The 72,089-nt window shown below is 44.7% G+C and overlaps 2 protein-coding genes and 2 pseudogenes across 2 annotated transcripts; 3 read left to right on the top strand and 1 right to left on the bottom strand.

Moving 5' to 3' along the window:
- Positions 1–63: 63 nt before the first annotated feature.
- Positions 64–1,265, bottom strand: LOC125546483. The gene is made up of 3 exons (XM_048710735.1): positions 997–1,265; positions 403–668; positions 64–265 (listed from the first exon to the last, which is right to left on the bottom strand). Exons 1-3 carry the CDS (start codon positions 1,177–1,179, stop codon positions 64–66), a joined length of 651 nt encoding a protein of 216 aa, XP_048566692.1. The 5' UTR covers positions 1,180–1,265.
- Positions 1,266–35,732: 34,467 nt separating this feature from the next.
- LOC125546484 lies at positions 35,733–37,961 on the top strand (annotated as a pseudogene).
- A 5,433-nt stretch (positions 37,962–43,394) lies between these two features.
- Positions 43,395–49,338, top strand: LOC125546485 (annotated as a pseudogene).
- Positions 49,339–57,253: 7,915 nt separating this feature from the next.
- On the top strand, positions 57,254–58,370 carry LOC125547639 (putative cyclin-dependent kinase F-2). The gene has a single exon (XM_048711452.1). It carries the CDS (start codon positions 57,254–57,256, stop codon positions 58,316–58,318), a length of 1,065 nt encoding a protein of 354 aa, XP_048567409.1. The 3' UTR covers positions 58,319–58,370.
- The last annotated feature ends 13,719 nt before the right edge of the window (positions 58,371–72,089 follow it).

Raw genomic sequence — 72,089 nt, forward strand, 5'->3', positions numbered from 1 at the left:
TAATACCTTACATTCCTCGGCAACAGAATGTAAGCTGTGCGTCCGGTCTGTAACGCCACGTGATCACTTGTACTTCTTGGTGACTTTCTTGACAGCTTCCTGCACAAACTCGTGTGCTCCCGACCGCTTGTTGAAATCTTCATTCGTCAACCAGTTCCATGTGTGGATTTTCCGGAGCTCAACGACCGTTGCAGCTGTGATAGCGGGGACAATTCTGCCTTCCCACTTCGCAAGGTACTCCAGCGCGTGAAAGCCACAGTCCGTCCTGCACGAGGAAAAGAGTAACGTGACCACGCAAAGAGCTCAGACGTAACAAAAGACAGACTTCAATTTCAGATCTAACAAACAAAACAGGAATTGGATTGATGTAAAATGGCAGACGAAAAGGGAGGAAGGAATTACATGTTCCCTTGCTTTGTAGTCGCCACATACTCAGTCGGGAAATGACTGATCTGGACCTTTGAGTGTTCATAGTGACGGTGCCATGTCTCTTTGAGGTTCTTAATGAAGAATTCAGCATGCGTGGTGAGGTCTGCATCATCTTCTGAACGGATTGAATCAAGCACCTCAACACGTTGGTTCTTCAGGTCAAGACAGATCACGTAGTGGTGACCACACTTGTCGTGTGGGTCATGTGGTGAAAGCTCCTGGAACATGGGGAACATGACCTGCATTTAAAAAAGTGAGAAAAATGAGAATCAGCGTTCGCATAAAGAACAACAGAGGGACAAAGGAATTAGAATCACGTAGAAAAACTCTGGTTATGGGTGGGGGTAGTTGAAATAAAGTTGCCGTCCATGTGTGAACAAAAGTATGCCATGTATTTTACTGTCAAGTTGCCACATAGTTTGCGCGGCATGCAAAAATCAAATAAGTCAGTGTGCACGGCAGCTGTTGCCACATGAAAACAACTGCCACGTAAAACACAACTGCAGATGATGGCAACAAAAAGCACACCTTGTGAAAAAAAAGTGCAGACATTGAAGGAGTACTCACATATTTCTTCATTGTGAGCTTGAAATCACCGTGTTGGGCAAAGTTCTTCCTCAGGATTTTGTGGTGGAAGTCACCGTCCCATATTTTGCAGGTCACACTGTAATGCATGATTGTCTTGTCGGCGCACACATCGGTGTGGTTGTTGATGTAGTCAATCCCGCATGCAACTACGTTCGTCGACATTTTGCCGTTTGGCCTCACGGACTCAGCAAGATCACCAAGGTCGACGTACGTCGCTCCGCATTGAATGACTTTGGTTCTGTCCAAACATGAGCTGTATGAAAACAATATAACATGGAAGGATCATGCGTACTAAGTAAAAAAAATTTATGAAAGAACTAAAACAATATAACATAGAAAGTACGAAGGATGTGAATGGTAAAAAAGGAGCAAAGCAAAATGAGATGTTATGGGCTGTGGTCGTTTATGCTTCCAGCTCCTTCATGTGCTTGCCGCTGGACCTCGCATTTCCAAACCGCTTGATGATATCGTACAGCTGGGTCTGTTCTTTAGTGGCCCTGAATTCGGGCTCGTAGTCTTCCGCGGGAGGTGGGTGCACTACCCTCTGCTGCCTCACAGAACCAGGAGTGGCACTCCTAATGGTATCCTCAGATACCGTGTCTGCAGGCATGTTGGAACTTGATTGCCCTTGCCCTCGTGAGGACTTCCTCTGCAATGCTGCCTCCTCAAGCATGCGATAAGTTTCTTCAAGAGACGATGAAATCTCCTCGATGGTGGCTGCAGTGATAAAAAAAAGTGGGTTAGGATACCTAGGAAATCAAAAGCAGATGGATTGTGAGAAAAGATGGGGTGCATGATGTGAGTTGTAGGTAGGAAAAAGTGGGGCAGTTGCCATGTGTGGTCCAGCTGTAGTGACCATGTCATAGCAACTACAGTTGCCATGTAGTTGGAATTAGTTGCCATCTAGTTGGAATGTAGTTGCCATGTCACAGCAACTACAGTTGCCATGTTGTGTCAACTGCACTTGCCATGTGATTGCTTTATGAAAAAATGCAGCATGGAAACAAAAAAAATGCAGGTGACATGGTGTTGAATCAATTCCAGTTGCCATGTGTGATGCACTGTGTTTGCCATGTTACGGAGACTACGGTTGCCATATTGAATCAACTTCAGTTGCCACATGGTTGCGCAAATGTAAAATGCAGCATGGTAGAAAAAAAAGTAGGTGACACGGTGCATCAAATCCAGTTGCCATGTCATCACATGTCAGTTGCCATCACAAGTGAGAACCCCCCAAAACAAAAAATATGATTGGGACAACAGTGAAACTACACAGACGTGTGCAAGAAAAATCATATGGACATGGCAAGTGTACCTGCCACAATCGGCTCTGCGAACTTGACAGCCTTCCTGCCCTCGACCATTGGCTGCGCCATCATTGCAGGCATGCCTCCTGGGAATGCAAAGGCAACTGGCATAGGATCTTGCACAACCGGTTGATCTTGACTGATGCCAAGGTTGAAACTCGGTGGGGTAAAGGCCATTGGGTGCCTCTCATTCCTACTGGCCGGACCACGAACGACTTGCGGGGCAGAATCCAAGGGTGAAAGATCAACAAACATATCTGAATCGGCCGCTGCAGAATGATCGTCCTTATTTGCAGGGCGGGGCGTGTTGTCAGTGGTATCAACCGTAGCTTTCATGACAATCTTCTTGTTTGGGCTGTAGGGGACACCGACGTTGACTGGGAGCCTGGAAGTGCGCAGATTTATGCTGGGGATTTCCACTGCAGGAAAAGGCGCAGTCTGCTCCGGGTGTTCACCTGCGTCGCTCGTGCCCGGCTTGACACCTGCATCAGTTGTGCTCCGGTCTTCAGGTTTCTCCGTCACATTGCTTTTGGCAGGTGGCGGGAATAGTGTGGACGCAGGAACAAAACAAGACTCGTCTCTCCTGCTCCTGCCTACTGTTGGTGCGTTCGGTATGTCTGTTGGTTGCTTGCGGGGGCTACGACGCCTAGGTGGTAGACCAACACGTGAAACAGTCGCCTTAGCAGTATCTGCACCGCCAGGAGCTGGAGCTGTTGTGCCAGGACTCTCACCTGTAGATGGCATGTCCTTGTGAACTGCTGCCTCGACCGCTTCTGTCGTGGACACAGGAGTGCCACCGTGCACGCGCTTGGAATCAGTGTGAGATGAGCAGGAATCTTCCTTGCCTAGGTTCGTCTTGGGAGTGTCCACTTCAACGCTTGCTGATGGGGTGGCATGACTCACAGCAGCATCCTTCATTGCCAGAAGGGTTGGCAGTATTTCAACTGTCCTGGCAGATACCGACTCGTCACTCCCCAATGTACGGATGCCTGTTGTTGTAGGCTGCACATCTGCAGCCGGCGGAGATGGTCTGCCACTTGCATCAGAGTTGGTGGGAGCGGTCAACGGTGCAGCAGCAGTATTGTCGACTGGTGCCTCCTGTACATCTGAGTTGCCCCCTGTTGACAACTTTGAATGCATGCGTTCGAGCGGGTCCTTACTGATATGCTTGGACCCACGCGTAGTAGTCTTCTTCACCCTGCAAAAAAAATGAAGCGCATGAAAAAGGTATTTAAAAATGAAACAAAATTATGTTTGCCTTGGTAGAAATCTTAAGAAAATGGAAAAACAGGTGGAAAAGCTGGCAGTTGCCATGTAAGGGGAACGTCAGTTGCCATGTGTCATAACTAGCAGTTGCCATGTTAGCAACCTTGAAAGAATGATAAAAATGTCTGATCTGCCATGAATGCAATTTCAAACCTAGGCGTGGGATGAGCTCACAAGACAACGGTAAAAAGATGGCAGTTTCCATAAGGTACATTAAAGTTACCATTTGGCCTACATTCCACTTGCCATGTGAAAAACAAAAATAGAAGTTGCCACACATTTAGAAAGTAAATAAAATATCATTTGGTAAAACAGCGGTTGCCCCGTGGGGGGGGGGGCGATGACAGAAGACAATGTGACAAACTAAACGGATGCATTGGAAAATCAAAAAATATAGCGCTATGTCAATGAAAGCGGATGAAGAAACCTACTTCCTGACTGTCTTCCTCAGGTCTGGCAACACGACAGGATCCCCGGTGTTGGTTGTCGTCGTGCGAGGAGATGTCCTGGTGGAAGTGGTATCACCGGCAATGGGGGCACCTTTGTTCAACCGAGCAGAAACACGGGTTGGCGTTGGCGCCTGTTTCTTCGTAATTGCTCGTCCACCAGCTGTCGGCTCGCTGCACGTATGAGATGGAGGTCAAAAAAAGAGGTGGCAATTGTCAGTCAGCAATCTCGTTGCCGCGTTTGACAGAACACAAGTGCAAAAAAGAGGATGAGTCTGTTCGAAGAAAATAGACAAAGCAAAAAGCTAAGATGAAAGTCGAACCTCTTCCTGGCAGCTACAGGGTCGGTCCTAGACCTCTTGCCAGCAGAAACTTGCCCAGCACCCTCTGGAGCCATCCCCCTCTTTGATGGCAAAACCCCTTCGCCTCTCAAAGCCGTGTGTTGTTTGACTTTATCCGGTTGGGGGACATCTGTTGCATCCTTGCCCTTGTTACCACCTGTGCGAACTTCAGCGTGGTCATCATCATCGGTGTCCTCTTGCACATTATCCATGACATCATCGTCATCCTTGCTGAGACCAGCGTCTCCACCTAGTTCATCTTGTGTGTCAGCGGGCTCCTAGGAACTGTTGTAGTCATACCGGCCACGGCAACCGGTTGGCCGGTGTGTACGTTCTGGGACGAATGAAGTGAATTGCCTCGCAACCGCGTCGCCGTCAGAGCCACTGAGGGACGTCCACCCCTCAACCAACTTCCCGAGCAAGCCAGTCATTCCAGATGCAAACTGCCCTATTAGCTGCTCAACAGGTGTCCTCGCCTGTACACAAAACAAAGAGGCATCAATGACAACCCCGTATTGCAATCACTTGCACGACATCGAAAAATACTCCACGGCAAACCATATATGTAGATCTTTTGATTACCTCTGAAGGACAAGACGGAGCTGAGTGCACGTCCATCCACTTTTCAAAGTTTTGAGGCCCCCAAACACGCTGTAGTCTATAGAATGCTTGGCCATCAGCTGGGGAGAAAGAAAAAAAGTAGCAACGATATAAGAGAGAGAATGATGAACACTGACTAGCAGTTCATGTGTTGCAAAAAAAAAACTAACCTACAGTTTACCATATTTGCTATCAGTTACCCTGTCTGCAGCAAGCACCGCCTTGACAGCATCGATAGTCCACACAAAAACAACAAACTTGTGCGCAGGCGGCGGGCCTCCTGTCCCAGTGAAGTCCACGGTGGACAGATCAAGGCACACTAGTAGAAAACAGGGCTATGGTCCAGGCCGGCTCAGCCCATTAGTCCCGGTTCAGTCTAGAACCGGGACTAATGTGAGCATTGGTCCCGGTTCGTGCGGCTAAGGCATTAGTCCCGGTTCACTCGGGCCCTTTAGTCCCGGTTTAAGACATGAACCGGGACTAAAGGGTGCGAGACCTTTAGTCCCGGTTCGTGCCACGAACCGGTACTAAAGGTCCCATTTTCAAACCCTACTCCCCCCTGGATCGCCTTTTTAGTTTTAAAAAAAATAAAAGAAAATAATGGAAATGTCAAAAAAATAAAAGAAAATAAGTTTCTCATGTGATATGTGGTCTAGTTGTTGGGAAAATTTGCAAATGTGAATTTTGACTTTATTTGCAAAATCTCTCTAAAATTTGTAAAAATGGGCATAACTTTTGCATACTAACTCGGATGAAAAAGTTTTTTATATGAAAAATCATCTACTCGAAAAGTTACATCCAAATTTAACTGGGGGGGAACCCCGTTAAACATTTTCAAAATCCTCAAAAACCTAATAGAAAAAAGTTACGGGGCTTTTAAGATCTAGAGTGGAAAAAATTGAAAAATATTCAAACAGTGGGCAAACTGTGGTCAAACAATGGTCAAACTAATTATTCTAGAATATTAGTGTTACTAAATAATTATTTTAGTTATTTCAATTTGGGTCAAATCTGGTCAAACTGTGGTCAAACTAATTATTCAAGAAATATTAGTGTTACTAAATAATTATTGTTTTTTAAAACAATAGTTTCAAACTCAAACAGTGAAATGTGTCACTTCATGCTCAAGCAAAATTCCTGAAGGTTAATAGGATTGACATCTTACTATTGTCAGGAAAACAACAAGTGCAGACTTGGAGCGAGGGAGAATAGAACCCGGAAGTTAAGCGTGCTTAGGCTGGTGGAGTGGGAGGATGGGTGACCGTTCGGGAAGTTAGATGATTTGGAATGATGAGGGGTGGTTAGAGGATAAATTGAGAAGTGATGAGGGGTGGTGATTACAGACTAGAGGTTAAAATAATTCAGAAGTTTGAAAATAAAAAAAAATTCAAAATTTTTTTTCAAAAAAAAACATAAAATTTCCTTTAGTCTCGGTTGGTGTTACCAATCGGGACTAAAGGTGGAGCTCCACGTGGCCGCGCCCTTTAGTCCCGGTTTTGGATTGAACCGGGACTAAAGGGTCAGGGCATTAGTACCGACACTTTAGTCCCGGTTCAGGAACCAAGACTAAAGGCCCTTACAAACCGAGACTATAGGCCCTTTTTCTACCAGTGGCAGTCGACGTACATGAGCTGATGTACAACAATTTTAAAAAGAAAGAAAAATCAGTTGCGGTCATGGTATTTTGCGACAAATAACAGGATAAAATATATGGTATTTTACGAAGAATATGCCATCTGCATGTGCTAGTTGCCATCATAGTATGATGGCAGTTGCCATCATAGTATGATGGCAGTTGCCATGTTGTCATGTTGGCAGTTGCCATCACAGTATGATGGCAGTTGCCATATAGTCATGATGGCAGTTGCCACATAATCAACATGGCAGTTGCCATCTTGTTATGATCATGTTGACATGCATGAATAAAGATGTGTTAAAAAATAGTGTTCACAAAAAGGACCGGTAAAAAAATACCATTAAATGCAGTCGACAACCCTTCTGGTACACCTTGCTTGCAAATGCATCATGTAGGAAGTCGGCAATGAACTTACACCAGTTCATGTTCTTCACATCTTTCAGTTTCGCCTGCACCGCATAAAATTCAGGACAAGGAGTTTCCGCGTCAGAATTCCAATGGAAAAAACAACAAAAAAACTGTCAGTGACTAGCTTGCACATGACATCGGAGCAAAAAAATTGAAGGAAAAATAATGTAGTAAAGATAGATCATTCACCAGGATGGGGAAGCATTTGTTGCTTGGGCGAAGAGAAGTGGTCGGCGCGAAAACGGCTGAGATGAGGTACATGAGTAGCTTCATCTTGAAAACATCTCCGTGCGTCGTCATGGCCTCCAACGAATCTTCCACTGCAGTCGTGTTCGGCATGGATTCCAACCCAGGAAACAAACGGGGGAACAGCGCTTCCTCGATCTCGTTGTTGACCTCGTACGGGACTTTGATATGTCCACGGGGCACACCCAACGTGCAGAACACGGATTCCTCATTCAGCGGTAGTCTTCCGTGTCCCGGAATCACAAATTCTCTGGAGGCGGGGTCGTAGATCTCACCAAGCCAATCGCATACAGGGTTGACAAGGTTCGTGCACCGGACAACCATCATAGACTGCATACCCATCTCAGCAGCAGCCCCCTTTTGATCGTCGCTGAATTTGTCAGTCAACGCAGTCAGTCGTTCTTGGGAGGCTCTGTTGCGAATACGTTTCTTCTTCTGCAAAAAAACAGACATAAAGTGATCAGTTGTTGCCATGTTTTTACAAACAAAAACAGGATATCAGTTGTTGCCGCATTTTGCAATGTAATGAAATTTTAGTTCGTGCCAGACGATTGCGGGCTCAAAGGTGTCAACCATTAACATACATCAGGAAGAAGGGGTGTGTGTGTGAACATTTACCTCATCACCCTCTTTTCTCCGCCCAGTTGCCCGATTACGCTGTGGTAGATCCATGAAATCATCATCATCGTTTTGACGATCGCCATGAGCCATTCTGCTGAGATGGGAACATACCAAATTGTCATGGTGGAAAATGTAAATGCAAGGGGGTCAGCAAAAACACTTGCCGCATGCAACGCATACGTATGGCATCTGAAACATTTGATATGCAAATTCGGTTGCCACATTGTGCAGACAGTTTGCCATACTGTCTTATATGCAGAAATGGCAGCAGGCAGTCTGTTCACACTCTATTTGCCACACTGTCTTATATGCAGAATGGCAACAGGCAGTGTGTTCGTACTCTATTTGCCATATGAATATACTACCTAGATGGCAACAAGCACACTTTAAGTGCGCAGTGGTTGCCATCCAGTGCACTTGGCTCTTGAATGCCCACTGACTACCGATTGTGGTAACTGTCACACCGTGGTTGCTGTCACATAACATTCAGAAAACACACTGGCCGCAATGGCACTTGGCTCTTGAATGCCCACTGACTACCAATTGTGGCAACTGTCACACCGTGGTTGCTGTCACATAACATTCAGAAAACACACTACCGCAATGAAAATAGAATGGTTGTGGCACCTAACACAGGAATTCAGCAATCTTAGTTGCCACACGGAAAAAAGAGCGTGTGTTTGGTAAATATCACATTAGTTTAGCAGAATTAGTTGCCACATGGAAGAGCGTGTGTGTGGCAAGTATCGCATTACTTCAGCAAAATTAGTTGCCATGTGCGAAAGCTAACATGTGGCAACTAACACAGTCGTTTTCAGTAATTTGTTGCCGCAAGGGGAAACACGTTTGTGGCTACTATCAAATATGTTCAGGGAGTAAGTGGTCGCGCAATCATGATAGTTAATGTAACTATCAAGTTCGCCTCATTCTGCATTTTCAAAAACCAAACTAACTAGATCTAGGGTTCAATGGCAACTACTTCGACTTCAAATTCACCCTCGAAATTCTCCCACGAACTCACTGCAAAACACAAAATCGAACCAACGCACATAAAAAACTACCCGGAAGACACCTGCTCAATCCATATGCAAAAACTAGTGCGTGCCTCCGAACAAGCAGAACCACGCCGACGATGCCGCCACCGCGGCCGCGACGAAACTGGCCAATGCAACCAAAAACGTCTAGCAGACGACTTCGGCGTCGGCGGGAATGCCGACGCATCGACGAATCGCCTGAATCTCTACAAATCTCGATCGAGGAATCGAACAGGGAGGGAAGGGGAGGAAATGCAGAAAGGGATTGCGAGGGGTGCATCGAGCAGTACCTTCAACCCGCAGGCGCTCCGGCGAGCCGCTCCGTTCCGGCGAGCACCACCGACGGTCCCGAGTACCGTCGATTCTTCCGCCTTCACTGTCGCCTTCTCCCCTCTCCTTCTCCTTCGATAGTTGGAAATGCGAGTGGGTTCTGCCAGTAACTGCGGTGCAGAAGAGTAAATGGGAGCGTGAGGGGGAGGGGGCAGAGGCGTGCGACGTCAACCGCAGTCGAAGCGTGGCGTGCGGGCGCATTGCAGTTCCACCGCATGACTCAGATGGCAACCGCTGACCGCGGGGTGGCAACCAACGTGCGGGCGAACCTACTCGCACACCGCACACGCGCCTCATCCTACGTGGCACAAAAAACCACCTGGTTTGTTCCAAGATTCGTGCACACACCTGCCAACGGTGATGCTTGCGTGTGGTCGGGGTGGTGAATGCCCACACGTGTGGGCGTTAACATTTCCGTTAATGTATGCGGAGCCAGATAGTCGTAATTCACCTCATATGTAAGTTTGAAATGTATGGGCCTACCCACATATCAGTTTCTTGGAAAAATAATTAGCATGAGTGGATTTCCACCAACGTCTTTGTTTGCCCGCTACTGTCCCTCCTGCGTCAGCCTAACCATCAGTACTGTCGCTCATGCTTGATGAAATTGTCGTGTGTTGCCTTGTCAAATAATGCTTGTGTGATGGGCCCCTCCTATGCCGAGCCACTGGAACCCATCAACCTCCACCTCGGAGTTGTACACCCGACCTTCTTTTTCGACGAAATCAAATGCCATGAATCACGTTTCTAGGCGACTGACCATCAACAAATGGAAATGTATGCATCATATATGAATAAAGTTAGCAAATGAGCATGGCGTCTCCCACATGATAGTACTAGAATTTTGGTTTGCACCGAGTATGACCCAGAATATGTTCAAACTACGGCGATGCACACATGGATATTTCTTTAGAATAATAAATGACAACCATGTTTCTACTAGATGCTACTGGGCTGCACAATCCTCCTAACATCTTATACCACTTAAAGTACGTACCTGCATATGGTCCACTCTACAAACTCTTGCAGTTTATCTCCAGTTCGACCTGAGCGAGACGATCTTCTGCTTCTTTGAGGCCGCTGGGCAGGCTGACCCCCAAGATTTTATGTATGAAGTCTCACACCCTTCAACTAGTAAACTGCTGTCAAGCTAGCACCCAAACAACCATAGTATACCTTGGCTCAATCACCATTATGACCATCCACCCCATCATCCTTTTTGTTCACCCGTATCCAGGTCATCGGTTCGCTTTCATCGCCCTTCTTGCTGTGAATTTCGGCATCCCCTTTGTCCCCATCGATACTCATGGTGATAGTGAGCACGACACGCTCGCCACCTTGGCGGCGAAGCTAGGGGACAATGTTGGGGAACGTAGTAATTTCAAAAAAATTCCTACGCACACGCAAGATCATGGTGATGCATAGCACCGAGAGGGGAGAGTGTTGTCTACGTACCCTCGTAGGCCGAAGCGGAAGCGTTGACGCAACGTAGAGGAAGTAGTCATACGTCTTCCCGATCCGACCGATCCAAGCACCGAAACTACGGCACCTCCGAGTTTTAGAACACGTTCAACTCGATGACGATCCCCGGACTCTGATCCAGCAAAGTATCGGGGAAGAGTTCCGTCAGCATGACGGCGTGGTGACGATCTTGATGTTCTACCATCGCAGGGCTTCGACTAAGCACCGCTACAATATGACCGAGGTGGAATATGGTGGAGGGGGGCACTGCACATGGCTAAGGAACGATCACGAAGATCAACTTGTGTGTCTAGAGGTGCCCCCTGCCCCCGTATATAAAGGAGCGAGGGGGGGTGCGGCCGGCCAGGAGGTGGGCACGCCAAGAGGAGTCCTACTCCCACCGGGAGTAGGATTCCCCCTTTCCTAGTTGGAATAGGATTCAGGAGGGGGAAAGAGGAGAGAGAGAAGGAAGGGGGGGGGCGCCGCCCCCCTCTCCTTGTCCTATTTGGACTAGGGGGGGAGGGGCGCGTGGCCCAGCCCTGGCCACCTCTCCTCTCTTCCACTAAATCCCACTAAGGCCCATTTACCTCCCGGGGGGTTCTGGTAACCTCCCGGTACTCTGGTAAAATCCTGATTTCACCCGGAACACTTCCGATATCCAAATATAGGCTTCCAATATATCAATCTTTATGTCTCGACCATTTCGAGACTCCTCGTCATGTCTGTGATCACATCCGGGACTCCGAACAAACTTTGGTACATCAAAATATATAAACTCATAATAACTGTCATTGTAACGCTAAGCGTGCGGACCCTACGGGTTCGAGAACAATGTAGACATGACCGAGACACGTCTCTGGTCAATAACCAATAGCGGAACCTGGATGCTCATATTGGCTCCTACATATTCTACGAAGATCTTTATCGGTCAGACCGCATAACAACATACGTTGTTCCCTTTGTCATCGGTATGTTACTTGCCTGAGATTCGATCGTCGGTATCTCAATACCTAGTTCAATCTCGTTACCGGCAAGTCTCTTTACTCGTTCCGTAATACATCATTCCGCAACTAACTTATTAGTTGCATTGCTTGCAAGGCTTAAGTGATGTGCATTACCGAGAGGGCCTAGAGATACCTCTCGGACAATCGGAGTGACAAATCCTAATCTTGAAATACGCCAACCCAACATGTACCTTTGGAGACACCTGTAGAGTACCTTTATAATCACCCAGTTACGTTGTGACGTTTGGTAGCACACAAAGTGTTCCTCCGGTAAACGGGAGTTGCATAATCTCATAGTCATAGGAACATGTATAAGTCATGAAGAAAGCAATAGCAACATACTAAACGATCGGGTGCTAAGCTAATGGAATGGGTCATGTCAATCACATCATTCTCCTAATGATGTGATCCCTTTAATCAAATGACAACACATATCTATGGTTAGGAAACATAACCATCTTTCATTAACGAGCTAGTCAAGTAGAGGCATACTAGTGACGTTTAGTTTGTCTATGTATTCACACAAGTATTATGTTTCCGGTTAATACAATTCTAGCATGAATAATAAACAATCTATCATGATATAAGGAAATAAATAATAACTTTATTATTGCCTCTAGGGCATATTTCCTTCAGTCTCCCACTTGCACTAGAGTCAATAATCTAGATTACACAGTAATGATTCTAACACCCATGGAGCCTTGGTGATGATCATGTTTTGCTCGTGGAAGGGGCTTAGTCAACGGGTCTGCTATATTCAGATCCGTATGTATCTTGCAAATCTCTATGTATCCCACCTGGACTAGATCCTGGATGGAATTGAAGCGTCTCTTGATGTGCCTGGTTCTCTTGTGAAATCTGGATTCCTTTGCCAAGGCAATTGCACCAGTATTGTCACAAAAGATTTTCATTAGACCCGATGCACTAGGTATGACACCTAGATCGGATATGAACTCCTTCATCCAGACTCCTTCGTTTGCTGCTTCCGAAGCAGCTATGTACTCCGCTTCACATGTAGATCCCGCCACAACGCTTTGTTTAGAACTGCACCAACTGACATCTCCACCGTTTAATGTAAACACGTATCCGGTTTGCGATTTAGAATCGTCCAGATCAGTGTCAAAGCTTGCATCAACGTAACCATTTACGATGAGCCCTTTGTCACCTCCATATATGAGAAACATATCCTTAGTCCTTATCAGGTATTTTAGGATGTTCTTGACCGCTGTCCAGTGATCCACTCCTGGATTACTTTGGTACCTTCCTGCTAGACTTATAGCAAGACACACATCAGGTCTGGTACACAGCATTGCATACATGATAGAGCCTATGGCTGAAGCATAGGGAACATCTTTCATTTTCTCTCTATCTTCTGCAGTGGTCGGACATTGAGTCTTACTCAATTTCACACCTTGTAACACAGGCAAGAATCCTTTCTTTGCTTGATCCATTTTGAACTTCTTCAAAACTTTGTCAAGGTATGTGCTTTGTGAAAGTCCAATTAAGCGTCTTGATCTATCTCTATAGATCTTAATGCCCAATATGTAAGCAGCTTCACCGAGGTCTTTCATTGAAAAAATCTTATTCAAGTATCCTTTTATGCTATCCAGAAATTCTATATCATTTCCGATTAGTAATATGTCATCCACATATAATATCAGAAATGCTACAGAGCTCCCACTCACTTTCTTGTAAATACAGGCTTCTCCAAAAGTCTGTACAAACCCAAATGCTTTGATCACACTATCAAAGCGTTTATTCCAACTCCGAGAGGCTTGCACCAGTCCATAAATGGAACGCTGGAGCTTGCACACTTTGTTAGATCCTTTTGGATCGACAAAACCTTCCGGCTGCATCATATACAACTCTTGTTCCAGAAATCCATTGAGGAATGCAGTTTTAACATCCATTTGCCAAATTTCATAATTATAAAATGCGGCAATTGCTAACATGATTCGGACAGACTTAAGCATCGCTACGGGTGAGAAGGTCTCATCGTAGTCAATCCCTTGAACTTGTCGAAAACCTTTTGCGACAAGTCGAGCTTTGTAGACAGTAACATTACCGTCAGCGTCAGTCTTCTTCTTGAAGATCCATTTATTCTCAATTGCTTGCCGATTATCAGGCAAGTCAACCAAAGTCCATACTTTGTTTTCATACATGGATCCCATCTCAGATTTCATGGCTTCAAGCCATTTTGCGGAATCTGGGCTCACCATCGCTTCTTCATAGTTCGTAGGTTCATCATGATCTAGTAGCATCACTTCCAGAATAGGATTACCGTACCACTCTGGTGCTGATCTTACTCTGGTTGATCTACGAGGTTCAGTAGCAACTTGTTCTGAAGTTTCATGATCATTATCATTAGCTTCCTCACTAATTGGTGTAGGTGTCACAGAAACCGGTTTCTGCGATGTACTACTTTCCAATAAGGGAGCAGGTACAGTTACCTCATCAAGTTCTACTTTCCTCCCACTCACTTCTTTCGAGAGAAACTCCTTCTCTAGAAAGGATCCATTCTTAGCAACAAATGTCTTGCCTTCGGATCTGTGATAGAAGGTGTACCCAACAGTCTCCTTTGGGTATCCTATGAAGACACATTTCTCCGATTTGGGTTCGAGCTTATCAGGTTGATGTTTTTTCACATAAGCATCGCAGCCCCAAACTTTCAGAAACGACAACTTTGGTTTCTTGCCAAACCACAGTTCATAAGGCGTCGTCTCAACGGATTTTGATGGTGCCCTATTTAACGTGAATGCGGCCGTCTCTAAAGCATAACCCCAAAACGATAGCTGTAACTGTAAGAGAAATCATAGATCGCACCATATCAAGTAAAGTACGATTACGACATTCGGACACACCATTACGTTGTGGTGTTCCGGGTGGCGTGAGTTGCGAAACTATTCCGCATTGTTTCAAATGTAGACCAAACTCGTAACTCAAATATTCTCCTCCACGATCAGATCGTAGAAACTTTATTTTCGTGTTACGATGATTTTCCACTTCACTCTGAAATTCTTTGAACTTTTCAAATGTTTCAGACTTATGCTTCATTAAGTAGATATACCCATATCTGCTTAAATCATCTGTGAAGGTGAGAAAATAACGATATCCGCCACGAGCTTCAATATTCATCGGACCACATACATCTGTATGTATGATTTCCAACAAATCTGTTGCTCTCTCCATAGTACCGGAGAACGGTGTTTTAGTCATCTTGCCCATGAGGCACGGTTCGCAAGTACCAAGTGATTCATAATGAAGTGGTTCCAAAAGTCGATCAGTATGGAGTTTCTTCATGCGCTTTACACCGATATGACCTAAACGGCAGTGCCACAAATAAGTTGCGCTATCATTATCAACTCTGCATCTTTTGGTTTCAACATTATGAATATGTGTATCACTACTATCGAGATTCATCAAAAATAGACCACTCTTCAAGGGTGCATGACCATAAAATATATTACTCATATAAATAGAACAACCATTATTCTCTGATTTAAATGAATAACCGTCTCGCATCAAACAAGATCCAGATATAATGTTCATGCTCAACGCTGGCACCAAATAACAATTATTTATGTCTAATACTAATACCGATGGTAGATGTAGAGGTAGCATGCCGACCGCGATCACATCGACTTTGGAACCATTTCCCACGCGCATCGTCACCTCGTCCTTCGCCAGTGTTCGCTTAATCCATAGTCACTTTTTCGAGTTGCAAATATTAGCAACAGAACCAGTATCAAATACCCAGGTGCTACTGCGAGCTCTAGTAAGGTACACATCAATAACATGTATATCACATATACCTTTGTTCACCTTGCCATCCTTCTTATCCGCCAAATACTTGGGGAAGTTCCGCTTCCAGTGTCCAGTCTGCTTGCAGTAGAAGCACTCAGTTTCAGGCTTAGGTCCAGACTTGGGTTTCTTCTCTTGAGCAGCAACTTGCTTGCTGTACTTCTTGAAGTTCCCCTTCTTCTTCCCTTTGCCCTTTTTCTTGAAACTAGTGGTCTTGTTGACCATCAACACTTGATGCTCCTTCTTGATTTCTACCTCCGCAGCTTTCAGCATTGCGAAGAGCTCGGGAATTGTCTTATCAATCCCTTGCATATTATAGTTCATCACGAAGCACTTGTAGCTAGGTGGAAGTGATTGGAGAATTCTGTCAATGACGCAGTCATCCGGGAGATTAACTCCTAGTTGAATCAAGTGATTGTTATACCCAGACATTCTGAGTATATGCTCACTGACAGAACTATTCTCCTCCATCTTGCAGCTGTAGAACTTATTGGAGACTTCATATCTCTCAATTCGGGCATTTGCTTGAAATATTAACTCCAACTCCTGGAACATCTCATATGCTCCATGACATTCAAAATGTCGTTGAAGACACGATTCTAAGCCGTAAAGCATGGCACATTGAACTATCGAGTAGTCATCAGCTTTGCTCTGCCAGACGTTCTTAACGTCGTCAGTTGCATCAGCAGCAGGCCTGGCACCCAGCAGTGCTTCCAGGACGTAATTCTTCTGTGCAGCAATGAGGATAATCCTCAAGTTACGGACCCAGTCCGTGTAATTGCTACCATCATCTTTCAACTTTGCTTTCTCAAGTAACGCATTAAAATTTAACGGAACAACAGCACGGGCCATCTATCTACAATCAAACATAAACAAGCAAGATACTATCAGGTACTAAGTTCATGATAAATTTAAGTTCAATTAATCATATTACTTAAGAACTCCCACTTAGAAAGACATCCCTCTAATCCTCTAAGTGATCACGTGATCCAAATCAACTAAACCATAACCGATCATCACGTGAAATGGAGTAGTTTTCAATGGTGAACATCACTATGTTGATCATATCTACTATATGATTCACGCTCGACCTTTCGGTCTCAGTGTTCCGAGGCCATATCTGCATATGCCAGGCTCGTCAAGTTTAACCTGAGTATTCTGCGTGTGCAAAACTGGCTTGCACCCGTTGTAGATGGACGTAGAGCTTATCACACCCGATCATCACGTGGTGTCTGGGCACGACGAACTTTGGCAACGGTGCATACTCAGGGAGAACACTTTTATCTTGAAATTTAGTGAGAGATCATCTTATAATGCTACCATCAATCAAAGCAAGATAAGATGCATAAAAGATAAACATCACATGCAATCAATATAGGTGATATGCTATGGCCATCATCATCTTGTGCTTGTGATCTCCATCTCCGAAGCATCGTCATGATCACCATCGTCACCGGCGCGACACCTTGATCTCCATCTTAGCATCGTTGTCGTCTCGCCAATCTTATGCTTCTACGACTATTGCTACCGCTTAGTGATAAAGTAAAGCATTACAGGGCGATTGCAATGCATACAATAAAGCGACAACCATATGGCTCCTGCCAGTTGCCGATAACTCGGTTACAAAACATGATCATCTCATACAATAAAATTTAGCATCATGCCTTGACCATATCACATCACAACATGCCCTGCAAAAAAAAGTTAGACGTCCTCTACTTTGTTTGTTGCAAGTTTTACGTGGCTGCTACAGGCTTAAGCAAGAACCAATCTTACCTATGCATCAAAACCACAACGATAGTTTGTCAAGTTGGTGCTGTTTTAACCTTCGCAAGGACCGGGCGTAGCCACACTCGGTTCAACTAAAGTTGGAGAAACTGACACCCGCCAGCCACCTGTGTGCAAAGAACGTCGGTAGAACCAATCTCACGTAAGCGTACGCGTAATGTCAGTCCGGGCCGCTTCATCCAACAATACCGCCGAACCAAAGTATGACATGCTGGTAAGCAGTATGACTTATATCGCCCACAACTCACTTGTGTTCTAGTCGTGCATATAACATCAACACATAAAACCTGGCTCGGATGCCACTGTTGAGGAACGTAGTAATTTCAAAAAAATTCCTACGCACACGCAAGATCATGGTGATGCATAGCAACGAGAGGGGAGAGTGTTGTCTACGTACCCTCGTAGACCGAAGCGGAAGCGTTGACGCAACGTAGAGGAAGTAGTCGTATGTCTTCCCGATCCGACCGATCCAAGCACCAAAACTACGGCACCTCCGAGTTTTAGCACACGTTCAGCTCGATGACGATCCCCGGACTCCGATCCAGCAAAGTGTCGGGGAAGAGTTCCTTCAGCACGACGGCGTGGTGACGATCTTGATGTTCTACCGTTGCAGGGCTTCGACTAAGCACCGCTACAATATGACCGAGGTGGAATATGGTGGAGGGGGGCACCGCACACGCCTAAGGAATGATCACGAAGATCAACTTGTGTGTCTAGAGGTGCCCCCTGTAGGGTTTCGTAGTAATTTCAAAAAATTTCCTACGCACATGCAAGATCATGATGATGCATAGCAACGAGAGGGGAAGAGTGTGATCTACGTACCCTTGTAGATCGACAACGGAAGCATTAACTTGGTTGATGTAGTCGTACGTCTCCACGGCCCGACCGATCAAGCACCGAAACTACGGCACCTCCGAGTTCTAACACACGTTCAGCTCGATGACGATCCCCGGACTCCGATCCTGCAAAGTGTCGGGGAAGAGTTCCGTCAGCACGACGGAGTGGTGACGATCTTGATGTACTACCGTCCCAGGGCTTCGCCTAAGCACCGCTATAATATTATCGAGGACTATGGTGGAAGGGGGCACCGCACACGGCTAAGAATATGATCACGTGGATCAACTTGTGTCCTTAGGGGTGCCCCTTGCCTCCGTATATAAAGGATCAAAAGGGGGGGCCGGCCGGCCAAGAAGAGGCGCGCCAGGAGGAGTCCTACTCCCTTCGGGAGTAGGACTCCCCCCCTTTCCTAGTTGGAATAGGATTCGCGGAGGGGGGGAAAGAGGAGAGAGAGGAGGAAGGGGGGCCGACCCTCTCTCCTTGTCCTATTCGGACCAAGGGGGGGAGGGGCGCGCGGCCCATCTCTGGCCACCTCTCCTCTCTTCCACTAAGGCCCACTAAGGCCCATATACCTCCCGGGGGGTTCCGGTAACCTCCCGGTAATCCGGTAAAATCCCGATTTCACCCGGAACGCTTCCGATATCCAAATATAGGCTTCCAATATATCAATCTTTATGTCTCGACCATTTCGAGACTCCTCGTCATGTCCGTGATCACACCCGGGACTCCGAACAAACTTCGGTACATCAAAATGCATAAACTCATAATATAACTGTCATAGTAACCTTAAGCATGCGGACCCTACGAGTTCGAGAACAATGTAGACATGACCGAGACACGTCTCCGGTCAATAACCAATAGCGGAACCTGGATACTCATATTGGCTCCTACATATTCTACGAAGATCTTTTATCGGTCAGACCGCATAACAACATACGATGTTCCCTTTGTCATCAATATGTTACTTGCCCGAGATTCGATTGTCGGTATCCCATACCTAGTTCAATCTCGTTACCGTCAAGTCTCTTTACTCGTTCCGTAATACATCATCCCACAACTAACTCATTAGTTGCAATGCTTGCAAGGCTTCAGTGATGTGCATTATCGAGAGGGCCCAGAGATACCTCTCCGACAATCGGAGTGACAAATCCTAATCTCGAAATACGCCAACCCAACATGTACCTTTGGAGACACCTGTAGAGCTCCTTTATAATCACCCAGTTATGTTGTGACGTTTGGTAGCACACAAAGTGTTCCTCCAGCAAACGGGAGTTGCATAATCTCATAGTCATAGGAACATGTATAAGTCATGAAGAAAGCAATAGCAACATACTAAACGATCGGGTGCTAAGCTAATGGAATGGGTCATGTCAATCAGATCATTCAACTAATGATGTGATCCCGTTAATCAAATGACAACTCTTTGTCCATGGTTAGGAAACATAACCATCTTTGATTAACGAGCTAGTCAAGTAGAGGCATACTAGTGACACTCTGTTTGTCTATGTATTCACACATGTATTATGTTTCCGATTAATACAATTCTAGCATGAATAATAAACATTTATCATTAAATAAGGAAATAAATAATAACTTTATTATTGCCTCTAGGGCATATTTCCTTCAGTCTCCCACTTGCACTAGAGTTAATAATCTAGATCACATCACCATGTGATTAACATCGATAGTTCACATCATCATGTGATTAACTTCCATAGTTCACATCGCCATGTGACCAACACCCAAAGGGTTTACTAGATTCAGTAATCTAGTTCACATCGCTATGTGATTAACACCCAAAGAGTACTAAGGTGTGATCATGTTTTGCTTGTGAGAGAAGTTTAGTCAAAGGGTCTGCCACATTCAGATCCACATGTATTTTGCAAATTTCTATGTCAACAATGCTCTGCTCGGAGCATGGAGCTACTCTACCTAATTGCTCCCACTTTCAATATGTATCTAGATCGAGACTTAGAGTCATCCAGATCTGTGTCAAAACTTGCATCGACGTAACTCTTTACGACGAACCTTTTTTTTCACCTCCATAATCGAGAAACATATCCTTATTCCACTAAGGATAATTTTGACCGCTGTCCAGTGATCTACTCCTATATCACTATTGTACTCCCTTGCCAAAATCAGTGTAGGGAATACAAATAGATCTGGTACACAGCATGGCATACTTTATAGAACCTATGGCCAAGGCATAGGGAATGACTTTCATTCTCTTTCTATCTTCTGCCGTGGTCGTGCTTTGAGTCTTACTCAACTTCACACCTTGTAACACAGGCAAGAACTCTTTCTTTGACTGCTCCATTTTGAACTACTTCAAAATCTTGTCAAGGTTTTTACTTATTGAAAAAACTTATCAAGCGTCTTGATCTATCTCTATAGATCTTGATGCTCAATATGTAAGCAGCTTTACCGAGGTCTTTATTTGAAAAACTCCTTTTAAACACTCCTTTATGCTTTGCAGAATAATTCTACATTATCTCTGATCAACAATATGTCATTCACATATACTTATCAGAAATGCTGTAGTGCTCCCACTCACTTTCTAGTAAATACAGGCTTCACCGCAAGTCTGTATAAAACTATATGTTTTGATCAACTTATCAAAGCGTGTATTCCAACTCCGAGATGCTTGCACCAATCCATAGATGGATCGCTGGAGCTTACATATTTAGCACCTTCAGGATTGACAAAACCTTCTGGTTGCATCATATACAACTCTTTTTTAAGAAATCCATTAAGGAATGCAATTTTGTTTATTCATTTGCCAGATTTCATAAAATGTGGCAATTTCTAACATGATTTGGACAGACTTAAGTATAGATACGAGTGAGAAACTCTCATCATAGTCAACACCTTGAACTTGTCAAAAACTTTTGCGACAATTCTAGCTTTGTAGATAGTAACACTACTATCAGTGTCCGTCTTCCTCTTGAAGATCTATTTATTATCAATGGCTTGCCGATCATCGGGCAAGTCCACCAAAGTCCACACTTTGTTCTCATACATGGATCCTATCTCAGATTTCATGGCCTCAAGCCATTTATCGGAATCTGGGCTCATCATCGCTTCCTCATAGTTTGTAGGTTCGTCATGGTCAAGTAACATGACCTCCAGAATAGGATTACTGTACCACTCTGGTGCGGATCTCACTCTGGTTGACCTACGAGGTTTGGTAGTAACTTGATCCGAAGTTATATGATCATCATCATTATCTTCCTCACTAATTGGTCCAGGAGTCACAGGAATAGATTTATGTGATGAACTACTTTCCAATTATGGAGCAGGTACAGTTACCTCATCAAGTTCTACTTTCCTCCCACTCACTTCTTTCGAGAGAAACTCCTTCTCTAGAAAGGATCCATTCTTAGCAACGAATGTCTTGCCTTCGGATCTGTGATAGAAGGTGTACCCAACTGTCTCCTTTGGGTACCCTATGAAGACATATTTCTCCGATTTGGGTTTGAGCTTATGAGGATGAAACTTTTCATATAAGCATCGCAACCCCAAACTTTAAGAAACGACAACTTTGGTTTCTTGCCAAACCACAGTTCATAAGGCGTCGTCTCAACGGATTTTGATGGTGCCCTATTTAACGTGAATGCAGCTGTCTCTAATGCATGACCCCAAAACGATAGTGGTAAATCGGTAAGAAACATCATAGATTGTACTATATCCAATAAAGTACGGTTATGACGTTTGGACACACCATTAAGATGTGGTGTTCCAGGTGGCATGAATTTGTGAAACTATTCCACATTGTTTTAATTGAAGACCAAACTCGTAACTCCAATATTCGTCTCCGCGATCAGATCGTGGAAACCTTATCTTCTTGTCATGATGATTTTCCACTTCACTCTGAAATTCTTTGAACTGTTCAAATGTTTCAGACTTATGTTTCATCAAGTAGATATCCCCATATCTGCTCAAATCATCTGTGAAGGTCAGAAAATAATGATACATGCTGCAAGCCTTAATATTCATCGGACCACATACATCAGTATATATGATTTCCAACAAATCTGTTACTTGTTTCATTGTTTCGGAGAACGGCGTTTTAGTCATCTTGTCCATAATGCATGGTTCGCAAGCATCAAGTGAGTCATAATCAAGTGATTCCAAAAGCCCATCAGCATGGAGTTTCTTCATGCGCTTTACACCAATATGACCTAAACGGCAGTGCCACAAATAACTTGCGCTATCATTATTAACTTTGCATCTTTTGGTTTCAATATTATGAATATGTGTATCACTACGATCGAGATCCAATGAACTTGTTTCATTGGGTGTATGACCATCGAAGGTTTTATTCATGTAAACATAACAACAATTATTCTCTGACTTTAATGAATAACTGTGTTGCAATAAACATGATCAAATCATATTCATGCTCAATGCAAAAACCAAATAACACTTATTTAGGTTCAACACTAATCCTGAAAGTATAGGGGAGTGTGCGATGATGATCATATCAATCTTGGAACTACTTCCAACACACATTGTCACTTCACCCTTAACAAGTCTCTGTTTATTCTGCAACTCCTGTTTCGAGTTACTATTCTTAGCAACTAAACTAGTATCAAATACCGAGGGGTTGCTATAAACACTAGTAAAGTACACATCAATAACATGTATATCCAATATACCTTTGTTCACTTTGCCATCCTTCTTATCCGCCAAATACTTGGGGTAGTTCCGCTTCCAGTGACCAGTCCCTTTGCAGCAGAAGCACTTAGTCTCAGGCTTAGGTCCAGACTTGGGCTTCTTCACTTGAGCAGCAACTCGCTTGCCGTTCTTCTTGAAGTTCCCCTTCTTCCCTTTGCCCTTTTCTTGAAACTAGTGGTTTTGTCAACCATCAACACTTGATGTTTTTCTTAATTTCTACCTTCGTTGATTTCAGCATCATGAAGAGCTCGGGAATCGTTTCCGTTATCCCTTGCATATTATAGTTCATCACGAAGTTCTACTAACTTGGTGATGGTGACTAGAGAATTCGGTCAATCACTATCTTATCTGGAAGATCAACTCCCACTTGATTCAAGCGATTTTAGTACCCAGACAATCTGAGCACATGCTCACTAGTTGAGCGATTCTCCTCCATATTTTAGCTATAGAACTTGTTGGAGACTTCATATCTCTCAACTCGGGTATTTGCTTGAAATATTAACTTCAACTTCTGGAACATCTCACATGCTCTATGACGTTCAAAACGTCTTTGAAGTCCCGATTCTAAGCCGTTAAGCATGGTGCACTAAACTATCAAGTAGTCATCATATTGAGCTAAACGTTCATAACGTCTGCATCTGCTCCTGCAATAGGTCTGTTACCTAGCGGTGCATCAAGGACATAATTCTTATGTGCGGCAATGAGGATAAACCTTAGATCACGGATCCAATCCGCATCATTGCTACTAACATCTTTCAACACAATTTTCTCTAGGAACATATCAAAATAAACACAGGGAAACAATAACGCGAGCTATTGATCTACAACATGATTTGCAAAATACTACCAGGACTAAGTTCATGATAAATTTAAGTTTAATTTAATCATATTACTTAAGAACTCCCACATAGATAGACATCCCTCTAATCATCTAAGTGATCACGTGATCCAAATCAACTAAACCATGTCCGATCATCACGTGAGATGGAGTAGTTTCATTGGTGAACATCACTATGTTGATCATATCTACTATATGATTCACGCTCGACCTTTCGGTCTCCGTGTTCCGAGGCCATATCTGTATATGCTTGGCTTGTCAAGTATAACCTGAGTATTCTGCGTGTGCAACTGTTTTGCACCCGTTGTATTTGAACGTAGAGCCTATCACACCCGATCATCACGTGGTGTCTCAGCACGAAGAACTTTCGCAACGGTGCATACTCAGGGAGAACACTTCTTGATAATTAGTGAGAGATCATCTTATAATGCTACCGTCAATCAAAGCAAGATAAGATGCATAAAAGATAAACATCACATGCAATCAATATAAGTGATATGATATGGCCATCATCATCTTGTGCTTGTGATCTCCATCCTCGAAGCATCGTCGTGATCACCATCGTCACCGGCGCGACACCTTGATCTCCATCGTAGCATCGTTGTCGTCTCACCAATCTCATGCTTCCACGACTATCGCTACCGCTTAGTGATAAAGTAAAGCATTACAGCGCGATTGCATTGCATACAATAAAGCAACAACCATATGGCTCCTGCCAGTTGCCGATAAATCGGTTACAAAACATGATCATCTCATACAAAAATTTAGCATCATGCCTTGACCATATCACATCACAACATGCCCTGCAAAAAAAAGTTAGACGTCCTCTACTTTGTTGTTGCAAGTTTTACGTGGCTGCTACAGGCTGAACCAAGAACCAATCTTACCTACGCATCAAAACCACAACGATAGTTTGTCAAGTTGGTGCTGTTTTAACCTTCGCAAGGACCGGGCGTCGCCACACTCGGTTCAACTAAAGTTGGAGAAACTGTCACCCGCTAGCCACCTTTGTTCAAAGCACGTCGGGAGAACCGGTCTCGCGTAAGCGTACGCGTAATGTCGGTCCGGGCCGCTTGGTCCAACAATACCGCCGAACCAAAGTATGACATGCTAGTAAGCAGTATGACTTATATCGCCCACAACTCACTTATGTTCTACTGGTGCATATAACATCAACACAAAAAACCTAGGCTCGGATGCCACTATAGGGTTTCGTAGTAATTTCAAAAAAAATTCTACGCACACGCAAGATCATGGTGATGCATAGCAACGAGAGGGGAAGAGTGTGATCTACGTACCCTTGTAGATCGACAACGAAAGCGTTAACTTGGTTGATGTAGTCGTACGTCTCCACGGCCCGACCGATCAAGCACCGAAACTACGGCACCTCCGAGTTCTAGCACACGTTCAGCTCGATGACGATCCCCGGACTCCGATCCAGCAAAGTGTCGGGCAAGAGTTCCATCAGCACGACGGCGTGGTGACGATCTTGATGTACTACCGTCGCAGGGCTTCGCCTAAGCACCGCTATAATATTATCGAGGACTATGGTGGAAGGGGGCACCGCACACGGCTAAGAATATGATCACGTGGATCAACTTGTGTCCTTAGGGGTGCCCCTTGCCTCCGTATATAAAGGATCAAAAGGGGGGGCCGGCCGGCCAAGAAGAGGCGCGCCAGGAGGAGTCCTACTCCCTCCGGGAGTAGGACTCCCCCCCTTTCCTATTTGGAATAGGATTCGCGGAGGGGGGGAAAGAGGAGAGAGAGGAGGAAGGGGGGCCGGCCCCCTCTCCTTGTCCTATTCGGACCAAGGGGGGAAGGGGTGCGCGGCCCATCTCTGGCCACCTCTCCTCTCTTCCACTAAGGCCCACTAAGGCCCATATACCTCCCGGGGGGTTCCGGTAACCTCCCGGTAATCCGGTAAAATCCCGATTTCACCCGGAACGCTTCCGATATCCAAATATAGGCTTCCAATATATCAATCTTTATGTCTCGACCATTTCGAGACTCCTCGTCATGTCCGTGATCACATCCGGGACTCCGAACAAACTTCGGTACATCAAAATGCATAAACTCATAATATAACTGTCATCGTAACCTTAAGCGTGCGGACCCTACGGGTTCGAGAAAAATGTAGACATGACCGAGACACGTCTGCGGTCAATAACCAATAGCGGAACCTGGATGCTCATATTGGCTCCTACATATTCTACGAAGATCTTTTATCGGTCAGACCGCATAACAACATACGTTGTTCCCTTTGTCATCGGTATGTTACTTGCCCGAGATTCGATCGTCGGTATCCCATACCTAGTTCAATCTCGTTACCGGCAAGTCTCTTTACTCGTTCCGTAATACATCATCCCGCAACTAACTCATTAGTTGCAATGCTTGCAAGGCTTCAGTGATGTGCATTACCGAGAGGGCCCAGAGATACCTCTCCGACAATCGGAGTGACAAATCCTAATCTCGAAATACGCCAACCCAACATTTACCTTTGGAGACACCTGTAAATCTCCTTTATAATCACCCAGTTACGTTGTGACGTTTGGTAGCACACAAAGTGTTCCTCCGGCAAACGGGAGTTGCATAATCTCATAGTCATAGGAACATGTATAAGTCATGAAGAAAGCAATAGCAACATACTAAACGATCGGGTGCTAAGCTAATGGAATGGGTCATGTCAATCAGATCATTCAACTAATGATGTGATCCCGTTAATCAAATGACAACTCTTTGTCCATGGTTAGGAAACATAACCATCTTTGATTAACGAGCTAGTCAAGTAGAGGCATACTAGTGACACTCTGTTTGTCTATGTATTCACACATGTATTATGTTTCCGGTTAATACAATTCTAGCATGAATAATAAACATTTATCATGAAATAAGGAAATAAATAATAACTTTATTATTGCCTCTAGGGCATATTTCCTTCACCCCCCTGCCCCGTATATAAAGGAGCATGGGGGGGTCTGGCCGGCCAGGAGGAGGGCGCGCCAGGAGGAGTCCTACTCCCACCGGGAGTAGGATTCACCCCCTTTCCTAGTTGGAATAGGATTCAGGAGGGGGAAAGAGGAGAGAGAGAAGGAAGGGGGGCGTCGCCCCCCTCTCCTTGTCCTATTCGGACTAGGGGGGAGGGGCGCGTGGCCCAGCCCTGGCCACCTCTCCTCTCTTCCACTAAACCCACTAAGGCCCATTTACCTCCCGGGGGGTTCCGGTAACCTCCCGGTACTCCGGTAAAATCCCGATTTCACCCGGAACACTTCCGATATTCAAATATAGGCTTCCAATATATCAATCTTTATGTCTTGACCATTTCGAGACTCCTCGTCATGTTCGTGATCACATCCGGGACTCCGAACAAACTTCGGTACATCAAAATATATAAACTCATAATAACTGTCATCGTAACGTTAAGCGTGCGGACCCTACGGGTTCGAGAACAATGTAGACATGACCGAGACACGTCTGCGGTCAATAACCAATAGCGGAACCTGGATGCTCATATTGGCTCCTACATATTCTACGAAGATCTTTTATCGGTCAGACCGCATAACAACATACGTTGTTCCCTTTGTCATCGGTATGTTACTTGCTCGAGATTCGATCGTCGGTATCCCATACCTTGTTCAATCTCGTTACCGGCAAGTCTCTTTACTCGTTCCGTAATACATCATCCCGCAACTAACTCATTAGTTGCAATGCTTGCAAGGCTTCAGTGATGTGCATTACCGAGAGGGCCCAGAGATACCTCTCCGACAATCGGAGTGACAAATCCTAATCTCGAAATATGCCAACCCAACATGTACCTTTGGAGACACCTGTAGATCTCCTTTATAATCACCCAGTTACGTTGTAACGTTTGGTAGCACACAAAGTGTTCCTCCGGCAAACGGGAGTTGCATAATCTCATAGTCATAGGAACATGTATAAGTCATGAAGAAAGCAATAGCAACATACTAAACGATCGGATGCTAAGCTAATGGAATGGGTCATGTCAATCAGATCATTCAACTAATGATGTGATCCCGTTAATCAAATGACAACACATGTCTATGGTTAGGAAACATAACCATCTTTGATTAACGAGCTAGTCAAGTAGAGGCATACTAGTGACGTTTAGTTTGTCTATGTATTCACACAAGTATTATGTTATCCGGTTAATACAATTCTAGCATGAATAATAAACAATCTATCATGATATAAGGAAATAAATAATAACTTTGTTATTGCCTCTAGGGCATATTTCCTTCAGACAATACATAGACAACATTTTGGCAGCCAATGAACAGCGACGAGCGGAGCATCCTGAACTTGGGGGTCAGCGTCCAGACCTGGGACTGGCCCTTGAACCAAGAGAAACACTCGGAGCATCCGGTAACGTTAACGTTCTGCTGCGCCTGTGTCTGGACATGAACCAGCAAGAACCCCGTGGAGTCCAGTGACCCTACATGAAGCAAGAAGAGGTCGATGTCATTGTCTTCGTCTTTTTCGTGGTCGTAGCTTTTTTAGAATAATCCAACTCCACTTTATTCAATGTTCAAAGGGATCATTACAATATCATGGGGAAATCCTAGCCATAGGTGGCGTCCCACACCAGGAAAAAACGAAAATTTTGCAAGATAATGAGCTTCAAAATTACAATATCTACTTTCACGGCTAAAATGTCATTCATCAAGTTCGGTTCTCCTTGTATGGATCTCGCAACCAATAGCTGCATTGTCTCCTCCACTACCATCTTCAACATCCTTTACTGCTCATAAACATTATGAAGCAGCAAATAATCTTTGAATAAGATCATTGGCCAATGCTTGTGTTTCCCTACATGCCAGAGTCTCTAGAATCGAAGGATCAACAATATGCGAAAAGATCATAGCTGAAGAGACCAAAGACTCTACAGTTTCACTGCGGCAAATCACTCCAACTGAGCCCGTACGACCATTTCTCGAAACTGCACCATCAACATTAAATTTTCACAAACCTGCCGGCGGTGCTAACCATGCAACCCGTGGATACCTCGTGATCCGAATCTGGTCTGTTTGTGGCTTCGTATCGTCGTGTCCCTATATGCCAGTCGATGAAGAATTTTGGTTGCTCCTTTACTACTGCAGTGGTGTCTTGAATTGTCATTGGATGAGGCCTGGCTACCACGGATGCCTGAGCTATCAGCTGGATGGAACGTATGCATGCCTTCCCTGTCCTCTTTCCGGCATTCTCTCAATCGGTCACTCACGTCCCTCTCTCCTATCTCCAAAACATCACCGCCATCACCTCTAATTCTGGCTATATCCGCTGCTAATTATTGCCACGTTTCATCGGCCTAGTCCCTCCTCGATGTCCTTGACATATTCCCTACTACCTCCCGACCTTCCATCCCTTGACACATGCCCCCATGGTGAACCCAAGTCACAGCTCAGTTCGGATTTGTGGCATTTCAAAGGGCATTGTATCACCTCCCTTAACTCGGCTAATCACTATTAACGTCCAGTGTCATGCCACACTTCACCGATCTATTGTTGTATTGTTTCGTGACAAAAACAGTAAATTACATATAAAACAATTTTTTTGTAAAAGTCAATGCAGAAACTTTAGATGTATCTTCTTTTTTCTCCAAGCTCAGTTGTATCCGCTTTTCAAAATAATCAAAATGTATGCCTCACATTTGCTATTTAACTATCAAGTTAATTAGCTCATTTTAAGTCTACATTTAGATTATAAGTGCTATTAGATTAAAATTAGGACTCGACAATGTGCATTAAAAAACGAAAGTGCTATTCTGAGCTCGAACAGGGGCAACAAGGGCGGAAGAGACCCGCCGCCGCTCCGGCTGCTCCGGCGCGTCGTAGTCCTTCTCCTCCGCCTCGTAAGCAAGGAAAGAAGACAGCCGTTCCGTCTGCTCTGCCGACGTCTAACAGTACAGCCAGACGCGGGAGGAAATACAGATTCGGTCCTTCTCTGAAGACTCCAGAGAAGTTACCATACGAGATGACCTCGGAGGAGAACGTAAAGATCGCGCGAACCGAAGTGAAGGACTGGTTTCAAGGGTTGAAAGCACAGAGACATCCACCTCCGGAGGAGAAGGTAGATCCGGTGAAAGCGAAGCGCAATCTGGCTGCCCTGAGAAAACCACCAAAGTCTCTGCCGAAAGGCAACTATGAGCGCATTATTGGAAAGACATTTGTCGAAGCGGAGCGGTCGGGAAGTACTGTCAGTGATCAAAGGATAAAAGAACGACGAGCTGGGAAACAAATTGCCCAGCTCGGCGAACAAGCGAAGCAATCGTGCCCCCCGCTGAAGGTGCCTAGCGACATCGTCGCTAATGATCCGAGGATGGTGCCCGGTTATAGCAATCTTGGAGATTACCTGCCCGACGATGTACATTATGATTTCTTGGAGGTGGAGGCGGTACACAGATTTGAGTACGGGAAGCCTCTCGTCAATGATGAAAGATCTCTATCAACGATGATGTGAAGATTGCATGATTGGTACATGAAAACCTGCAGAGAGTCTGAGGGGAGGAATACTTTGACGCTGAGAGTTAGAGAGGAGCATGACCTCGTTGGAATTGAACTGTTGAATTATCCATTTGAGTAGTTCTTCCAGTTTTCCAATCAAAGAGCCCTCGATAAAGCAACGGTCACCTGCTACTGTCTGTAAGTACTACTACTTCTGTCATTAAGTCTCTCTATATAGGTCAGCTCTTTCATTGCATGTATTTATAATTATCCTCACTATATTATGCAGATTGAAGATCGCCGAATTGAAGAAAAGACAAGTCGGTGATATTGGGTTCATTAACACAAATCTCATAGATGCAACTGAGGTTAAATTTCATGCCGAAGATACCGAGGCCAACCTGCTACGATCATTCAAAATAAATGAAAACAAAGATATAATACTCTTTCCTTACAACTTCAAGTGAGTGTTACTGTCTTGTGCATATTCGGTTTCCCTTATATATTAGTCCAGGTTATAGTAATGTAATTGATGAGTTATGCATGCGTGCGCAGTTCCCACTATATTCTCCTAGAGATTAAGCTTGAGCAGGGACTAGTAACCGTCTTAGAATCGAGACGAAAAGATCCCCAGGAGTATGCGAACATGACTGAAATCCTCGAGGAGTAAGTTAAATCGATCATTATCCACCATATCAGCAACTTTGTTCATTTCCTCATATCAAGTAATTGTTTTCTTTTGTCTGGCAGGGTTTGGAGAAAATTCACCAGAAAAGCTCCGAGACTGCCGAAGAAGCTGCAATTTAGATACCCGAAAGTAAGTACTATAGTAGCATGTTCCGCGCGTCTCCTAGTGATTCAAGCGCTAGTTTCATCAATACCATTTGGCATGCTTTCTTATCAGTTTGATTGACCTCTATTTCTTGTAAAGTGGTTGTGGCAGGATCAAGGGAATGATTTCTGTGGATACTACGTTTGCGAGTCCATCCGCTACACGACCTGTGAACGGGGGTACACTGAAGAACAATATGAAGTGCGTAAGCAATAATATTCACAATTTTATTTTATTACCATCATTTGTGTTGAGTTTCATTTATTCATATATATATGTATTGACCCCCTTCTTCAAATTAGATATTTCGGATGCGGGATGAACTCCTACCACCAGATCGTATGCGAGCAATTCAAGAGGAATTGGCTGCATTCTTCCTTGACCACGTGATCGCTGAAGACGGAGAATACCATGTGGATCCTGTGTTCGTATATAATTAGGAGATTATATTGTAAGAGATAATTATTGTATATATGTAGCCGGTAGTGTCGGATAGATATACGAGAACTTGTTGTTCGACCAATCTCTCGGAGAAGGAGAGGTGGTCGATATCACTTCTCTCTGTATGCATATATGTTCATGACGATCTTCTGTTTCCTTCGTTTGCTTAATAGCTAGCTAGCGTGTCTAGTCCTCTCTATACGTATATAGTACGTAGCGTCGACCAAGCACGGACATAAGAGAGGACACTTCTCTCTATTAATTAGCTAGCTAACACAATATATGAAACACCTAAATTAACCCCCCCAAACCCCCCACCCCCCCCCCCCCCTTCAAAAAAAAAACAAAAACCCCCTGAAATCCTGACGAGTGGATGCCTATTGGTCCCGGTTGGTGCCACCAACCGGGACCAAAGGCCCTCCTGCCTGGGCTCGGCGCACCGGCCACTTGGACGCCCATCTGTCCCGGTTCTGGACTGAACCGGGACTAAAGGGCTAGGGCATTAGTAATGACCCTTTAGTCCCGGTCCAGGAACCTGGACAAAAGGCCCTTACCAACCGGGATAAATGGGCCATTTTCTACTAGTGAACATACTTGCTATGCATAGGCATTTTATTGGAAAACAAATTAGCAAGACAAGCAAGATCTAGCATATGCAAGAAAGAAGAAAGAAAGAAAAGCAAATCATAGCGAGAGGTAATTTAGTAACATGAAATTTTCTACAACCATATTTTCCTTTCTCATAATAATTACATGTAGGATCATAGGCAAATTCAACAAAATGGCTATCACATAACATATTCTGAACACGATCCACATGCATGCGAAGTTGACACTCTTCCAAAATAGTGGGATTATCATTAACTAAAGGCATGACCTCTCCAAACCCACTTTTATTAAATAATTCATAAGATTGAACATTATCCAAATATGTGGGATCTAAAGTTGACACTTTTCCAAACCCATTTCAATATTATTGCAAACATTATTATCAATCTCATATTCATCATGGGGCTTAAATAAATTTTCAAGATCATAAGAAGAATCACCCCAATCATGATCATTGCAACTAGTAGACATAGCAAAATTAGCATCCCCAAGCTTAGGGTTTTGCATATTATTAGCACAATTGACATTAATAGAATTGATGGTAGAATCATTGCAATCATGATTTTGATTCAAGGAACTATCAAGTATGGGTGCAATAGCAATAATCTCATGTTTAACATAAGGAACTATAGCAAAATCATCTCCATAAATATTGGCATCATGTCCATAAGAATAGGAAGCATCATGTTCATCAAGGGATATTTCAATCAAATAATCGGAATCATAATTATCTATAGATTCGTGCATATCATTATTTTCTTCCAAAGCAATGGTCATTCTCTCAATAAATTCTTTAACATAGGCATGATGAGCATAGTTTTCATAGCAATATTTAAGTATGTCGGAATTTTCAGATTTGTAGAGAGTAATATCATACTTTTCAATCAAAGAAGCAACTTCATGAGCACCCTTAAAAACAACAAATTCTTCAATTTGTTCGATATCATAGTAACTATAAACACCCTTTGCATAAGAAGATAAGATTTCATTATCATTAAACTCACATAGGTAGGGAAGGTGTTTTTTAGGGTTCTTAGAGCAACAAGTAAAATCATAAATTTCACAAAGATTCCAAGCATAGCATAGCAAACTATTTATTTTATACCATAAGAGCTTCCCCTTTTCAGACAAACGATGACGCACAAAATGAGCATGCTCATCTAAAGATTTTCGCTCAACTAAACTAGTTGGGGTTTCAGCACGAGAACATATAGATCGAAGATGATCCAAGTAGAACACTTTAAGTGGATCCATATGAATAGATTTTTAGCAAGCAAAGATGCAAGCAAATAGAAGGCACATGGAAACACAAACAAAAAGACATACGGGAAGAAGGGCGAAGAAAAGGAAAAGGTTTTCGAAAATCGTTTTAGAAGTGGGGGAGAGGAAAACGAGAGGCAAATGGCAAATAATGTAATGCGAGGGACAAGAGTTTTTCAGCTTCCGCGTGACCTTTCGAATTTAGACATCGGCTCGGCTCATTCCCGCAACCCGTGTCATGTCGTGTCGTGTCGTGACGAGGCGGGCGGTGGAGGAGGAGCGTGCCTGGATGTCCCTCTTGTTCTCATCCTCATACATGTGGAGAAAGAGCCTCCCTTATAAAGAGGTCCAACTCCCTCTAAACTAGCAATGTGGGACTAAACTTTAGTTCCACCTCTTGCCTTGCACGAATGGGCTGCGTGGGCCTCTAGGATTTATTAGGAATTTCTGAAACTGCTATTGGGCTAGGCCCAAAATAGAAAAAATTCCAGCTCGACCTTCTCTTCAAATTAGCTATAATTCAGTAACAATATGTATATAAATATATTATAAAAATACCCAAAGAAAATATATGATTAAATTTGTGTTAAAAAGTAAGTTCCAATTTTCTTTTAGTTTCTTAGTAGCAAATTTATACGCAAAGTATCAGTTAAAGTTGGATAATTGAAACTATCCATATCTAAATTGTCAAGTAGAGTATATATTTTTGACCATATCAAAGTTGCCAGGTTTTAATAATAGAGGAATATTTCACATATTTAAGAATGACCCTAGGAAATGAGATGGAGAAGTTGTGAAAGGTAAAATAAACATTCTTTCTACTTAGGTTTTCTCTACCTATTGACAAGAATAACTTAATACAATAAGATATGATATATGTTTACCTATTCCATTCGATGGAACATCTAAACCATTGCCCAGGAGCAGAAATTTTATTAACGCCACAACTGATAAAAAAATTGCGAGAAAGTTTTTGATCTATTTATCAACTGTTAATTTAGCATGAAGAACACGAGAAGTAAAAATTACACTTAGGTTTGTAGACCACCTAACGACGACTACAAGAACTGGAGCGAGTTTGTAACTATATATTTATAGTATCAACTGATAGATTTTTAACTATATATTTATAATACCAATTGGTGTGAAACTGAATGTTAACATCCCTGAAAAAAAAGAATGTTAACCTGTGGTCACATAATGATACAAAGTCAAACCAATACTAGAAAACAACTCGCACGTAAATGAAATTCTACATATGGGTTTATTATCATGTATAAACGACGCATATGATCACTAATAGGATATTTTTGGGAATGCAATAACAATCATCCCCAAAATGAAACTGATTAAAAGGGTTTTCCATCTCGAAGGTGGTATTTATTTAATATAGAACAGTATTATTTACTATCACATAATGTGGACATGGATAAAACCATCAATCTATACCGTTGTCACTTTCAACACACTAAATGGTTGCCCTCGCATTTGTGAGACCCACCATACTAGTACTAGTACTAACGAGAAGATAGCTCGGCTAGATATTATTTTGAGAGAAGTGCATATTACACCCCTCAACTCTAGCCCTAGTCTAATATACAACCCCCAACTCCAAAACCGTCTAATCTGCAACCTCCAACTCTTAAAACCGGCCAAAATTCAACCCTCCCCTCCCCTTGACCGGTTTTGACCGGGTTTGACCCATTGATTGATGAACAGTAAGTTCGGAAAAAAATGAAAATTTAGAAAAATAAAATTTTAGAAAGCATTTTTTGCCTCCGGATGAACAGTATTTAAAAAAAAATTGGGAACAGAATTTTTAAAAAATAAATTCGACTTTTCACCGGTGAACAGTATTAAAAATTCAGTTTGTTTTACATGTACCCGGAGGTAATAAATTGGAAACAAAATTCATCGGGATTTGTTTTTTGAATTACTGTAAACAGCATGAACAGTATTCAAAAAAGTAAAAAAAATCAGGAAAATCATTTTTTCACTGCGTGAACAGTGACCGAGGGAAAATTTTCGTTCCAAAAGTTCGAACTTTTTTTGAATTACTGTTCGCACGGTGGAAAAGTCAAAATTATTTTTAAAATTTTGTTCCCAACTATTTCTTGAATTTACAATTTTTTTATTTTTATTTTTCTGAATTTTCCATTTTTTTTCAAATTTACTGTTCATCAGTCAATGGGTCAGACCCGGTCAAAACCGGTCAAGGGGAGTGGAGGGTTGAATTTTGGCCGGTTTTAAGAATTGGAGGTTGCAGATTAGACGGTTTTAGAGTTGGAGGTTGTATATTAAACTAGGGCTAGAGTTGAGGGGTGTAATATGCACTTCTCTCTATTATTTTCGTGGTGTTTCTTACATATCTGTTCCGGCTGCTCAAGCTATATAGCACAATGCCCACAAGAATGATCAGCACCTGCGCGCTTAGCTGCCTAGCTTGTTCCTCGACACTAGCGAATAAACTCACCATGAATCAAGAAATCCTAATGACCAAGCAATCATCACCGAGACAGAGTCAGGAACAACAAGAACATCCTCAACTGCACGCCACCGTCCCGCAACAAGGCGGTGGCCCGACGCCGTCCGAGTCCGACCACCAGCGCAGGATCACCATGATTACGCTCGTGTTCCTGATCTATTTCGATGTGGCAGGCGGCCCGTACGGCTCCGAGCAGGCCGTCCGCGCCGCCGGGCCGCTCTTCACTCTACTGGGCTTCCTCGTGTTCCCCTTGGCGTGGGGCGTCCCGGAATCACTCGTCACCGCCGAGCTCGCCGCCGCGTTCCCGGGGAACGGTGGCTTCGTCCTCTGGGCAGACCACGCCTTCGGCCCGCTGGCGGGCTCGCTCCTCGGCACCTGGAAGTACCTCAGCATCGTCATCAACATCGCCGCCTACCCGGCTCTCGTGGCTGACTACCTCGGTGGCGCGGTGCCGGCAGTCGCGAGACCCGGCAGGGCGCGCATGGGCACGGTGGTCGGCATGACACTTCTCCTCTCCTTGCTGAACTATGCCGGGCTGAGCGTCGTCGGGTGGGGCGCGGCAGCGCTGGGGATAGCCTCGCTGGCCCCGTTCGTGCTGATGATGGCCATGGCTGTGCCCAAGATACGGCCGGGGCGGTGGGTGACGCGGGTGGATGGGAGGAAGAAAGACTGGAGGCTATTCTTCAACACGCTGTTCTGGAACCTCAACTACTGGGACAGCGCGAGCACCATGGCGGGCGAGGTGGAGCGGCCGGAGCGGACGTTCCCGCGGGCGCTTACGGCTGCGGTAGTTCTCATTGCCGTCAGCTACCTGCTGCCGCTCATGGCCGCGACCGGTGCCACGGACGCGTCACCGGATGCATGGGTGAACGGCTACTTGGCTGATGCCGCAGGTACCTACCGACGCTTACAACCTTACGTACAATTATCGCGATAATTAATGTACCACGTGGTTACCTCGGAACTGAAATCAATGAGGAAAGGACGTACAGTTCAGTAAAAGAGGTGTGTCATGATGATATATATATATATCTCGACTTGACTACTAATTGTCTGGTGGCAATCTGAGAGACGGTGGGCGGGAAATATATTGCAACTATGGATCTTTTATACAATCAAATTACTGGAAAAGATTCATATATTATTAATTCAACTATGGATCTTTTATACAATCAAATTACTGGAAATATATTGCAGTTGATTCCGGCAGCAACGCTGGGGTATTCTCTAGTATATCATCATATAATTAATACTCACCTGATCTGAATACGGTTGGCAGATTAGTGGTGGCTGACAGTGATGGACATATGATTACATCACAAGTTGGTGAGAAGGAGAATAAACAATAGTGGGGGCGTCGCATGGAATAATTAGATGCACACCGGTGAACTAGGACATGTAAGAAGATGATAAAGATGAGATTGTGACTTGCCTATGGGCCATGTAGCTGCTAGAGCTGCTATTCCTATGAAGTGCACATATGAAAAACTGTGGTAAAGCCAACAAAAAGAATAAAATAGACGTAGTTAGCTCTGTACAACTGTAAATACTCAAGAAAAAGGTCATAGGCATGGCATGCTTGTGCTACAATCAAGCTAGGTTGAATCTAGCGAGTGCATGTTACAATCGGCCTTTTAACTTATTTCATAATTTTGTTGTATCTAAACAGGCATCATCGGGGGACCATGGCTCAAGTACTGGACCGGTGCAGGCGCAGTAATCTCCTCCATTGGCATGTTCGAGGCCCAAATGAGCAGTGGCGCGTTCCAGCTCCACGGCATGGCGGACCTAGGCCTCCTCCCTCCTCCCGTCCGTCTTTGGCAGTCGTGCCGCTCGCACCGGAACCCCATGGGTTGCAATCACTGCATCAACCGCTATCACCATCGCCGTCTCCTTCCTCGGTTTCGACAACATCGTCGCAACATCAAATTTCCTATATAGCCTGGGAACACTACTCGAGTTCTCCTCGTTCCTCTGGCTCCGAGTCAAGTACCCAACACTGAAGCGCCCATACCACGTGCCTCTGCCACTGCCCGCACTCATGGCCATGTGCACTGTGCCATCGGCATTCCTATCTTACGTGTGTGTGGTTGCTGGGTGGAGGGTATTCGCCATTGCTACAGGGCTGACCGCGCTCGGTGTCGGGTGGCACGGCCTCATGAAGCTGTTCAGATCCAAGAAATTGCTCAGTTTTCGCGTGCCCAAATCATCAGGTTGATTCATTCCCGGCAAGTTCCATTGTCCAGAACACTCACATAATATATCTAGAAATGAGTATTAATACCCAGTAGAACTAGCAGGGTGATTCACGCATTTGCGCGACAAGAATCAAACGTGTCATATAATTGATATTATTTTGTCCAAAATATATTAGGACGCATCGTAAATTGTTTGAAATATAGCTAAAATATATGTCTTGCATAAAGATGAATGCACTCAGGATTTTCTATTTCACCCACACTTTGGATTATTTTCATCAAGTGTATCGGATTGTGATTTGTATAAATAATAGCATAAGTACATTGCACTCAGTTAGTTTGTTTATTTGTGTAAGACACATTATACATATATCTGTGATACCCTTGGTGTCATCTTCCAACCAATAATCTTTTGAGAAAAATCACGCAAAATCAAATCCAAATATTTGATAGCTCATACGTGGGCTAACATATCTCCGTATCTACGTGAGTTTCCGTGCATTGTCTTTCTCGATTGGTATACAACTAGCCATCCAGGTTTTGGCTGCTGGATGTGTTAAGACTGCAGCCTTCAAATACTATATGTAATCCCAGACTTCCAGTATTTGGATTGTGCTCAGTTGAATGATGGCCATCTAAGTTGTTTATAGGTTATCATTAGCTTAAATATTTAGGTTGATACCACTACTATCTGAAGGATATGCTGAAGGAAATATGCCCTAGAGGCAATAATAAAGTTGTTATTTATATTTCCTTATATCATGACAAATGTTTATTATTCATGCTAGAATTGTATTAATCGGGAACTTAGTACATGTGTGAATACATAGACAAACAGAGTGTCACTAGTATGCCTCTTCTTGACTAGCTCGTTGAATCAAAGATGGTTAAGTTTCCTAGCCATAGACATGAGTTGTCATTTGATTAACGGGATCACATCATTAGAGAATGATGTGATTGACTTGACCCATCCGTTAGCTTAGCACGATGATCATTTAGTTTGTTGCTATTGCTTTTTTCATGACTTATACATGTTCCTATGACTATGAGATTATGCAAATCCCGAATACCGGAGGAACACTTTGTGTGCTATCAAACGTCACAACGTAGCTGGGTGATTATAAAGATGCTCTAGGGTGTGTTCGATGGTGTTTGTTGAGTTGGCATAGATCGAGATTAGGATTTGTCACTATGATTGTCGGAGAGGTATCTCTAGGCCCTCTCGGTAATGCACATCACTATAAGCCTTGCAAGCAATGTGACTAATGAGTTAGTTGCAGGATGATGCATTACGGAACGAGTAAAGAGACTTGCCGGTAATGAGATTGAACTAGGTATTGAGATACCGACGATCGAATCTCGGGCAAGTAACATACCGATGACAAAGGGAACAACGTATGTAGTTATGCGGTTTGACCGATAAAGATCTTCGTAGAATATGTAGGAACCAATATGAGCATCCAGGTTCCGCTATTGGTTATTGACCTAAGACGAGTCTCGGTCATGTCTACATAGTTCTCGAACCCTTAGGGTCCGCACGCTTAACGTTCGATGACGATCAGTATTATGAGTTTACGTGTTTTGATGTACCGAAGGTTGTTCGGAGTCCCGGATGTGATTACGGACATGACGAGGAGTCTCGAAATGGTCGAGACATAAAGATTGATATATTGAAAGGCTATGTTTGGACATCGGAATGGTTCCGAGTGAGTTCGGGCATTTACCGGAGTACCGGGGGGTTACCGGAACCCCCCGAGGAGTCTACGGGCCTTAGTGGGAGAGAGGAGAAGGCGGCCAAGGGGGGGGGCCCCCCCCCCCCCAAGCCCAATCCGAATTGGGGTGGGGGGCCAGCCCCCCTTTCCTTCTCCCTCTCTCCTCCTTCCTTCCTCTCCTACTCCAACTAGGGAAAGGGGAATCTTACTCCCACCGGGAGTACGACTCCCCCCTTGGGCGCGCCATGAGAGGGCCGTCCCTCCCCTCCTCCACTCCTTTATATATGGGGGAGGGGGCACCCCATAGACACACAAGTTGATTGTTTAGCCGTGTGCGATGCCCCCCTCCACAGATTTCCACCTCGGTCATATCGTTGCAGTGCTTAGGCGAAGCCCTGCATCGGTAACTTCATCATCACCGTCATCACGCCGTCGTGCTGACGAAACTCTCCCTCGACCTCAGCTGGATCTAGAGTTTGTGGGACGTCACCGAGCTGAACGTGCGCAGATGGCGGAGGTGCCGTATTTTCGGTGCTAGGATCGGTCGGATCGTGAAGACGTACGACTACGTCAACCGCGTTGTCATAACGCTTCCGCTTTCGGTCTACGAGGGTACATGGACAACACTCTCCCCTCTCATTGCTATGCATCACCTAGATGGATCTTGCGTGTGCGTAGGATTTTTTTTTAAATTACTACGTTCCCCAACATATGCTACTATCTCTGCTCCTCATATTTTTCGAACGAAACTAGCACAGTGCCCACGCAAATGAGCATGTGACGGCCGCAATGTACTTTTTGTTCAAAGTAGTTATGATCCCATATAATTTTTTTCTGCAAATCAATATACATTTTTGGCTTCAATTAAAAGCTTTATGAACTATATAATCTTTGTACATTGTTATATAATTGTATCACTTCATGTTCTCATGATTCAAATAGTTTTATGGAACTGCATTGCTTAGTACACCAAAATAACATAACATCAAAGTGCACTAATAAATTAATTAATCATCATACATGCTTTTGTTTGGCATGCTTATCACTAATAGGCAATGAAACTATTGGAAGGTCCAAAACAAACTACTAAGTAATGTCAATGTATCAATTTTTCCAACTACATATCCATACATTCCTTTTGGTCATAGGTAAAATTTCTATTACTGGAGAAATGATTGGTTTAGGTATTTCATCACCTGCTAACTAGGTATCGAATCCTAGATTTGATTAAATATCTTGCAAACACTTATTATTGTTTCAGTTGTTTATGTGTACACATAATATTTTATTGCATCTTATGACTTGAAAAAAGTAAAATCATTTAAGGATTGTAGGCATAGGTATTGCATTTTGTGCATGACTATACTGGTTTTGTGTCTATTCGGACTCCTCACATGGCTCCCTATTTTATATAAACAACAGAAATAACAACTAAATGAACAAGATGTCCGAAAATATTTGGTTCTTGGTTACATACTCCTCTATCGGCACTCATGTTGGTGGCTACTCACTCGTTAGTCATTTTTCTAATATCCTTAAAGAAGTTGTGTGCGTTGCCAATATTTCTAATTACCACATAATATAGGATGATAATATGTATATTTCTATTGGCTATGACATACATCCAAACTAATTCTGTTTCTGAAAATCACAAAAGGCAGTATTAAATATATTTTACAAATATCACATTATATTCATTTTTTCTCTATAATATAAACACAGTTAGTCCTTGAGCTGCAAGTACACGAACCAGACTACTCGCAGTATGCACGCCCGCTACATTAGTTGTTGCATTCTCTTAGCATAGGTCTAGCTATACATCTTGTTGTCATTTCATGAACACTATAGAAAGCAATCCGTTTATGTCCCTGTATGACCTCCCAGTATAAATCTTGTTTGCATATGCAATTGGATTTGTTCTTTATAAAGAAGAATTAAAATAAATTAACAACATGCCCTAATTATTTTCTTGTAAGGAATTTTGTATGTTGTCGATAGTCATAATTGTGTACTAAGATGATAATAGGAATATTTTCACTCACATTGGTATCGATTGTACTAATTGTGTAATTGTTTATCTATCCACTGCATTTAAATTAGTATTGGTGTATGTGGAAAGAAGTATCTACAACTTGTACTCTTAGTTTAACATGTGCACTTAAAACAAGTTCATGTGAGCTTTGAAAGAGTGGAGCTCTGGTGACCTATTAGAGGTTAGCTCAATAAGGCGTGGACATGAGAAAATGTATTTATTCCAGTCGGTTCGTATGTACCGCCATTGAGAATGCACAATCCATTGTCATGGCACTCGTTTCATCCATCCAGCACATGTCAGATGGATTTTTTGCATACTTCATACATATAAATGCAATATAACCGACAATTGAAACATGTCAGAGGGAGAAGATGAACATGGAATTCTTGTGTAGTTTTCTCGATAGTATGAGAAGTTAGGGATGAACGTAGATAGTGTCCGTGGTAAAGACGGTACGGATCCGACTCTCATCGGACACTAGAGGATGTGGACGTCATGATGTAAAGTACTACTACTGCCTTTCCGGTTTATAAGGCTTGCGAGTATCCTTAGATATGTAATTTGACGAACCTAAGATAAGTTCTATAGTCCAAAATTTATACCATTATAAAGTATATGATTTGAAGTTTCTAATGATATTTTTTTGTGACATATAACTATAGTATTATAATTGGCCTATTTTTCAACCTATAGATACGTGCAAGCCTTATAAACCGGAAATGTGGTATGACCAACTTGCATGGGGCTAAGCCAATAATTAAATTATTTGACCAACCAAATATTGGGCGGAACTGCCGTCCGTGCGATACTTACACTACCCACAGTGGGAGTAACATAGGTGGTAACATCGTATTTACCTAAAAAATAGATGATGTGTCATGTAATTAATGATGAAAAAGTGGCATGCGATAACATAGCTAGTTACTGATACTATGAATAATATCACAAATATCAAGAAAAAAAGAGTCTATAACCTAATAAATAAAGTGTTGCATAACACCACACATATGTTATTCTCCATTATAGAGGTAGTAAAATAGACTAGTAATACATGTTACTAGTCGAAGTAACTCCTGACTGTGGCTAGTCTTAGTAATCCCATCATTGTACGATGATTATGTTGGCCGGAATAAGCCGCGGCGACGAGTCGGACGCGTCGAGTGCATGTATGGGCGTGCGCTAGACATGTCGGGCACGTCGGGACCACGGCGTAGGTGTGTGTGTGCGCGCGCGCGTGCGTGTGATGCACGGGGTGTCCGTGCGGGTGTGTAGGCCTAGTCAGTTGGCGAGCGAGGCGGCCGGGAGGAGCTAGTCTGTTGCGGGCTTGCCGCATCCCGGGCGCAATCGTGCGCAGGATGGGCGTGGCCAGAGCGGGCCGGACCGAGTGCTCCGAGTGGGGGGAGAACGTGGGTTCGTGCCCAGGCATGTTCCTGGTATAAAGCCCCTCGTATGTGCGTTGTAACTGGTGTGGGTTTTGAGTTCGTGCTCAAGTATTGCCGTTCAGGCGGCGGGCGTACGTGCGCCGGAAAATCCACCTTGTCCCCTATGTCTTTCTTCTTCCTCCTATCTCCTCCTTCTTCTGTAGTTCGAGAGCACAAAGAGAGAGCTAGGGCGAGCTGTGGGAGAAGCTGCGGCAATATCAATTGGTATTCAGAGCCACAAGGTTAGAGGGGCGGCCGTGGCGTGCGGCGGCGTGCGCGGCGGACATGGAGGCATCAGCTGCAGTGCGCGGCGAGTCCACGGTGATGCAGTGTGATGCCGTGCGCGCGAGGAGCAGCGGCGGTCGCGAAGGACCTGCGTGGTGGCGCAGGCTGCGGCGGCTCGGCGCGATGACCGTGGAGGCGCAGCCGCGCGTGGCACTGAGATGCAGCACATCGGCGCACGAAGCTGCGAGCTGCTGCGGTGGCAGCGAGTGGCACTTGACGGGGTGCACCACGACGGTAGCTGCATCGGCGGCGGTTCGCCACAGCGGCCGGCAAGGTGGCCGCGTTGCATGGCATCTGTGGCGGCTCGTGCTGGAGGCACACGACGGCGTTGGGCGGCAGCAACCATGGCGACGACGACGTCGGAACGGCACTCAGCTAGGCCGCGGCTTAGGGGATGAGTGGTTGCCGGAATAAGCCGCGGCGACGAGCCTGACACATCGAGTGCGTGTATGGGTGCGCGCTAGGTGTGTCGGGCGCGTCGGGACAACGGCGTAGGTGTGTGTGTGCGTGCACGCGTGTGATGCACGGGGGTGTCCGTGCGGGTGTACACTGTGCGTGTGTGTAGGCCTAGTCAGTTGGTGAGCGAGGCGGCGGGAGGTGCTGGTCTGTTGCAGGCTCGCCACGACCCAGGCGCAATCGTGCGCAGGGTGGGCGCAGCCAGAGCGGGCCGGACCGAGTGCTCCGAGTGGGGGGAGAACCTGGGTTAGTGCCCAGGCGTGTCCCTGGTATAAAGCCTCTCATATGTGCATTGTAACTGGTGTGGGTTTTGAGTTCGTGCCCAAGTATAGCCAGGCGGCGGGCGTACGTGCGCCGGAAAAACCACCTTGTCCCCTGTGTCTTTCTTCTTCCTCCTGTCTCCTCCTTCTTCTGTCGTTCGAGAGAGCTAGGGCGAGCCGTGGGAGAAGCTGCGGCAACATCAATTAATCAATTCCACTGATGAGCTACATAGCTGTACTTTATCGTATACGCGCACAGTGCAAGCGCAAGATCACCCTGATTCCGCTCGTCTTTCTGATCTACTTCCAGGTGGCAGGCGGCCCGTACGGCTCTGTCCGCGCAGCGGGGCCGCTGTTCACCTTGCTCAACTTCCTCGTGTTTCCATTGCCGTGGGGCGTCCCAGAGTCGCTCGTTACGGTGGAGCTTGCCGCCGCGTTCCTGGGCAACGGCGGCTTCGTCTTGTGGGCAGAGCACGCCTTCTGCTCGCTGGCGGGATCACTCCTCAGCACTTCGAAGTACCTCAGCATCGTCGTCAACATCGCCGCCTACCCGGCTCCCGTGGCCGACTACCTCGGTGGCGTGGTGCTCGCAGTCGCGAGACCAGACAGGGCACGCTCAGCCACGGTGATTGGCATGACGCTACTCCTCGCCCTGTCTAACTTCGCCGGCCTGAGCGTCGTCGCGTGGGGCGCTACGGCGCTGGGAATGTCAGCCATAATCTTGACTTAGCGCGTGCATTGGCGGACGTGGTTGTGCCGTTGTGGAGAACCAGCACGACCAGCAGATGTGGTGCGTGTAGTTAGTCAGTTAGCACATGCATAGGACTGGATGTGATCGTCTGCATGCATGGTTGTTAACTGGTTAGCTCGTGTGTGGCCGTTGGGTGAGGTTAGGCCAGGTAGTGTTGAACGTGTGCGTGCGTGGCCAAGAGTGGCAGGTGTGCGTGCGCCTGTGTGCTAGCCTGGGTATAAATACCCCTCCCCATGTACTGATCAAAGCGCGCCGGTATGAGCTGAGCCTAGGAGGCAGAGATGAGGTAGTCTCCACCGGGACCGTGGTATGCGCCCGGTCGGCTGTGAGAGAGCTCCTCTGGATAGGCTGCGGTACGTTGCCGCGCCCGGGTTTGTGCCTAGTAAAGTGAGGCTGTTCGTGCGTCCGAGGCATTTGTGCGCCGAAAAAATTGTGTGCTCCATCTTCCATCTTCGTTTGTGCGAGTGAGAGAAAGAGAGCTGGTATCAGATTTGTCCCAACAGAGAATAGCCTCGCTGGCCCCGTTCATGCTGATGACAGCCATGGCGGTGCCCAAGGTACGGCCGGGGCGGTGTGTGATGCGGGTGGAGGGGAGGCTGTTCTTCAACACGATGTTCTGGAACCTCAATTACTGGGACAACGCGAGCACCATGGCCAGCGAAGTGGAGTGGCCGGAGCGCATGTTCCCGCGGGCACTTGTGGCAGCGGTCGTTCTGATTGCCGCCAGCTACCTGCTGCCGGTCATGGCCGCGACCGGCGCCACGGACGCCACGCTGGATGCATGGGTGAACGGCTACTTGGCTGATGCCGCAGGTACCTACACACGCTTTTGACATCTCACGTTTCATAGGGCGTCCCTCTCGCGTTGTCTCCCCCGCGGGCGGCTTGGGAGGGCTTAGCCGCCGCCGCCTAGTAACCCTCTTGCGCCCTTCTCCCCCTCCTCCACTGCCAATGGTCGGCGCCGGGCAAAGCCCGTGCGTGCGGCAGCGGCGGCGGAGGGTCTCTCCTCCCTCCTCCGGAGCCGCGACAGCGCGGGTGTCCTGATCCGCGGGGTGCGGCCCTCCCGACGATGTGGCAGATCTCGGAGGCGGCGGGCTTATGGTGGTGCACGGGCTCCCAGATCCATGGGTGTGGGATTTCCGGCAGCGTGTGGGCTCCCGCCTGCGGTGGGATCGGTCGACGGCGGGCTTGGGCGATGGCGTCGGCCGCGCGGTGCCGGATCTCATCGCTCGTGGCGGATCTCATCACTCCATCCATCGTGGAGGAACCTGGACCTGGGGCGGTGGCCCCGTTAGGCATGGCGACGGCGCCCTCGGCTGGCAACTTTCGTGGGGGGTGGATGGACGGCGTCTTGACCGCGTGGGCGGTGAGTTGCCAATGGATCTCCTGCGCACTGTAGGTCTCTCCCGCTGCACTTGGTGGCTTACGATCGCGGTCGTCGGCCTCGATGCATTCGCGAGGGCTGGTCGAGGTGACATCGGACCGGAGGAAACTCTGGATGACTCGTTCATCCAGATGGTGGCGACGACCAGGGTTGCCGTTCTCCTCCTTGCAGGCACCGTCGAGGTCCCTACCCTCCACCCCGACCCCATGCCCGGGTGAAAACCCAAACTCTCCTTAGTTTGCGCGGCGGCGGCACTGCCTGTGTCATACCCTTCTTGGAGGCGCCGCCTGCGGTGTTTGGGTGTTCGGTTAGAGGAACTGCAGGCGGAGGGGATGGGGCTAGTTGCAGCAGGTGGTGTTCGCGAAGGAGGAGCGACGTGGCATCTGGCACGTCGACAACGACGGGTCTCAGCGGGATGGAGCAGCGGGGTCTCGCCGGTGGACGTGTGATGATGGACGAGAGCAGGATAGTGGCGTTGTCTGGCGTCGACGGCAGCTAGACCGGGCAAGGTAGATGCAGCAGTACAACATTGAGGATAGACAGGTGGCTACAGTGACCTCATACCCGGCAGGCGTCCTGGTTGTGGAGTGCGCCGGACTGGTGGGTGCCCCATACCCGGTTGGCGTCCTGATTGGGACCTCAGGTCTTAGATGTTAGGTTTGGCTGCGAAGTCTGTTTGGTATTAGGCCCAGACTATCAACATTCCTTCATCAATTGGATATGAGTAGCGACAGATGTTGCATAGACGGTGGTTTTAATCTTCCTGTTACTTTTTAAAGTCTTGTGTGAATAATTAATAAAATGACTATATGCATCGTCCAGATGCAGAGGCCGGGGTCCTCCTCCTTTTCTAAAAGAAAATATAGACGCTTACGACCTTACATACAATTATCACAATAGTTAAGATACCACGTGCTCAGGTCGGAAATCAAATCAAAGAGGAAAGGACGTACAGTACACTTCAGTAAATCAGGTGGTGTCGTGACGAGGATAGATCTTGACTTGACTGACTAATTGTGTGGTGGCCATCAGAGAGACGGTGGGCAGTAGGCCTCTCCACTCAGGTGGTTCTGTCCTCTTCACTCCGTACAGTAGGCCATATTGTACAGAGAAAATAGTTGTTAACGAAATTAAGACATGTATAGCATCTTCTCCTCACTGACAAGGACAACTCACTGTAGAACATAGAGTGGTACCGTTAGTTCTAAAATTCAGGACACATCACCATAATGCCTATGTCTTCATATTACATTTTGGATCCACAAAGCTAGATGCAAATCCTATATCCTACATACCTAAATAGTCATCCACAATTCCACATAACCCCTCTATTTATTATCTTAACATGCAAATATGCCCCCTCAACAAAGGTCCACCACATCATGCATGAGGAAAAAGTTTTCATTATTAGCTGATCCCATGCACATATCCCACCTCATCACATATGTCACCTCACCAAAGGTCCATTCAACATGCTTGAGAATTTTCTTCCATTGTATTACGCCATTTTCATTCAAAATATGTTTTGACTACACAATAATAATCAAATATAATGTATAGGAGTACAATTTAATTTTAGTTTTATTTCATATATTATTAATTCAACTATGCATGTTTCATACAATCAAATCACTGTAATATATTGCAATCGATTCACACAGCAAAGTGTGGTATTCTCTAGTATATCATCATATTACCCTCACCTGATGTTGAATATGGTTGGCAGATGTTATGTTACCCTTGACGAATCTGAACCTGCCAAGTTAGAGTTTTTTGTTCAGTCTTTATGCATTCATAAATAAAACCAGAAACGTGATGTTGTTCACGTTGCGGTTCAGTCAAGGTCATAGGATAGTTTTTTGTTTCAGTTAAACTACTTCTTGTAAGTGTGCGAGGACTTGGCCACGATTGCATCCGTGGGATGGCGCGGAAGAAATGGATCGTGGGCAAGATTCTCGGGCATACAGTTGCTATCTGAATAAAAGGGAAAAACAGAAAAGACACAAGGATTGCGCGTCGCCAAATACACTATCTCCTCTCTGAACTTTGGTTCAGTTCGTCTGTGTTCTTCAGAGAAGAGTTTGAATCCATCTCGCGTGCGTGTGTGATCCTGGGTTTAAGTCCCAACAGCAGATTAGTGGTGGACGACAGTGATGGGCATATGATTATATCACAAGACGGTGAGAAGGAGAATCAACAAAGGTGTGGGCATTGTGAGGAATAATTAGGTGCACCGGTGGACTAGCTAGGAGATGTTAGAAGACGATAAAGATGAGATTATGACTTGACTATGGGCCATGTCTAGAGCTCCACTAGTGAGGTGGACGGCAGCAGACCACTGGTTAGACTAATGTTTTACAATCCACTGTCCCTTCCGAGGGAAGGCCCTATAGCTTTCAAGTGCACATATGAAAAACTGTTGTAAAGCCAACAAAAAGAATAAAGAGACGCAGGATGCTCTCTACTGGAAAAAAGCCGTTGGCATGGCATGCTTGTGCTACAATCAAGCTGGGTGAAATCTGTGAGTACATGTTACAATCAGCCTTTTAACTTATTTCATAATTTTGTTGTATCTAAACAGGCATCATCGGGGGTCCATGGCTCAAGTACTGGACAAGGGCAGGCGCCGTAATCTCCTCCATTGGCATGTTTGAGGCCCAGATGAGCAGTGGCGTGTTCCAGCTCCATGGAACGGCGGACCTAGGCCTCCTCCCGTCCGACTTCTCCGGCCGCGCCACTTGCACCGGAACCCCATGGGTTGCCATCACTACGTAAATGGCTGTCACCATCACTGTCTCGTTTCTCAGTTTCGACGACATCGTTGCAACAACGAACTTCCTCTATAGCCCGGGCACGTTGCTTGAGTTTTCCTCCTTCCTCTGGCTCCGGGCCAAGTACCCAACACTAAAGCGCCCCTACCAAGTGCCTCTGCCGCTGCCCGTGCCATCGGTGTTCCTAGCCTATGTGTGCGTGGTAGCTGGGTGGAGGGTATTCGCAATTGCAGCAGGGCTGACCACACTTGGGATCGGGTGGCACACCCTCATCAGGGTGTGCAGAGCCAATAAGTTGCGCAGCTTTAACGTGCCTGAATAATAAGGTTGATTCATTCCCTGCAAGTTCCATTGTCGACAATACTCACATAATATATCTAAAAGGGAGTAACTTCGCAAAAAAAAAAGGAGTATTAATACCCGGTAGAACTAGCAGGGTGATTCGCATTAGCGTGACAAGATTTAAATGTATCATATATTTGTTATTATTCTCTCTTCAATATATAAGTCCCATTGTAACCTGTAGAAATATAGCTAAAATATATGTCTTGCAGAAGGATGAATGCATTTTGGATTTTCTATTTCACCCACACTTTGGAAATTTTTCATCAAGTGTATTGGATTGTTGGTTTGTATAAATAATAACATAAGACTAGTTGCACTCAAATAGTTGGCTTTGTTGTGTAAAATGCATTATAAATATCTATGGGATTCCCTTGGTGCCATCTTGCCACCAATAATCTTTTGACAAAAAATCACCAAAAATCAAATTTGAATATTGATACCTTACATATGGGCTAACATATCTCTGTATCCACCAGCATTTCCTTGGATGTAGTGCATTGGTGTTTCTTGATTGGTACAATGCTAGTCATCTAGATCTTGGCTGCTGGCTGTGTTCAGCCTTCTAATACTACATGTAATCCCAGACCTCCAATATTTGGGTTGTGCTCAGTTGATTGATTGGCCATCTAAGTTCTTTTAAGGTCTTCATTAATTTCGATATGTTACCGCTGTTATGTACCACTCTCTCCACCCCTCATATTTTTTAATGAAACTAGCACAACGTGCACACAAATGAGCATGCGACGCCTTCCATGCATTTTTGTTAAACATAGGAGCAGTTTTAACATGGTCCCTCTTACCCCCTCTTTTCACATGAGAGGTAAAAGTATAAAATAGATCTTAGCCGTTGATCTCATCAATGAATGACTTGATTGACTCTTACCTTCTTACCTCACATGTAAAAAAAGAAGGTAAGAGGGACCATGTTAAAATTTGCCTAAACATAGTTATGATGCCATATAATTTTTTGTGTAAATCAATCTATTTTTTGGCTTCAATTAAGATTTTATCTAGGCTTTATGAATTAAATAATCTCTGAACATTGTTAATAATTTTTGTTGCTTCTTGTTCTCATGATTCAAATATGTTTTATGGAACTTCATTGCTTAGTACTCGCTCTGTTCCATAATTACTGTCATGATTTTAGTTCAAAATTTAACTAAAACCACAGCAATAATGGTACATCTTAATAGCTCTTCCAGCAAGCTTGACTGAAATACATGTGAATTATTAATAACTGAAAATTTAGAACAACTTCATAAAATATGGTAATGTTGGACATATAATTGAGCTATGACAGACCAAAATAATGTCATCAAATTCCATTAATATATAAATTAATAATAGTCCCGCTTTTTTTTAATAATAGGACATGCTTTTGTTTGGCATGCTTATCATTAATATGCAACTAAACTACCTTTTGGTCATATGTAACATTTCTATTATTGGACCACACCTGATAGAAATGCGGACCGGACCACACCCGATGCGCACGGGCGAGCACACACGGTTTATTGGCCAACACTCACCCCCTAAGCTACAGCCTAGAGGAGTGTCGGCCCTTCGATGTCGACATCGGCGAGGAGAGCCTGCTCCGCCGCCGCGCCCTTCCTGGGCTTCGTACAGTCCCGCTTGAAATGGACGCGCTGTCCGCAGTTGTAGCATCGGCCATGATGCTTCCCTTCGCTGCCCGACGCCGTGTTGTTGCCGCCGTCATCATCATCGAAGCCGCCGGTTCCCTGGCGCCGGCGCGCCGCCCACTGAGCCGCGGTGAGTGTCGGTGTCAAAACCGGAGGATCTCGGGTAGGGGGTCCCGAACTGTGCGTATAGGATCGATGGTAACATGAGACGGGGGACACGATGTTTACCCAGGTTCGGGCCCTCTCTATGGAGGTAATACCCTACTTCCTGCTTGATTGATCTTGATGAATATAAGTGTTACAAGAGTTGATCTACCACGAGATCATAATGGCTAAACCCTAGAAGTCTAGCCTATGAGTATATGGTAGTGAATCTGTCCTATCCGGACTATGCTCTCCGGTTTATATAGACACCAGAGAGATCTAGGGTTACACGAGGTCGGTTTACATAAGAGGGAATCTTCATAGTCGGTCGCCTAGCTTGCCTTCCACGCCAAGGAGAGTCTAATCCGGACACGAGTATAGTCTTCGGTCTTTGTGTCTTCATAGCCCATCAGTCCGGCCCAACGAGTAACAGGCCGGACGCCCGAGGACCCCTTAATCCAGGATTCCCTCAGTGAGCATGAGCTGGTCGCCCGCCCACTCGCCACCGGCCTATGTGCGCCGCTGCGTCTGCTCCTCGAAGGCCTTCAGACGCCCGACGATTCCTCGAAGGGCATATCCTCGACATCGCATAACTGCTCAATGCCGGTCACCGCGGCATACAACCAATCCGGCACTGTGTCGAGCAGCTTCTTGACCATCACCGCGTTGTCAAGCATTGCCCCAAGTCTGGCGTACCTCGCTGCCATGCTGCCGACCTTCTCGGCATATGCATCCAGCTCGTCGTCGCCGTCCAGCGTCGTGAGCCACGCCGCCCTCACCCGATCGGTTCAGCCGAACCTGGTCTTGAGGCTGTCCCACACCTCCTTTGTCATCGGCTTCGTTGCAACCTACATCAAAATCTCCTCCGACAGCGCGCCCAAGAGCATCGCGCTCGCCGTCTTGCTCTTCCCGGCATTGACCGCCACGCCCTCCGCCGGCGCAACCACGCACCGCAGCCCCTGGGCATCAACGGTAGCCTCCTCCTTGATTTCCCAGGAGGTGTACTTCATCGTTGTCAGCTACGGGAGGAGCTGTGTCATCAAGCTTCCTCCGCCGGGGCCGTGCGGGATGAGAGACATCGTTGGTGCACATCCCCCGAAACCTCGCTCTGATGCCAAATGTTGGCACAAAACCTTGCCCTAGCTCACCCTAGCTCTCTCCTCTGGTCACCCTCCCGCTCTCTGGCACCAACCAAGAAGAAGGGACTGGACACAGTGGTTTTTCCGGCGCACGTATGCCCGCCGCAACAATGGCGATCATTTTTTCCGTCCACGAACTCGACACCATCCAGTTACAGCGATCGTCCAGGGGCCTTTATACCTGGGCCGACGCTAGGACACGAACCCCACGCCCCCTACCCAACTGGACACCTGATCGTCCCGCTCTGGCCATGGCCGCCATGCACACGTACACGCGCAGCTCGCGGCAAGACCGCAACGATCGCGCCAATGCCTCCCGTGATCCACTAACTAACTGGCCCTACTGACATGACTAACAGCGCACGCACATACACACACCTCGTGGCACACTCACACACGCATACCCGCCACAGACACGGCGCAGACCAGACCGCACCCGACGCGCCTGGTGCACGCACGCACACGCATCCGACGCAGTCGCCGTGGTTTATTGGCCAACATCTACGACTGTGCGGGACTGTGCGGACGAGGTCGAGCAATGCGACCCCACCTGCGACGCCTGCATGCGGTCCAAGTGGAACACATCCCGCAAGGTCTGTAAAGACATCTACATCCGCAATGACCCCGGGCCTGAGTGCACCGACCATAAAGGCAGGCCCTGGGAATGCTGCAACAAGCTTCTCTGCAATAGATCCACTCACCGTCTTACACAAACCCGTCTCGCCTCGTCTGTGACGACTCGTACCATGGCCACCCAGGGCCCAAGCGCATTTGGAATGGTGCTGCCACTGGTGGGCTGGTTCCTGCCCTAGAAACCTAACCATCTAAGTTATGCTTAGTCCGGCGTGCATGTCTCTCTTTCTTGGCTTGCTTTTAAGGCCTACAGTTGTATGCAGCCACATGAGTAAGGATAAAATTCCCCAAAATTCATGCGAGTCCACCTATGTGATTTCGGATGTACATTTGTACATTCTTGGAAGCCCACCAAAATTAGTCCTTATGAAGTTGTCGTAATTTGTACAAATGAAATCATATGCTTTTAGAAAGCGTGTTAGTAATTTTTCTCAAGAGACATCGGTTCATTGAAAGCAGTAGAAATTTTGAACATCCAACCCTCCTAATAGGTTTAGTAAGCCCATTAGAGTTTTGAGCATATTGTGGACAACCCAATTCTGCCATACGAAAGTAAGCATGGGTTGTGAAAATACTAGCGGTGGTGTGGATACCCTTGCCTGCGATATACTCGTATATTCGTGCAAGCAAAATACCTATGAATAACCCAAGCTAAACAACACAATGTTAGCTAGTTTGCTGGATTGTAAGGTTGCGAGCAGAAGTAAACAAAAATTTCACAAATGGCCCAGTCCTTAATTGTACTTAGGACAACATGGTGATGATTCTTATAAAGACTAGGTCGCTCTGGTGGACGTTGTGATATATAGTTGATAATTGACAGTTCCATAGGGTAGATGAATCCATTGGCTCACTGCCGGTGATCAACAGGATGAAGGCTTTTCCCTGGTTGCCTTGCGAGAGGGGAAAGAAATATGTGGAAGGTCACAGACACATACACACATGTTGACCCCATTGCAACAAATAAAACCTCATGAATCTTAAGTTGGTTCTATCTTCGATCATACACACATAACAAGTATGAGGATATATATAATGAGGGTGTCAATGAACCATATGTTAATCGCCACACCATTACTCCTACTCCATATGTATATTGGAGATATCTTCCAAAATAGTATAATGATTGTTTTTAAGACCATTGGCGAAATAGTCACTCTTTTGGTACGATTAAATCTTCGCCTTTACTATGGTCACTAGAATTACGCATCCCATTGAGCTCTGGCCTCTCTTGTCTTCTTCTGTGTATGCAGGTAGATGTAGTGTTTTGGTAGCTCCTCTACTAATGCATTGGTTTTACCAATTGTTAGTGGATGAGGGCTGGTTGCCATGGATGCTCCAACTATCGGTGTGATGAAACGTACGCATGCCATCCATACTTGCCTCTTTCACGCGTTTTCTCTCAATCGATCACTCCCGCCCCTCTCTCCTATATCCAAAATTCTCCGTTGTAGCCTCTAGTTTCAGCCACCACCTCTGCTAATCGGTGACACCGTTCATTACCCTGGTCGCATCTCGATGTCCTTCAGATATTCTCTACTGCCTCCCGACCTTCCACATCTCAACACGTGGCCCCATGGGGAACCCAACTCGCACCTCAGTTCACATGTGTGGCATTTCAAAGGCCGTTGGCATTACACTCGTTGAATTGTCTAGTCTCTAGGCTTGCGCGGTGTCATGCAACCTTAAGTGGTCTCTTGTTGTCGTTAGGGACAACAATAATATATTAGATATAATTTATTTTTGTAACAACCAATGCAGCAATTTTGACGTATCAACTTTTTTCCGAAACAGTCGTGTACCCACTTTTTAAAATAACAAAAATGTATGCCGCTCTTTTGCTAATCAACTATCAACTAAATCAATTCATTTTTAGTTCTACATTTAGATTAAAATTATATAGCTCAAATTTGGATTCAACACTGTGAATTAAAAAAAACGTTCCATTTGCTATAAAGGAAATGTTGTCCACTTTTTCATAATTCTTAATATGAATGCTAATAATTTGTATTAGGATCTGAATTTAGCACGTTAAAGCTAACATATGGTTTTCCGTGTTTAATATCATGGCTTAAGAAATGGTGACTTATTAGGGGTATATTATTTACGTGTCTCCATAACTTTTTTAAGCCCATTAGTGTGTTCTTTGCTCTCGGGTGTAAGAGTTGCAACATCAGGCAAGTCCCTTAAGGGCATGTAAGGTGTACCAATATCTAGTTGAAGATAATATCATGTTATTATAGAAAAGTAGTAGTTACTGCATAAACAAATAAAGGATTCATTTAAATTATTTATAAACTAAACTTTAACACAAATATCATATTGTAATCTATTTTACATAAATAACTTGTTTTACATACTTTTGCCACTTAATCTTGTAAGTGATTCCCATAATGCAGAAAGAATGCATAGCATAATATAAAATGGTATTATTGTATTATAAGAAAAGAACCAACTAGCTCATGAAGGTCTTGCTATCCCATGGAAGGTGATCGCGATGTTGAAAAGAAAAATAGCATAAAATGTCTCACTTTTTTAGAATAATCATCATTACTTTTTTGTTGACATAATGGTTCATTGGTTCAAAAAAATGTTGTAGAGAACACTAAATGAACATGACAGTTTTACCTTTGTTTGTCTTATATTTTGGAGAATAACAATGCAAAACCATCTAAAAATATTATTACTATTTGATGAGAATTAAATGCTATTATTGAGAAATATTTATAAATTCGAACAAAAAATCAATTTAGGTATAACTTGTTTGTATTCTTAGAAAATGCAAATTATGACTTTTAGGAAGTTAAATTTGTTAGCACATAACATAGTGGTCTTTTTCCAGTGAATTTTTGGGAGGATGAGCCTCAAGATTGTCTGGCTTTCACACTATCCTCATTTCCATGTTTGATTAAGCTATACTGAGTTTGAATAACACACTACCGATAAATTGGAAAAAAATGGGACCCCCAAATTAACTTTAATAAACACATACATCAAAGTCCAATGGCCACCTGACCCGCAAAAAAAAGTCCAATGGCCACCTGAGTTGTGCGCTTCTTGGGAAATCAAAAGCGCATGAATGATGGTTTCATCTTTGTAAGAAGTTACTTTCAATCTTGGTTATAGTCACCATTTTTCTATCGATAAATATACATTTAATTAATTGGTGGTATGATTGTTTTATATCCTCTTATCTCTTAGAAGGTAAGCAAGAGTGTCTTACAATTTGTCATAACAGTTGTACCAGAAGGATTAGAGATAGAAGCTGATTGAGACCTTGGAGCACTACTGGAATTAGTTGGTTATTACCTTTGAGCTACACCGGCATCGAATAAATGATGGGGACTGAAAGACAAATATATAAAACATGACATGTGAAATTCTAAATAAAATAAAGTAAAATATGTTTATTGAGAGAAATATATTTTCCTTATAAAAAATAAGATAAATGTTTCATTATTGTTAACGGATATATTTGGCAGGTTCATACTTTTTTAGATTAATGTAAAATATAAAGACATAAGGGTGTTGGTTCATACTGTACAAAAAGAAGAAGAAGAGAAACAATATCTAGGAGAACATGATTTCATACATGAGCATAGACTAAATTTATTTGTAGGATTTTTACCTGTGTTTCCATCCCTTTACATCCATGTACATCAAAATTTTCTAATCTGCCACGATTAGTGTGAAGCTCGACTGATAAATGCATGTGTTTGAGACTACTTCTCTATTCAAAATCAACAATATTTAGAAAGGGTTCATCCAATATTATCTAACTTTGACAAATAGTTTGTGTAAAATATATTTCGAAGGGTAGTAATTTTTATTTTGTAGAAGAGTATTTTTAAGGGTTAAAAATTGCTACTTAATATATGGCCTTTGGCCTTGTCGCACAAAAAGTATAATTACATTTCTCCTATTTTTTTAATAAAATCGGAATACAATTACTTATTGATGTGCTACAGAGGCATTTCACCACGTTTAGACCGTGGCAGCGTTCGATCTTGGAAGCTATGATTTTCAGAATATGGAGTTGCAGGTGCCCCTTTCCCATAACACGTAGTACATAAAGGATGTAAAAGCGGAAACATATATTGCTTGTTTCTTAGCATTTTTTAATTTCATAACTACCATTGTTCCTTTCCCAATATAAAATGTTCAACATCCGACTCAAATCAGGAACAGGAGTACGAGGCGGAAACTAATTAACGGCGCCACGCGTATTAGTAACAATATACTATAAACGAGAGCCGCCCGCTGGCTATAAAAGCGAGCCTAACCCGCCTCAGATCGTCAGAGTAGTTGGAGTTGAGTTGCTGCCTAGTTGCAAAAGATGGGATGGTCGGAAGTCATAGGCAACGACGTCGCCACCGCCACACCGGCAGTGCGCAACCGTGTTGATAGACGGGATGAATGGGGCCAAAGAGCCACGGCCACCGGTGGCGACTCCTCAAAGTCTGCAATAGGGAGCCGCTTCGAGCGACTCGGCAAGATCGGTGAAGGGGGCTTCGGTGTCGTTTACCGGGCGAGGGACCGCCGCACCGGCGAGATCGTCGCTGTCAAGTGCCTCCGCACAAACAAGTACGCCCACGACGACAGCGGCGACCGCTACCTCTCCGCCTTCGCGGGCGAGGTCAGCGCCTTGGAGAAGTGCAGCGGCCACCCGTCCATCGTGCAGCTGCGCGCCTCGGGCCAGCACGACGGCGAGGCCTTTATCGCCATGGAGTTCGTCGGGCAGACCCTCAGGCACGTCATGAAGCGCGTCCGTTTCGGGAGGAGACACACCGAGTTGGAGGTCTGCCTGATGATGAGGCAGCTCCTCGCCGGCGTAATGAGGATGAACCGTCTAGGTCTCATGCATCGTGACCTTAAGCCGGGGAACGTGCTCGTCGACGACCGCAGGAACCTCAAGATCTGTGACCTTGGGCTATCATGCAGCATGGCCGATGGGCCGCCCTACTCAAACCACATTGGAACACGGGGTTACCGCGCACCAGAGCTCCTTCTAGGGTCCACGAATTACGACGAGCGCATCGACTCTTGGGCTCTTGGCGTCATGATGGCTGAGCTACTTGCTGGTCACCACCCTTTCTATGGGAAGACCGACATGGACCACCTCAGTGAGATTTTGGACCTTCTTGGTACAGCAGACATCAAAGAGTGGCCGGGCTATGATGGGCGGCAGCTGCCCGGCGGATGGGCATTGCATAGCAGTTTGCGCTCCATGTTCCCATCTCCTGCCGATGCTAGGAGAAGATGCCGCCCCCAACTTTCAGAAGCTGGTTTTGAGGTCTTGAGCGGCCTTCTGCGATGCAATCCTGAAAAGAGACTCACGGCGAGGGGCGCGCTGCGGCATAGGTGGTTTAAAGAGACCAACTTCAGGGCTGCAAAGAGCTGATTGGTTAACTTGCACAATCCATAATGTAGCTGCCTGTGTGGAATGAATGTATGCGGAGCCAGATAGTCATAATTCACCTCATATGTAAGTTTGAAATGTATGGGCCTGCCCACATATGAGTTCCTTGGAAAAATAATTAGCATGAGTGGATTTCCACCAATGTCTTCCTTCGCCTGCTCGACCCTCCCTCCGGCATCATCCTAACCATCAGCCGTGTCACTCATGGTCGATGACATTGTCGTGTAGCCTCGTCACATAATGCTTGCCTGATGCGCCTCCTATGCCGAGCCACTGGCGCCCTGTTAATCCCTCTAACCTTCTTCCACTTATTTGCCGCCGGCACCACTGGAACCCATCAACCTCCATCTCATTCCCGTAGTATTCACCTCGGAGCTGTACACCCGGCCTTCTTGTTGGACGAAGTCAAATGCCATGAATCACGTTTCTAGGCGACTGACCATCAACAACTGGGAAATGTACGCATCATATCTGAATAAGCTTAGCAAATGAGTACGGCGTCTCCCACACGATAGTACTAGAATTTTGGTTTGCACCGAGTATAACTGAGAATATGTTCAAACTACGCCCATGCACACATGGATATTTCTTGAGAATAAGAAATGACAACCATGTTTCTACTAGATGTTACTGCACTGCACAATCCTCCTAACATATTATACCACTTAAAGTATGTACCTACATATGGTCCACTCTAGAAACGCTTGCAGTTTAGCTCCAGTTCGACCTGAGCGAGACGATCTTCCGCTCGTTCGAGGACGCCGGGTGCGGGCTGACCCCCAAGATTTTATGCACGAAGTCTGACACCCTTCAAATAATAAACTGCTGCCATGTTAGCACCCAAACAACCAAAGTACCCCTTGCCTCAATCACTATTGTGACCATCCACCACATCATCATGTTCGTTCCTACCTTGGGCAGGTGCGTCCCCTATCCAGGCCATCCGTTCGCTTTGGTCGTCCTCGTCATCATCCTTCTTGCTGTCAATTCTGGCATCCCCTGCGTCCCAATCGATACTGTTGGTGATAGTGAGCACGACACGCTGGCCACCTTGGCGGTGAACCTAGGGGACAATACAAAGGCAGCATTTCGGCAGACCGTTAAACAGCGACAAGTGGAGGATAGTGGCCAGCATCTCGACCTGGGACTGGCTCCTGAACCAAGAGAAACCGACGGAGCATCCGGTCACGTACTCATGTGTGTGTGCCTGGACGCGAACCAGCGGGACCCCCGCGTGGTCCAGTGACCCCTATGTGAAGCAATAAGAGGTCGATGTCACTGTCTTCGTTTTCTTTGTAGTCGTAACTTTTTGTTTTGAGAATAATCCCACTCCACTTTATTTAATATTCAAAGGGATCTTTACAATATCATGGGGAATTGCTAGCCATAGGTGGCGTCCCACCCTAAGAGAAAGGAAAAAATTGGCACGATAATGAGCTTAAAAATTACAATTTCTACTTTAATGGCTAAAACGCCATTCATCAAATTCGGTTCTACTTGTATTCATTTCGCGTCCAATAGCTGCACTGTCTCCTCCACTACCATCTTGGATCTCCTTTGCTTCTGATAAACACTCTGAAGCAATAAATAATCGCCGAAGAAAGAGATCATTGGCCAATTCTTGCGCTTCCCTACATACATGCGAGAGTCTGCACGATCCATGGATCAATAATATGCGAAAGGACCATAGCTGAAAAGTCCCAAAGCTCTCCCGTTTCACTCTCACAAACAACTCAAACTTAGCCCACACGACCATTTCTCGAAACTGCACCATCAACATTTAAATTTGCTCAAGCTTGCCGGTGGTGCTAACCATGCATCACATGTATTCCTGGTGATCCGAACCTAAGGTGTTTGTGGCTTCGTGTCTAAGATGCTTAGCCCTTCGAAGAATTTGTTGATAAACAGATGGGTCAAGAGAGAAGATTTGAATTCAGATTCGTGGATTGTCTTCCTTCTCGAGGACTGAACCGCCCATAGAGAGACAGCTACCCGAACAAATTCAGCGTGTGATAATGAACTCAGCAGCTCGAACAACACCTTTGTTGCGCTTGCTTCATTTGTTCATAACGTCTCCATCTGCTCCCGCAATAGGTCTGTCATCTAGCGGTGCATCAAGAACATAATTCTTCTATGCAGCAATGAGGATAATTCTCAAATCACGGACCTAGTCCACATCATTGCTATTATCATCTTTCAACTTAGTTTTCTCTAGGAACAAAATCAAAAACATAGAGGAGCAACAACGCAAGCTATTGATCTACAACATAATTTGCAAATACTAGCAGGACTAAGTTCATGATAAATTAAAGTTCAATTAATCATATTACTTAAGAACTCCCACTTAGATAGACATCACTCGAATCATCTAAATGATCACGTGATCCATACCAACTAAACCATGTCCGATCATCACGTGAGATGGAGTAGTTTGTAATGGTGAACATCTCTATGTTGATCATCTACTACCACTATAAAAGAAAGAGAGGTGGCAGATCCAAACAATCAGATCCATCCGTTAGCAAGATCTAATGGCTCTTAATCCTTCCGTGTTTAACGCTGCAAACCACGCATCAAGCGACGAACAAACCGTCCATTGCTAACCCAACCACCGCCGTTTAGAAAAAAGAACAAACCGCCGGCATGACCTCTCCCGCACGACCTCTCGCCCCCTCCTCCCGCGCCATTTGCCTCGCCGCCCGCAAACTCCCGCAGCCGTTAGCCGGAGCCGCCCTTCGCCGTGGGAGCAGCCGCGGGAGCCGCCTGCCGCCGCTCCCCGTCGCAGCCGCCCGCCCCGCCCCAAGTCCTTCGCCGCTGGGAGCCGCCGGAGCAGCCCGCCCTGGAGCCGCCGCGGGTCATCACTAGAGACGGAGCCGCCCCGCCCTGCGCCTTCTCCGCGGGGAGCCGCTGGGGCCGCCCGCCCCTAGAGCCGCCACGGGTTTCTTGGCTGCTGGACTTTAGTTTCCAGTCCATTGGTTCATCTCCAAATCGTCGATCCATGGTAAAACAGAAGGTGAACTGTTCATTTCTTTTCATTCTATAGAGACAGAGTGCCCTCGTACTCCATTGAAGGAAACAAAGTGTATGTTGGTGCTTATACTATTCAGTCCGGTGGCCATGCCGTGCTCTGACAGTTTTCTGATGGTGTTTTTGCAGGTTCCGACATAGTCCCAGAACCTGACAGACTCTTTGGTTGAACCCAAGTCTAACATTGTCGTTAGGGTTAGCTATTCAAATATATCCCACTCCAGCTACACCACCAATCGTAGTTAAGGTTAGCTATTCTTAGTTTTTTTTCTAGATGCTAGAATAGTGGAACGAAATTAAGCACTACAACTACCTGAACTATCTTCATTATAGATTTATTTGCATTATTTGATGACCGAAGTACATCCTGATTGATAGGTAGTTCTAATGCTCATACCCACAATTTATTGCGCTCATTTTAATTTTCCGTTTTCATGTCTATTTAAGTAAGAACATGACTGTGACCATATAATGGAGGGAGATTGTCAAATTTCAACTAAATATTAAGCTTGATATCAAAGAGTTGGAAGTGCTTCTCGAATCTTCGTCCAGGCTGATGGCACACTGAACAAGTTATGCCATGTATGTCCCATCTTCTTTGAATTTTTTTTACTGCTTGTGATTGGCCTAATCGGACCTGCAGGACATTAAAAATTTTATTTTCCTTTGTGGGGATTCAGTCATTTATTTATTTGCGGGGTTAATTTTATTATTGCACAGACCTGAGATATTCTTGTGTGCTGGATTCAGTTCTTGACTTGCATCTATTCATTTTTATGTCTTGCTGCTCCTAGAAGGCGCATTTGAAGGATGAGAAGGTGGCTATTAATAACTTTGAAAGATGAGTTGAGTGACTTTTTTTCTTGCATCAGGCATACTTGATTTCTATGGAGATACATGGTTAATGCTCTACCAAAGTATGTGCATGCAAAGCACAGTTTTAGATTGGTTTGCATTTTATGGCAGAGTTGTTGGTTTTCATAGCATGGCAACTTTCAGATGTTGATGCAAAAGACAAGCGATGCGTTACTTGATGCAGTTTTCATATGGTCTATTTAATTAGCTTTTGTCTGATGTCGTCATGGTACAAAGCATAATTTTGCCAGATGTATTGCTTGATACTGGTAGGAAACATAAACACATCTATATGAACTGTTTCAAGCTTTGCTTTACTATGTTATTAACTTCCAATAGCATATTACATGAAATATTCATTGCATCTTATTTTGCAGCCTGGTCCACTCACCAAAAAGGGGCGGCCCACAGTGTTTTTGTAGGGATCGCAATGAAGCAAAGTATAATCTTATATTAACTTGTATCAATCTTGTTTTTGCAGTACTTTTGTATGCACTAATCTTGTTCGTGCCTTTGGAAGCAAGGAGATCCATCCAGACTAAAAGAAATGCAGCAAGGAAGATATTTGCTAGAGAGAAACATGAGCACTGCAGTTCTGTTGAGGGAGATTAAGTCGGGTGCACATTTGTTTGGGGTAACCTTTTCTTTTCTTGACATGAATACTTTTTATTATGAACAGATTGGTCCGTAGGATTTGAGGCTGCAACTAGCAAATCTGAAAAGCAATTTTTTCTTGCTTCACTAGGAATCTTATGGGAAGTAGCGAAACTATGATATGGATGTTCAGGCCTCACCTAACAATTGTGCTTTCCAGATTACACTACTGGAATTAGCTAATTTGCCGTCTGCCAAGTCTTTGCCGTCCGCTAGCTGACGGCAAAGAAGGTATTTGCCGTCCGCTTGCAGAAAACGGACGGCAATGAACTGGCTGATGGCAAAGAACAGTCTTTGCCATCTTCCTACTCTTTGCCGTCAGCTAGCAGACAGCAATACTAACAGAGCTCATGAGATTTTCTGTTTAAGTTTTGTGTTGTGAAGTTTTCAAGTTTTGGGTAAGATTTGATGGATTATGGAATAAGGAGTGGCAAGAGCCTAAGCTTGGGGATGCCCAAGGCACCCCAAGGTAAAATTCAAGGACAACCAAAAGCCTAAGCTTGGGGATGCCCCAGAAGGCATCCCCTCTTTCGTCTTCTTCTATCGGTAACTTTACTTGAGGCTATATTTTTATTCACCACATGGTATGTGTTTTGCTTGGAGTGTCTTGTATGATTTGAGTATTTTATTTTTAGTTTACCACAATCATCTTTGTTGTACACACCTTTTGGGATAGACACACATGAATTGCAATTTATTAGAATACTCTATGTACTTCACTTATATCTTTTGAGATAGATAATTTTGGTCTAGTGCTTCACTTATATCTTTTGAGCTAGATAATTTTGCTCTAGTACTTCACTTATATCTTTTAGAGCACGGTGGTGGTTTTATTTCATAGAAATTATTGATCTCTCATGCTTCACTTAAATTATTTTGAGAGTCTTTTAGAACAACATGGTAATTTGCTTTGGTTAAGAATTAGTCCTAATATGATAGGCATCCAAGATGGATATAATAAAAACTATCATAAAAAGTGCATTGAATACTATGAGAAGTTTGATACTTGATGATTGTTTTCAGATAGGAAGATGGTGATATTAGAGTCATGCTAGTTGAGTAGTTGTGAACGTGAGAAATACTTGTTCTGAAGTTTGTGATTCCCGTAGCATGCACGTATGGTGAACCGTTATGTGATGAAGTCAGAGCATGATTTATTTATTGATTGTCTTCCTTATGAGTGGCGGTCGGGGACGAGCGATGGTCCTTTCCTACCAATCTATCCCCCTAGGAGCATGCGCGTAGTACTTCGTTTCGATAACTAATAAATTTTTGCAATAAGTATGTCAGTTCTTTATGACTAATGTTGAGTCCATGGATTATACGCACTCTCACCCTTCCACCATTGATAGCATCTCTAGTACCGCAACTTTCGCCGGTACCTTAAACCCACCATATACCTTCCTCAAAACAGCCACCATACCTACCTATTATGGCATTTCCATAGCCATTCCGAGATATATTGCCATGGAACTTTCCACCGTTCCGTTATTATGACATGCTTCATCATTGTCATATTGCTTTGCATGATCATGTAGTTGACATCGTATTTGTGGCAAAGCCACCGTTCATAATTCTTTCATACATATCACTCTTGATTCATTGCATGTCTCGATACACCGCCGGAGGCATTCACATAGAGTCATATTTTGTTCTAAGTATTGAGTTGTAATCTTAGAGTTGTAAGTAAATAAAAGTGTGATGATCATCATTATTAAAGCATTGTCCCAAGTGAGGAAAGGATGATGGAGACTATGATTCCCCCACAAGTCGGGATGAGACTTCGGACGAAAAGAAAAAAAGAAAAGAGGCCATAAAAAAGAAGAAGACCCAAATAAAAAAATGAGAAAAAAAGAGAGAAGGGACAATGTTACTATCCTTTTTCCACACTTGTGCTTCAAAGTAGCATCATGATTTTCATGATAGAGAGTCTCCTATGTTGTCACCTTCATATACTAGTGGGAATTTTCATTATAGAACTTGGCTTGTATATTCCAATGATGGGCTTCCTCAAAATGCCCTAGGTCTTCGTGAGCAAGCGAGTTGGATGCACACCCACTTAGTTTCTTTTGTTGAGCTTTCATACACACTACTAGGGAAAACCTTATACACAGAACTTTAGCAGTAGCGCAGGTCAAAAAAGCATGCTGGTGCTAAGTAGCAGTAGCGCGCCTGTGCAAACCGCGCTGCAGATAAAGTTTTAGCAGTAGCGCGTCTTGTTCTAAACACGTTACTACTAAAATTCCCACGGTTTAGCCGATAGGCTACACATAGTAGTAGCGACCTATATCGAACCGCGCTACCACTACTTTCTTTGTAGCAGCGCATTTTAATATAAACTCGCTACTGCTAAAGGATATAAAATTAAATGGGGATCAAATAGAAAGGTATTGAAAATGAAAGAAATAGAATAAGGTGAAAGGAAAAAAATAAAATATGAAGAAAACTAAATGAAAAAGGGGAAAAAGAGAAAGGAGTAGCAGTAGCGTGTATCCCAGAACGCGCTGTAGCTAACGTAGCAGTAGCGCGCTTTCTGGAACGCGCTACTGCTACTTCTGACTTAACCACAGGGTTCGTCCTTCCCCACGGCCACTTCCCCCAAATCCAGCTCTCCACTCTCGCCGCCGCTGTCGCCCGTCGGCCGCCGCGCGCTCTCCGCACACCCTCTACGCCGCCCTCGACCCAAGATCCAACGCCGCCCCGGATGCCGCCCCCGACCCCGACCTCGACGCTGCCATCCGCCGCGCGCCCGAGCCCCGACCCCGACCTCGACGCCGCCTGCCCCTCCCTCGTCGCAGGCACCCGAGGTGAGCACGCCTGCTCCTCCCTCTCCCCTACCTCTGCCTTGGGTTTCTTTATATTTTAGTTACATCAAATTAGTTAGGGTTCATGTAAGGGTGGAAACGAATCAGATGCGGATGCGGCTCAAATGAGTTAGGCTTCATGTAAGGGTGGAAACGAATCAAATTTCTAAGATGAATCATAAAACGAGTAAAATTTGACCACTTATTTCACTTTATAGTTGGATAATTGGAATATCCCTACCACTTTCCAACCCTAGCTTCATCAAATTAGATGGTAATTAGGGCAGTAGTTCCTAGGTACTAATTAGTTAGTAAGAACTAGGTACTAATTAGGTAGTAGTTTATTTTTATTTATAGTAAGTTTATTTTTAATAAGAACCAGTTGAATTAATAGAACTAGTTTGTAAGAACTTGTTGCTATTTTTTTAGTTAAAGCAATTTTTCCCGCATCGATGTGGACGATGCCTATCCCGCATCCTCGTCGTCGAGTCGGCAGAGGACGACACCTGCTTGACCAGATGGGCCATGTCCGGGACTGGGCTCCGCCGGGGTGGTACTGGGAGGCGCTACCTACCGGGGGGCACAGGTTGGTGAGGAGCCAGCCTGTCGTTGACCCGAACCTTCTTTGGTGGCGGTCGCGTGGGCCAGTGACGATCCAGAGGCTCGAGGACCCCGCGGAGGTGGTGCTTCACCGTGTTAGTGAGGAGGACGCGCACGTCCGTCGCTACTTGTTTGCGTTGGAGCACAGGTTCTCCAATACCTGGCAGGTTCTCCAGGGATCTCACTGGAGCTATGATCCCGTGATGGTTCCTTCTCTGTGGGTGTCCATCGCCCGCGCCGATACCCGTCGTGTGCTAGGGTTTTGGTTGTATTAGTGATGTTATATGTATGACACTATTCGGGATGTATTAGTGATAATATTCGACGATGTACGGAGGCATGAGATGATTTACTTTTGCTTATTGAATGCATGCTAATTTGAGTCCTATAATATATTTTGAAATGTATATCTTGTGTTGCTCAAATAGGATATGTGCTTGCCCAAGTGGCCGGTCATGTTTGCAGGTTACACCTCCGAGTGGCCTATGTTTGCCCGGAGTGTTGATTCATTTCTGTTCCGGCAAATTTCAGGCACTCGATATGTCCTATTTTAGCAAAGGTCATGCCGGATTTTTCCGTGAATTTTGGCATGACTTGTGCCAGAATATGTAGGAAATATCGAGTGGCCCGGATTTGTGTGTTGAGTATCCTGGTAGTTGTCTTCGATCGATTTTCAATTAATGTTTTAACTATGAACATAGCAAATGTCTGACGACGAAAAGGATTTCGGTATTTGCAAATACTGCGAAGACGAGCGCGGCCTGTGCGACAGAATCTTCCTAGATGATGATAGGCGCTTCAGCATCAAGCTGGACAAGAACTTCGAAGTGGATACAGTAAGTCACAACGACAAGTTTTTTTTCGTAATTAAGCATGACATGTGCTTCATTTGCTTCAACTTATAATTTAAGCATGACAAGTCTTTTTTTTACAATTCTACTAGCGTATCCCCTGCCATGCAAGAGTTTTTGTATTGGATAAGATAGGTTTCAGTCGTACTATGGAGGAAAAGAAAGTTTACTTGAAGACCGAGCATGGTTATATTTTCCACGCAAAATTATACAATTCAGACGACTACACCTATTTTGGATGCAAAACATGGAGAGCACTATGCAAGACTTATGCATTTGAGCCTGATATGGTTATCACCTTTGATATTCGTCCGGAAGATGATATTGAAGGTAATACCGACATCTGGGTCGATGTGCAGAAGCCTCCAGTTATACCATTATGTAAGTTTCTCCACCATATTTATGTCTTTGATATTGTTTATTCAAAAATAGTTGACAACTAATTTGTATTGTCAGCTTATTTCGGTGCAAGCAAACATGTCCAGCGCTTGGTAGATAGGACCTACTACTGTCCCGGGGATGAACTAAACTGCGAGTTGCAAAGTCATTATGTTTCATGGCTTGAGGATCTTGATAATGTCAAGACAAATTTTCTTTCTGCACTTAGAAATGTTAGTACTGAAAACGTGCGACCAATAGTGTTCGTAATGAACTACGGTCACATCTATTTAGGAAGGATGGTAAGATTTTTACTATTTGTCCTCAGTGCATCTTTTCCATACAATATTTTTGAAGCTAAACTTCATTGCTAAGTATGTTACCATACGATGTTCTTCAACAGGGACTCCCGATGAATGTTGTGCCTTATGGGATCGAGACTAAAGGTACCATGAGTATTATTAGATTACGACCAAGATGTCCTACAGATTACTTTAATGCATTCAAGATTAGCGACGGATGCTTACTAGTGCAAGACTGGACCAAATGTGTGATGGAGAAGCGCAGAAAAGTACTAGGGGGCAGCAAACAGATGCGCTACCCACGATTAGGAGACAGGTTCATCTGCATGCTCCAACTTGATCAAGGAGGAGGGCTACACATGTTTTATGTTATTTTACCTAAGAGAGAGCAGCGGGAGTGATTAGCTAGATAGAAATGAGTTTGAGGATGATGATGTGCTACACTATTACTATGATGATAAAATAGCTAGTGTTGGTGGTAATGACTATGATGATTATTATTAGCTAGTGTTAGTGGTGATTAAATAAATACTGTTGGTGGTAATGACTATGATGATGATTAAATAGCTTGTGCTGGTGGATTAGATTCAAGTGGAGGCAACATGTGGTGCACATCGAAAGTACTACTAGTCCAAACTAGATCAAGTTTGGATTAGTAGTATACTTTTGACATGCACCACATATTGCCTCCACTTGAACCTAATCCACCTTCATTTGACACACTGTTATGGACATAATGATGTAAACCTCATAACTGGTATTGTACCAATATTTGTACGATGGCACATAAATACACTAAAAATAAAAAAATATAAAAAGAATACTAGTAGCGATGGAGAGAAAACACGCTGCCAGTAGTTACATTAGCAGTAGCGTGGGAGTGAACAAACGCTGCAGCTATTTGTCCTAGCAGTAGCGCGTGCAGGCACGCGTTACTGCTAAGCAATAGCTGTAGCGCCTTATTAGTAGCGCACCTACCCGCGCTACTAGTGAGCACCAAACCAGCGCTACTGCTAGGGTTTTCTCTAGTAGTGACACTTATAGCTCTAGTGCATCCGTTGCATGGCAATTCCTACTCACTCACATTGATACCTATTGATGGGCATCTCCATAGCTCGTTGATACGTCTAGTTGATGTGAGACTATCTTCTCCTTTTTGTCTTCTCCACAAAAACCATTCTATTCCACCTATAGTGCTATGTCAATGGCTCACGCTCATATATTGCATGAAGATTGAATAAGTTTGAGAACACCAAAAGTATGAAACAATTGCTTGGCTTGTCGTCGGCGTTGTGCATGATTAAATACTTTGTGTGATGAAGATAGAGCATAGACAGACTATATGATTTTGTAGGGATAACTTTCTCTGGCCATGTTATTTTGAGAAGACATGATTGCTTTGTTAGTATGCTTGAAGTATTACTATTTTTATGTCAATATTAAACTTTTGTCTTGAATCTTTCGGATCTGAACATTCATGCCACAATAAAGAAAATTACATTGAGAAATATGATAGGTAGCATTCCACATCAAAAAGTCTATTCTTATCATTTACCTACTCGAGGACGAGCAGGAATTAAGCTTGGGGATGCTTGATACGTCTCCAACGTATCTATAATTTTTGATTGTTCCATGCTATTATATTATCTGTTTTGGATGTTTAATGGGCTTTACTAAGCACTTTTATATTATTTTGGGACTAACCTACTAACCCAAGGCCCAGTGCAAATTGCTGTTTTTTGCCTATTTCAGTGTTTCGCAGAAAAGGAATATCAAACGGAATCCAAACGGAATGAAACCTTCAGGAGAGTTATTTTTGGAACAAATGTGACCCAGGGGAATTGGAGTGGACGTCAAGAAACAAATGAGGCGGCCACGAGGCAGGGGGCGCGCCTACCCCCTTGGGAACGCCCTCCACCCTCGTGGGCCCCTCCTAGCTCCAGCGACCTACTTCTTCCTCCTACATATGCCCATATACCCCGAAAACATCCAGGAGGACCACGAAACCCTATTTCCACCGCCGCAACCTTCTGTACCCGTGAGATCCCATCTTTGGGCCTTTTCCGGAGCTCCGCCGGCGGGGGAATCAATCACGGAGGGCCTCTACATCAACTCCATGGCCTCTCCGATGATGTGTGAGTAGTTCACCTCAGACCTTCGGGTCCATAGTTATTAGCTAGATGGCTTATTCTCTCTCTTTGGATCTCAATACAAAGTTCTCCTCGATCTTCTTGGAGATCTATTCGATGTAACTCTTTTTGCGGTGTGTTTGTCGAGATCCGATGAATTATGGGTTTATGATCAAGATTATCTATGAACAATATTTGGTTTTTCTCTAAATTCTTATATGTATGATTTAATTATCGTTGCAAGTCTCTTCGAATTATCAGTTTAGTTTGGCCTACTAGATTGATCTTTCTTGCAATGGGAGAAGTGCTTAGCTTTGGGTTCAATCTTGTGGTGTCCTTTCCCAGTGAAAGCAGGGGCAGCAAGGCACGTATTGTATTGCTGCCATTGAGGATAAAAAGATGGGGTTTATATCATATTGCTTGAGTTTATCCCTCTACATCGTGTCATATTGCCTAATGTGTTACTCTGTTCTTATGAACTTAATACTCTAGATGCATGCTGGATAGCGGTCGATGTGTGGAGTAATAGTAGTAGATGCAGAATCGCTTCGGCCTACTTGTCGCGGACGTGATGGCTATATACATGATCATGCTTAGATATTCTCATAATTATGCACTTTTCTATCAATTGCTCGACAGTAATTTGTTCACCGACCGTAATACTTATGCTATCTTGAGAGAAGCCACTAGTGAAACCTATGGCCCCCGGGTCTATTTTCCATCATATAAGTTTCCAATCTATTTAATTTCGCAGTCTTTACTTTCAATCTATATCATAAAAATACCAAAATTATTTATCTTATTATTATTATCTCTATCAGATCTCACTCTCGGAAGTGACCATTAAGGGATTGACAAACCCTTTATCGCGTTGGTTGCAAGGTTCTTATTTATTTGTGTAGGTACGAGGGACTTGCGTGTAGTCTCCTATTGGATTGATACCTTGGTTCTCAAAAACTGAGGGAAATACTTACGCTACTTTACTGCATCACCCTTTCCTCTTCAAGGGAAAATGAACGCAGTGGTCAAGAGGTAGCACCCCCGCCCCCCCATATATAAAGGAGTGGAGGAGGGGGGTCGGCCTCCTAGGCGCGCCCAAGGGGGGAGTCCTACTCCCATTGGGAGTCGGATTCCCCCTTCCCTATTTGGAGTAGTAGAGGGAAGGAAGGGGGAGAAGGAGAGAAGGAAAGGGGGGCTGGGCACCCCTCCAATTCGGATTGAGCTTGGGGGTGCGCCCCTGATGTCTACTACACAACCTTCTTCTTGTAGACGTTGTTGGGCCTCCAAGTGGAGAGGTTTCTAGAACAATAGAAAATTTCCCTCAAGTGGATGACCTAAGGTTTATCAATCCATAGGAGGCGTAGGATGAAGATGGTCTCTCTCAAGCAACCCTGCAACCAAATAACAAAGAGTCTCTTGTGTCCCCAACACACCCAATACAATGGTAAACTGTATAGGTGCACTAGTTCGGCGAAGAGATGGTGATACAAGTGGTATATGGATGGTGGATAAAGGTATTTGTAATCTGAAAATATAAAAACAGCAAGGTAACTAATGATAAAAGTGGGCGTAAACAGTATTGCAATGTGTTGAAACAAGGCCTAGGGTTCATACTTTCGCTGGTGCAAGTTCCCTCAACGATACTAACATAATTGGATCACATAATTATCCCTCAACATGCAACAATGAGTCACTCCAAAGTCACTAATAGCGGAGAACGAACGAAGAGATTATGGTAGGGTACGAAACCACCTCAAAGTTATTCTTTCCAATCAACCCGTTGGGCTATTCCTATAAGTGTCACAAACAGCCCTAGAGTTCGTACTAGAATAACACCTTAAGACACAAATCAACCAAAACCTTAATGTAACCTACATACTCCATTGTCACCTCAAGTATCCGTAGGCATGATTATACGATATGCATCACACAATCTCAATTCATCTATTCAACCAACACATAGAACCTCAAAGAGTGCCCCAAAGTTCCTACCGGAGAATCACGACGAAAACGTGTGCCTACCCCTATGCATAGGTTCATGGGCGGAACCCGCAAGTTGGTCACCAAAACATACATCAAGTGGCACGTGGTATCCCATTGTCACCACAGATATCCACGGCAAGACATCCATCAAGTGTTCTCAAATCTTTAAA

The sequence above is a fragment of the Triticum urartu genome, chromosome 3, assembly GCF_003073215.2.
Source record: "Triticum urartu cultivar G1812 chromosome 3, Tu2.1, whole genome shotgun sequence".
NCBI lineage: Eukaryota > Viridiplantae > Streptophyta > Magnoliopsida > Poales > Poaceae > Triticum > Triticum urartu.

What these genes read in the sequence shown, in the direction of transcription:
- LOC125546483 (XM_048710735.1), bottom strand. Translation starts at nt 1,179, where the DNA reads ATGTCGACGAACGTAGTTGCATGCGGGATTGACTACATCAACAACCAC. An exon ending in AGCTCACAATGAAGAAATAT is followed by an intron (nt 669 to 996) that starts GTGAGTACTCCT and finishes TTTTAAATGCAG; the next exon opens with GTCATGTTCCCCATGTTCCA. An exon ending in ACTACAAAGCAAGGGAACAT is followed by an intron (nt 266 to 402) that starts GTAATTCCTTCC and finishes TTCCTCGTGCAG; the next exon opens with GACGGACTGTGGCTTTCACG.
- LOC125547639 (XM_048711452.1), top strand. Translation starts at nt 57,254, where the DNA reads ATGGGATGGTCGGAAGTCATAGGCAACGACGTCGCCACCGCCACACCG.